This window comes from Bufo bufo, chromosome 2, assembly GCF_905171765.1.
Source record: "Bufo bufo chromosome 2, aBufBuf1.1, whole genome shotgun sequence".
Classification (NCBI taxonomy): Eukaryota; Metazoa; Chordata; class Amphibia; order Anura; family Bufonidae; genus Bufo; species Bufo bufo.
The window spans coordinates 516,125,144-516,197,232 of record NC_053390.1 but is presented as its reverse complement, the minus strand read 5'-3'; positions in this window follow the sequence as shown (position 1 = coordinate 516,197,232).

Here is a 72,089-nt window from a genome sequence, read left to right as displayed (position 1 = left end):
AGTCTGTGGATGACACTATTATGGGGGGAACTGAGGGTGGCACTGTTATGAGGGCATCTGTGGATGGCACTGTTATGGGGCATCTGTGGATGGCACTGTTATGGGGGCATCTGTGGATGGCACTGTTATGGGGGCATCTGTGGATGGCACTGTTATGGGGGCATCTGTGGATGACATATATAGCATCTTATCTAATGTGTCATCCACAGATCCCCCATAACAGTGTCCCTGTGTAGTGAATGGGGGCCGGCATCTGGGTCTGTAATGGCAGCGGGGCCGTCTGCTTCATTCATAAAGTGGGCGGAGCAGGCGCGTGACGTGAGTCACGCTGCGAGGCCCCGCCCGGCCTTCTGACTGCTGACTGCCAAGAAGTTAGTAGTAAGTAGTACAGCACTGGATTTAAGATGATTTGAATAGTTTAACAATACCTACAAGTTAGATATGATTATACTACAGTGAGCGGGGCTCGGTGTAGTAGAATACAGTGACTGCACCGGGCCCCACTGCCATTACAGAACCAGATGCCGGCCCCCAGCTCCTCCTCCCTCTCAGCCGATACACCCGACGGTCGCAGCATTCGCCCCATAAGACGCACTGCTATTTTTCTCCCACTTTTGGGGGGAAAAAGTGCATCCTATAGGGCGAAAAATACGGTATTCCCATTTCTGGTGTGAGGTACACCTACACTGCATACGTGACAGGGAAATTGATATAGTCTGAGCCCCAAGTCATGAAGCAGTCTCTTATACTTTTTGATGACTCTGCTGGCGGGGTTTCCATGGGCCATCCACCTATCCCTGTCCCAGAAGTGGAAGAGATTGAGTACACTGATACCCAATCATTTCATTTATTCTCAGGATGTGGACATGGGAGGACCACCGCAGCATGTCTCTGATGATGATGACGAAACACAGGTGCCAACTGCTGCGGCTTTCTGCCGTGTGCAGACCGGCAAGGAGTAGGGTTGCCACCTCTCCCAACAAAAAATACCGGGCAAGTTAAGCCACACCCCAAAGGAGGTGTGGTTTTGGGGTCTTGGCTTAACACTGGGTGTGAATATTAAAGCCCCCATTAGCGCCCCCAGTAATAGTAATGCACCCAGTAATAGTAATGCCCCATTAGTGCCCCATCAGTAATAGTAATGCCCCATTAGTGTGCCCCACTAAGATTAATGGCCCTATTTGTGCGCCCCAGAATGAATAATGCCCCCTATTAGTGCCCCCAGTAAGAATAATGCCCCAGTAAGAGCAATGCCCCCATTAGTGCCACCCATTAAGAATAATGCCCCCCCTCTTTGAAAATCTAACGTGGTGTGCTGTCAGAAACTCTGTTTGATTATTTGAAGAAATGCCTGAGTTGGAGTCAGGGATAATAAAGTGACGAGCACCCATTTCTCTGCCAGTTATCTGCTGAGTGCTGTGATCCCCTGTGAATCAAAGAATAATGCCCCCATTAATGACCCCCAGTTAGAGTAATGTGGCCCTCATCCCCTGGAAACCATCACTCGGGGCCGGGACACTGACTGTAGAGTGTTGTGTGAGTCCGGCATTTTTCTTGGGCCCGGTAATGGAGACCGGGGGAGAGGGGAGGTAATAGGAAAGGAGCGCAGCAGAAGAGCCAGGGATGGGAGGAGTGCAGGCCCGCAGCTCGTCTCATTGTTATCCGGCCTGATCTGGGAGTGAGAGCGGCTCAGTCCTGTGGCGGCCGCCATGCTGTGGGGCGAAGGTTTGCTGCTCTCCTTCAGCAGCATCTTCGTGCTCCTGCTCCTGACCACCCGCAGCCCCCAGCTCTCCGGCTTTCAATCCATCCTGACTGGCGGCCTCAAAAGTAAGAGACAGACTTTAAAGTAAGAGACAGACTACAGACAGCTAAACTAAGTTCCAGCAGAAGAGAAAGAGTTTCCTATTTAAGCCAGCCAAGCATAGCAGAGCTGAGAGAGCTACTGCCTAGCAGAACTGAGATTGCTGCAAAGAAGTATTTGCCTGCCAGATTATGCCAACACCGTGACACATATATACAACATCTACAGAGATTGTAGGCCACTCTACACTGCGTGCAGAATTATTAGGCAAATGAGTATTTTGACCACATCATCCTCTTTATGCATGTTGTCTTACTCCAAGCTGTATAGGCTCGAAAGCCTACTACCAATTAAGCATATTAGGTGATGTGCATCTCTGTAATGAGAAGGGGTGTGGTCTAATGACATCAACACCCTATATTAGGTGTGCATAATTATTAGGCAACTTCCTTTCCTTTGGCAAAATGGGTCAAAAGAAGGACTTGACAGGCTCAGAAAAGTCAAAAATAGTGAGATATCTTGCAGAGGGATGCAGCACTCTTAAAATTGCAAAGCTTCTGAAGCGTGATCATCGAACAATCAAGCGTTTCATTCAAAATAGTCAACAGGGTCGCAAGAAGCTTGTGGAAAAACCAAGGCGCAAAATAACTGCCCATGAACTGAGAAAAGTCAAGCGTGCAGCTGCCAAGATGCCACTTGCCACCAGTTTGGCCATATTTCAGAGCTGCAACATCACTGGAGTGCCCAAAAGCACAAGGTGTGCAATACTCAGAGACATGGCCAAGGTAAGAAAGGCTGAAAGACGACCACCACTGAACAAGACACACAAGCTGAAACGTCAAGACTGGGCCAAGAAATATCTCAAGACTGATTTTTCGAAGGTTTTATGGACTGATGAAATGAGAGTGACTCTTGATGGGCCAGATGGATGGGCCCGTGGCTGGATTGGTAAAGGGCAGAGAGCTCCAGTCCGACTCAGACGCCAGCAAGGTGGAGGTGGAGTACTGGTTTGGGCTGGTATCATCAAAGATGAGCTTGTGGGGCCTTTTCGGGTTGAGGATGGAGTCAAGCTCAACTCCCAGTCCTACTGCCAGATTCTGGAAGACACCTTCTTCAAGCAGTGGTACAGGAAGAAGTCTGCATCCTTCAAGAAAAACATGATTTTCATGCAGGACAATGCTCCATCACACGCGTCCAAGTACTCCACAGCGTGGCTGGCAAGAAAGGGTATAAAAGAAGAAAATCTAATGACATGGCCTCCTTGTTCACCTGATCTGAACCCCATTGAGAACCTGTGGTCCATCATCAAATGTGAGATTTACAAGGAGGGAAAACAGTACACCTCTCTGAACAGTGTCTGGGAGGCTGTGGTTGCTGCTGCACGCAATGTTGATGGTGAACAGATCAAAACACTGACAGAATGCATGGATGGCAGGCTTTTGAGTGTCCATGCAAAGAAAGGTGGCTATATTGGTCACTGATTTGTTTTTGTTTTGTTTTTGAATGTCAGAAATGTATATTTGTGAATGTTGAGATGTTATATTGGTTTCACTGGTAAAAATAAATAATTGAAATGGGTATATATTTGTTTTTTGCTAAGTTGCCTAATAATTATGCACAGTAATAGTCACCTGCACACACAGATATCCCCCTAAAATAGCTAAAACTAAAAACAAACTAAAAACTACTTCCAAAAATATTCAGCTTTGATATTAATGAGTTTTTTGGGTTCATTGAGAACATGGTTGTTGTTCAATAATAAAATTAATCCTCAAAAATACAACTTGCCTAATAATTCTGCACTCCCTGTACACCACTCTGGCAATCCTACCCTGGGTACAAACTTTACCATCTACAAAGGGGACTCCATGTACTCGTTGCTTAACTGCAACTGGCGTCATGTTTACTTGCTCTATAAGAGGAACATATTTCGTAGAAACCTCCTAAGGTGCAAAGGGATCCCCTAGACGCTGGCCGTGGGCTGCTGCAAGTGGTTTACACGCTGTGCAATCAGAGCCTGAAGCGAGGAATAAATGTTCTAAACCTGAGCGCCACCTGCATGATCAGGCATCTAAATGCTAAGCACGAGCTGCAGTGAAGTACACACCTGAAAAATCACAAAATATCTTAGGCTCCACTTGCTCCCTCTTCTGCTGTGGTCTCGGCCTCTTCCTCCCCTTCTGGAGTAACAGTGGCACCTGCCACCCCGCAAACGGAGGATGTGGCAGCAACATCACCACCGTCTCCCAGCATGTCCACACTGTCCCATGGAAGCGTTCAGCTGTCCATCCCCCAAACACTGGAGAGAAAGAGGAAGTACCCCCCTAACCACCCGCGATCCCTGGCCCTAAATGCCAGCATTTCAAAATTCCTGGCCTTTGAAATGCTGTCATTCCGTCTGGTGGACACAGAGACTTTTAAAAACCTTATGGCAGTGGCTATCCCACAGTACTTGGTTCTCGTTGCCTCCTGTTGCCTCCTACTTTGCTTCCTCCTCTACCGCGTCCTCATCCGGTCAGCGTAACACCTTCACCACCAACTTCAGCACAGCCAGGGGGAAACAACAGCAGGCTGTTTTGAAACTCATCTGTTTGGGGGAAAAACCCCACACCATGCAGGAGCTGTGGACTGGCATGGAACAACAGACTGATGAGTGGTTGGTGCTGCTGAGCCTCAAGCCTGGCCTGGTGGTGTGCAATAACGGGCGAAATCTCGTAGCAGCTCTGGGGCTAGCCAGTTTGACGCACATCCCTTGCCTGGCATATGTGCTGAATTTGGTGGTGCAGAGGTTCCTGAAAATTATCCCTATATGTCAGAGCTGCTGCAGAAAGTGTACGCCGTCTGTGCGCTCTTTTGGCGTTCTCACCCTGCTGCTGCTCTCCTGTCTGTGCTGCAGCGTAACTTCGGCCTTCCCGCTCACTGCCACATATTGCACATGCTGGAGAGACTGTGCGAGCAGCAGCAGGCGATAGTGGTGTTTCAGCTGCAGCACACACGGGTGAGTCGCTCTGAGGAACAGCTCCACTTCACCACCAAAGAGTGGGCCTCCATGCGGGATGAGTGTGCAGTGTTGCGCTGTTTCGAGTACTCCACCAACATGGCCAGTGTCGATGACGCAGTCCTCAGCGTTACTATCCCACTTCTATGTCTCCTTTAAAAAACACTTCGGGCGATGATGGAAGAGGAGGAGGAAGAGGGATCATTTCCACGGTTTTCAGGCCAGTCATTCACAAGTGGCTCGGAGGTTGGGTTCCTGCACCAACAGAGGCCAGGTACACAACTGTCCAGCCAGCGCACAGTTCTGCAGGATGAGGAGAATGATGATGAGGAGGAACTGCGTTCACAGCAAGGTGGCACCCAAAGCAGCTTATGGGCATCAATGGAGCGTGGCTGGGGGGGATACAGAGGAAACAGCTTGTCGTTGCTTCTGGGCAGCCTGGCACAAATGAGCGACTTCATGCTGCAGTGCCTTCACAATGACCGCCGAGTTGCCCACATTCTAACCAGTGTTGATTACTGGATGGCTACCCTGCTGGATCCCCACTACAAGGACAACATGTTGTCCTTAATTCCATCACTGGAGTGTGAGCAGAAGATGCGTGAGTACAAGCGCACGCTGGTAGACGCGCTGCTGATGGCATTCACACCTGACAGCGGGGGCTCAGTGGAAGCACAAGGCGAAGGCAGAGGAGGATAAAGTCACCAACGCAGTTGGGGCACTGCAAGCACCTCAGAAGGGAGGGTTAGCATGGCTGAAAAATCTTTGTCAGCATGCCACAATAAGTACCACCAGCTGATATGGAACGTTGTTATGGATGTTATGTTTGTGTAGGTGCAACTCTATGATATATCCCTGTTGTGTTTGTTTCCCGTTTCCGGTTGTCTGTTCCCGGTCTTTATGCTTGTTACCAACATGGCTTCTGTGCAGTAATCCACGTGCTGTTTTTATTTACATCACATTAAACATGGTGTCAGAAGTATCTGGATCTGTGCTGCTTCTGCACATTTGCCGCTGAGAGCCTGCCAGCCTGCCAGTGATCGTGTCTCCTGTCTGTGAAATTGAGCATTTGACGCAAGCAATAGCAGCATCATGGCGGCTAACAGCATTCCACTGCCTGAGCCGATGTGGGTAAGCGGCAACGTTTGTGATAACTGGGACACCTTCAGGGCTGAGTTTGATGACTACTGCCTCGCCACAGGGTTAAAGGAGAAACCTGCAGCAGTGTAGGCAGAAACATTCTTCAGGCCTTCTAAAAATGTCATATATGAAAGATATATATTTGGCTGCTGCAAGCAAGAAGACGGTGAATCGATAGACAAATTTGTCACACGGCTAAGAGAAAAATCTGCAAGCTGTGAGTATGGCTCTTTGAGAGATGAACTTATTCGTGATAACATGGTTCTGGGTATCATCAATGAAAACACAAGCCGCCACTTGTTGAGGAAACGCGATTTAGATTTGCAAACAGCGCTTGAGATATGTCACACCGCAGAACTTACTGACAAGCATATGAAAGCTATGGAGCAGGATAAAATGACTGACAATATCAATATAGCCTCTTCACAGCAGCACAAGTTTCAACACAAGAGTCGCTCACACAACTCACCTGAGCAGAAGCCTGGATCATGCAAGTATTGGGGCAGTTTTCATTTACGCGTGAAAGAAAAGTGCCCTGCATATGGGAAATTCTGTACTGCATGCGGTAAGCCAAATCACTTTGCAAGGGTGTGTCTCTCCCGTGACATGAATGGGTTAATGTGCATTCCCCCGGGGCCTACTTACTCCACATAAAACTCCACCCTTTTTACCCCCCAACCTCTCACACCCCTTAAATGAATAGACACAGTCCGAGTTGGATTAAATCGGCCACAGCAGCCGTTTATTAATAAATAAATAAATACATAACATATATAAATATATATATAAATATATAACAATAACTTTTCCATAACCCCTGACGAGGGAGGTCATAGAAGCCCCAAATTTCTCACATATATGTATAAACACGCCAACCCAGCACTTCCATCTTGCCTCCAGCCGCAAAACTCCAGCTCGGAGACACCAACTGATGGACGCCTCTCTGAACGAACCAAAAATGCCCCAACTATGAGAGTCCAGCCCCCCCCTCCTGGGGGCCCTCCCATTTTTCACACCATTCAAGACCACCAGCTTCTATGACCTTCCCCCGCCACGACTGCCGCGACATCACTCACCACCATCATCCCCCCCCCCCCACAGAACACCCACAACAGGGTGGGTGGGAGGGAGATGTCCACTCTCCTGCTCCACTTCTCCCGACATGGCGCCGGTCCGTTGGCTCCTGCCCCTCTTGAAGCTCCTCCCCACCCCGTGCAACTCCGCCCCCTCACTATCCTAACCCTTTCCAGCCCTCCTCGGCCCCGGAGCCCAAAACCCCTCATGCAGGCCTACCTCCAGCGTCCGGCCTTTCTTGAATGGGTTATTGTGCATTCCCCCGGGGCCTACTTACTCCACATAAAACTCCACCCTTTTTACCCCCCAACCTCTCACACCCCTTAAATGAATACACACAGTCCGAGTTGGATTAAATCGGCCACAGCAGCCGTTTATTAATAAATAAATAAATACATAACATATATAAATATATATATAAATATATAACAATAACTTTTCCATACCCCCTGACGAGGGAGGTCATAGAAGCCCCAAATTTCTCACATATATGTATAAACACGCCAACCCGGCACTTCCATCTTGCCTCCAGCCGCAAAACTCCAGCTCGGAGACACCAACTGATGGACGCCTCTCTAAACGAACCAAAAATGCCCCAACTATGAGAGTCCAGCCCCCCCTCCTGGGGGCCCTCCCATTTTTCACACCATTCAAGACCACCAGCTTCTATGACCTTCCCCCGCCAACAACGCGCGGCTTGACTCCTCCCTCAAGCCCGTGCGTTCCTCCACATGCAAAGCGCCCTCTCGATGCCTCCCTGCAGGCCCAAAGACCACAAGTCAATCCCCACCGCGTTCAAATGAACACCATCAGCCCTCCAAAATCCTCCTGTACCCGCCTCCAACTCCACATGCCGAACCACCACCGCCCCATTCCTGGCCGCAAACTTACCCACCGCCCTGTTCACCTTCACCCTTGTCTTATCCACCCTCTCAAACGACCTGGCCTCTCGCCATGACTGCCTATACACCATATCCGACCAAACCGTGATCATCCCAGGAAACAAGGACCACAATCGCAACAAGTCAAACTTGATATCCTTGATCAAATCCGGACAAGACCTCACCACCAAGTCATTACCACCCACATGCAGCACCAGAATATCTGGGGCCCTATCCAACCTCACATGTCTATGAACCTCACCCATCACACTCCCCCACAACATCCCCCTGCGTCCAATCCATCTCACCACCGCCTCATCCCTTCCTATCCCCAACTGCCGCCCGTTAGGCCTCACATCCACCCGCAAAGCACCCCAAAAAACTGGAACCTTGACAAAAAAGAACCATCCTGATGCCTCAACAACGGACCCCCCCCCACCCAACCCTCCCCTCCCTATATACCCTCAAACAATTTACTGGACAAACCAAGCACCCCGCCACTGCATACAGACACCCGACCCCTTCCTTCCCTGTCCGTCTTAGATACCCTAATCCGTACAACCACCCTATCCTCGAACAAATCCACATCGTCACTCGCCAAACCGCCCCCACACACCGTACTCCTACTCACCAGCTCCCCCAGCCGGAAAGCCCCGAAAAAAGCCAACGCGAATGCAAGCCTAAATAACCGGACCTCACTCTCCGAGCTACAAACCGACTCCACACAAACCCCCACTCTCAACAGCAACTCAAAGGACACCGGCCTCCGACCGTCCGCCACCCGGCCCCCACGACAAAAACCCTTCAGTACCTGCTTAACCAAAAATGATTTGGTAACATCCGGAAGGCCCCTCAACCTAAAACCAAAAACTAAACCCGCAAAACACCGGTTAACCCTCGCCACTGACCAACCCTCCTCAACCATATGTCCCAAAAACAAGACCAATGGGATCCCCCCCCCCATCAACACCAACCCCCATACTCACACACCACTGCTCCCAAGAACGCCACGCCTTACCATAGTCAGACCAAGTACCTTCACTCAAAGACCTCCTAAACAAATCCGCTATAGTACCTCCAATAGGTCCCAGAGCCATGCCGGGCACTCCAACCCCTCCTCCTCCGCCTCTGGAGCCAGCTGACGAAAACGCTCCCACTGCAAACGAGAAAGAGAGTCAGCCACCCCGTTATGAACCCCCGGCACATGCACCGCCACAACCCATGTGTTCAGCGGCAAACACATCAGCACCAAGTGCTGCAATAACCTAACTACAGGAGGCGAAGATGCAGTCAGACTATTAACGGCCTGCACAACACCCAAGTTATCGCAATGCCACCTCACTTTCTTATCCTTAAACTTGCCCCCCCACAGCACCACCGCCAGCACTATCGGGAACAATTCAAGCAACACCACGTTCCTAACCCAACCCCTCTCAAACCAACTCACCGGCCATTCACCCGCACACCACTGTCCTTCACAATACACCCCAAAAACCCACCCCCTCAGCAGCATCTGAAAACAAGTTAAAACTTTCCACCACCTCCCCCATAACCAACATCCTGCCATTAAATTGTCCCAAAAAACCGTCCCAAACCTCCAAGCCGAATAAAATGGTGACCCGACACCACACCTGCCGTCACCGCCGCCAAACTCCTACAAAATATTCTGCCCATCGGAAAAATCCTACAAGCGAAATTCAACTTCCCTAATCAGGATTGTAACTCCCTCAAACAAATCTTCGGCCCCACCCTCGCCGACCGCACCGCAGACCGCACATCAATCAATTTGTCCTCAGGTAACCTGCATTCCATCCGAACCGTATCCAGCACTATACCCAAAAAACATAACTCTGTAGTGGGGCCAACAGTCTTCTCAGCCGACAACGGCACCCCGAACTCTCTAAACACCGACTGCAACGAGGCCAACAGCAACCCACACACCCCGGAATCAGCCGGCCCCAAACAAAGGAAGTCATCCAAATAATGAATGAGCGACTGACACCCCGCCACCTCCTTCACCACCCATTCTAAGAAGGAGCTAAACTTCTCAAAATAAGCGCAAGAGATCGAACACCCCATCAGCAAACACCCGTCCACATAATACCCCCCCCCCCCCAAAAAAAAACATCCCAACAAGCGCAAACTATCCGGATGAACCGGTAACAAACGAAACGCGGCCTCAATGTCCGGCTTTGCTAACATCGCACCCGGCCCCAACTTCCTAACCCAACTAACCACCGTATCAAAAGAGGTGTAAACAACCGAACACAATTCCGGATTGATCCCATCATTCACCGATGACCCCTTTGGGAAAGACAAATGGTGAATCAGCCGGAAAGCATTCGGCTCCTTCTTTGGAACCACCCCCAACGGCGAAACCACCAAGTTCCCCAAAGGTAACTCCACAAACGGCCCGTACATTCTCCCTAAACTCACCTCCTTAGCTAGCTTCTGAGACACCACTTCTGGGTGCATCAAAGCCGACCTCAAATTCTTACATCTCCCACCCCCAAGATCCCCATGACCAGACGGAATCACAAACCCCTCCTCAAATCCCCTCCGCAACAGCTCCGCCCCCACCCTATCCGGGTACCTACTTAAATACGGCCCCATCGCGTCCACCCTGACCGGAGTCCGCCCCTTTTCCAACCGTCTCTCCCCCCCTTTGCCTATTCCCCCGGAAACACCTGCTGGCCCCGTGGCTACCCCAACACCCCGAACACTCGTGCTTAAATTTACATTTTTGACCGAACTTGCAACTCCCCTCATTGAACAAAAAGCACAAGCCCTCTGCCGAGGCAGCGGCAGAACCCGACTGCCCGCCCCCCTCCCCCCCATCCCCCCCCTGCTCCGCACGAAAAGGCTGCCCCTGTCTACCAGCCCCCATCACCCTCATTCACAGCCCTATGTCTTTATGGTCCCACCGCATACTGGAACGGACCGCCTTCCTCTGACGAAACTGTTCGTCATAACGCAACCACCTGTAACCTCCATAAACACGATAAGCTTCCCCTATCGCATCCATGTAGCAAAACAGAGGCGAACAACTGTCTTGGGCCTTCTCCCCGATCACACTCGCCAAAATAGCAAACGCCTGAAGCCAATTGCTAAACGTACGAGGTATCAGCCTATACCGCTTCTTCTCCTCCTCCTCCTTCTTTCCCAAATCCTTCCTCACAACATCCAAATTAAAGCGCTCCAACGGGAGAAGGGAAAAGATATCCATGTACTCCCCCTTCCAAATTCGCTCCCTCACTTCCTGCTTCAAATGCGCCCCCAACGGGCCCTCAAAGCACACATACACCTCGCCCTTTGCCGCATCATCAACCCTCGGCCTATCTTCCTCACCACCTACCTGCGTCTGCACTGAAACCCCCCTCCCCCCACTCGCCACCAACCCGGGGCCCACCCCCCTGGAAACCTGCTCAGATCCCCCAGCCACCGCTTCAACCTCGCTTCCCCTCCCTAAACCCCAAGCTTGCAAAGGCCCTGCCCCCCCCCGTGACCTACAACAGCCAAACCGCACAGCAACCGCCCTAAACCACCAAATAAATCAGCCTGACCACCCCCGCTGGCCCCCAACCCCACACCTTGCAAAAAATGTAAACAGTGTCCCCAAGGTTGCCTCACCTGGCTGCCCGGGCGCTGTGAACCCCGCAGCCGTTGATCCGGATTCCCGCCGCTCCACTTCCGATCGCACCATCCTGGACCCTGCTTCCGGTAATCCTCCACTGTAGCCCGGCGACCCAGCACTTCCAGCGCTGGCCGCGTCTTGTTCAGCCCTTGCCATCTGCTCACCCGACTCCTCAATAAGACCAGCCGCCGGCTGTCCGTCATCAGTAAGGGGCCTGTGCACCCGCACCGCCTCCCGGTGCACAGCCCCGCAGCCCCTCGCTCCACTTGCTCTCCCACGCCGAGCAGGCCTCCCCTCAGGCCTAAGAGGGGAGCCTGCAACACCTGGTCCTGCACTCCCGCCGTCTGCAGCCGCACGCGATGTAAGGGGGCCGCCCCCCTCCCTTCACCAAATCCCGCCGTGCATATGGATTCCTCCCGAGTTGTGAGGACTTAGGGAGGGGTTGAGCGTGTCCCCCACGGCCCGGAGGGTCCCTAGAGGGGCTCCTAACTCGGCGCTGGACTCTGGGGGTGTCCTCCTCAATCAGGCGCGCCGGCGGCCTAGCCCGCCGCGGCCGTCTTTCCTCTGACGGAGGGAAAACTGCACCCGCCGCCTCCCCCTGCAACAAGCCGGCTACCTGGTCTTCAAGCCAGCCTTGACCCCGGACCACCGCCGCTGCCCGCAGCCTCTCCAGGACTTCCTCGACGCCCGACATGGTAAGGTTGGAGCTGGAGAGGATGCCGAGATGTCCACTCTCCTGCTCCTCTTCTCCCGAAATGGCGCCGGTCCGTTGGATACATACCCCTCTTGAAGCTCCGCCCCCACCACACGCAACTCCGCCCCCTCACTATCCTAACCCTTTCCAGCCCTCCTCGGCCCCGGAGCCCAAAACCCCTCATGCAGGCCTACCTCCAGCGTCCGGCCTTTCTTGAAAGTAAGGAAGCTACACACAATTCAGCAAGGGCCTGATTCTGAGGATGCACAACTGTTCAGCACTGATATGCTTTACTCCTCAGAATGAATTGGTGCTGTAAACACAAAAGGCAAGAAATGGTTTGTAAACCTTAGTTCAAATAATATAATCCAACCTTGTCAGCTGGATTCAGGTGCAACATGTGATGTAATGACTGAGTCCTTAAGGGGTTAAAGGGTTTCTGTCATCACAAAATTAGTTATGTAGCTGGCTGATATTAGCGATGTGCTAATGTCAGCAGTACATAACTGTGGAACTTTTATCTGCCTACATGCCGCCGTTCGCCCAGAAAACTAACTTTAAAATATGCAAATGAGCCTCTAGGTGCTATTAGGGCGTTGCTGCAGCAACTAGAGGCTCCGTCTCCTCACCGTTTGACACGCCCATTTTGCTTCGATGGACATCTCTGCTCTGCGCTTTGAAAGTAAAATCCTGTGCCTGCACCATCCCGTTTAGTATTCGGCGCAGGCGCAGTGAGTGAAGGACGCTCGCCTGCTGCTGGCTCCCTCACTACACCTGCTTCGAATACGTCACAGAGCTCCCCCGGAAGTGAAGACAGCCGGCAGCAGGCGATCGTCCTTCACTCACTGTGCCTGCGCCGAACACTAAATGGGACGGCACAGGCGTGGGATTTTACTTTCAAAGAGCAGAGCAGAGATGTCCATCAAAGCAAAATGGGCGTGCCGAACGGTGAGGAGATGGAGCCTCTAGATGCTGCAGCAGCGCCCCAATAGCACCTAGAGGCTCATTTGCATATTTTAAAAGTTTGCTTTCTGGGTGAACAGCGGCATGTAGGCAGATAAAAGTCACACGATTATGTACTGTTGACATTAGCTACATAACTAATTTTGTGATGACAGAAACCCTTTAACCCCTTAAGGACTCAGCCCTATTTCACCTTAAGGACTTGTCCATTTTTTGCAAATCTGTCCAGTGTCACTTTAAATGCTGATAACTTTAAAACGCTTTGACTTATCCAGGCCATTCTGAGATTGTTTTTTGTCACATAGTGTACTTCATGACACTGGTTAAATAAAGTAAAAAAAAATCATTTTTATTTATTAAAAAAAAATATATATTTACCCAAATCTTTAGAAAAATTGCAAATTTCCAAGTTTTAATTTCTCTACTTCTATAATACATAGTAATACCTCCAAAAATAGTTATTACTTTACATTCCCCATATGTCTACTTCATGTTTGGATCATTTTGGGAATGATATTTTATTTTTTGGGGATGTTACAAGGCTTAGAAGTTTAGAAGCAAATCTTGAAATGTTTCAGAAATTTTCAAAAACCCAATTTTTAGGAACCAGTTCAGGTCTGAAGTCACTTTGCGAGGCTTACATAATAGAAACCACCCAAAAATGACCCAATTCTATAAACTACACCCCTCAAGGTATTCAAAACTGATTTTACAAACTTTGTTAACCCTTTAGGAGTTAATGGTGTTAAAAAATTTTGTCAAATTTTCCATTTTAATCCATTTTTTCCAGTAACAAAGCAAGGGTTAACAGCCAAACAAAATGCTATATTTATTGCCCCGATTCTGTAGTTTGCAAAAACACCCCATATGTGGCCGTAAACTACTGTACGGGCACACAGTAGGGCGTAGAGGGAAAGGTGCGCCGTATGGTTTTTATGTTCAAACAATTTTTATTGTACATATTTGTCTCATAAGTACAAAAAGTTTTTAAAGACCATTATGTAAATATCAGTGAAAATGAGAATGACATCTTATACACTGCGTGTAGAATTATTAGGCAAATGAGTATTTTGACCACATCATCCTCTTTATGCATGTTGTCTTACTCCAAGCTGTATAGGCTCGAAAGCCTACTACCAATTAAGCATATTAGGTGATGTGCATCTCTGTAATGAGAAGGGGTGTGGTCTAATGACATCAACACCCTATATTTTCTTTGGCAAAATGGGTCAAAAGAAGGACTTGACAGGCTCAGAAAAGTCAAAAATAGTGAGATATCTTGCAGAGGGATGCAGCACTCTTAAAATTGCAAAGCTTCTGAAGCGTGATCATCGAACAATCAAGCGTTTCATTTAAAATAGTCAACAGGGTCGCAAGAAGCGTGTGGAAAAACCAAGGCGCAAAATAACTGCCCATGAACTGAGAAAAGTCAAGCGTGCAGCTGCCAAGATGCCACTTGCCACCAGTTTGGCCATATTTCAGAGCTGCAACATCACTGGAGTGCCCAAAAGCACAAGGTATGCAATACTCAGAGACATGGCCAAGGTAAGAAAGGCTGAAAGACGACCACCACTGAACAAGACACACAAGCTGAAACGTCAAGACTGGGCCAAGAAATATCTCAAGACTGATTTTTCTAAGGTTTTATGGACTGATGAAATGAGAGTGAGTCTTGATAGGCCAGATGGATGGGCCCGTGGCTGGATTGGTAAAGGGCAGAGAGCTCCAGTCCGACTCAGACGCCAGCAAGGTGGAGGTGGAGTACTGGTTTGGGCTGGTATCATCAAAGATGAGCTTGTGGGGCCTTTTCGGGTTGAGGATGGAGTCAAGCTCAACTCCCAGTCCTACTTGGTCACTGATTTGTTTTTGTTTTGTTTTTGAATGTCAGAAATGTATATTTGTGAATGTTGAGATGTTATATTGGTTTCACTGGTAAAAATAAATAATTGAAATGGGTATATATTTGTTTTTTGTTAAGTTGCCTAATAATTATGCACAGTAATAGTCACCTGCACACACAGATATCCCCCTAAAATAGCTAAAACTAAAAACAAACTAAAAACTACTTCCAAAAATATTCAGCTTTGATATTAATGAGTTTTTTGGGTTCATTGAGAACATGGTTGTTGTTCAATAATAAAATTAATCCTCAAAAATACAACTTGCCTAATAATTCTGCACTCCCTGTATATTCAGACTATGGCGCAGCATTTCAGAATTTCATCTGTGATGTAGTTCACTTTCTTTTACTGCATAATGTGTTTATGTTTAATAACCGCTTCTACTTACAACGGTCAGGTGTTTCTACGGGGGCGAAATTTTCGCCTTCATTAGCTAACATACTGTAGACATGGCATGGTGGGAACATATATACCTGTTCTCAGTGAACAACCCATGGGCTATCTCCATACAGTGGTACGGGCGTTTCATTGATGATTTGCTGCTGGTGTGGTCAGGTGACCATGACGCCGTACCACTGTTTGGACAATTTCTCAGTGATAATCCTCTTAAACTTAAATTTACCATCCACTCTGATAGGGCTTCAATTTCCTTTTTGGACTTGAAGTTGGTAGGGGACAATTTTGCTCATAACAGGTTGTTACTCACAGTTTCCGTAAAGACACTGCGGGAAATACTACCTTGCTAGCCTCCTCTTGTCACCAGGTCAAGTTACACGTAATATTCCTAGGGGCGAGTTCACACCTGCTCCAAGGATGAAGCGTTTTCCAGAGAGTTGGATTCAGCCTCTGATCGCCTCAGGGCACGTGGATATTCTCATTATTCCTTGAGACTGCTAGGTCTTATATCTCATCTAAAAAACGCACAGATTTGGTCTTCCCGGATAATAGAGGCAGAATATTAAAAGGTAAACATACAGTACAGACCAAAAGTTTGGACACACCTTCTCATTCAAAGAGTTTTCTTTATTTTCATGACTATGAAGGCATCAAAACTATGAATTAACACATGTGGAATTATATACATAACAAACAAGTGTGAAACAACTGAAAATATGTTATATTCTAGGTTCTTCAAAGTAGCCACCTTTTGCTTTGATTACTGCTTTGCACACTCTTGGCATTCTCTTGATGAGCTTCAAGAGGTAGTCCCCTGAAATGGTCTTCCAACAGTCTTGAAGGAGTTCCCAGAGATGCTTAGCACTTGTTCGCCCTTTTGCCTTCACTCTGCGGTCCAGCTCACCCCAAACCATCTCGATTGGGTTCAGGTCCGGTGACTGTGGAGGACAGGTCATCTGGCGCAGCACCCCATCACTCTCCTTCATGGTCAAATAGCCCTTACTTTCAAAGTTTTCCCAATTTTTCGGCTGACTGACTGACCTTCATTTCTTAAAGTAATGATGGCCACTCGTTTTTCTTTACTTAGCTGCTTTTTTCTTGCCATAATACAAATTCTAACAGTCTATTCAGTAGGACTATCAGCTGTGCATCCACCTGACTTCTCAACGCCACTGATGGTCCCAACCCCATTTATAAGGCAAGAAATCCCACTTATTAAACCTGACAGGGCACACCTGTGAAGTGAAAACCATTTCAGGGGACTACCTCTTGAAGCTCATCAAGAGAATGCCAAGAGTGTGCAAAGCAGTAATCAAAGCAAAAGGTGGCTACTTTGAAGAACCTATAATATTACATATTTTCAGTTGTTTCACACTTGTTTGTTATGTATATAATTCCACATGTGTTAATTCATAGTTTTGATGCCTACAGTGTGAATCTACAATTTTCATAGTCATGAAAATAAAGAAAACTCTTTGAATGAGAAGGTGTGTCCAAACTTTTGGTCTGTACTGTACATATTGTAAGAATCCTATTTTTGCCACTAGTTATAGTTTGGAATATTCCAAAATCTGCCTCATCATCCGAAAACACCTATCTATGCTACATCATGATTCACAATGGTCAGAAATAGTGCGTCCAGGTATTACCTGCATTGCTCACAGGGCTCCCACTATAGCACAAAAAATCAGTCCTAGTCTTTTTTTGAACTCAGATACCACAGTGTTGGCTGCAGTTTAAGGGCACTTTCAAATGCGGCCATCGCATTTGCATGTGTTGCGATCTCATACAACCAGGCCCAACCATACAATCCAAAGCCAATAATAAAATACACACTTTGAAGCAGTATGTTAATTGCAATACCACATTTGCGGTTTACTGCATTGCTTGCACATTGTGTCAATTACAATACATTGGCTGCACTACTAATAACCTGAAGGTGAGGATACGCAGACACATTTCCGATATACCCTTTGTTTTATCTAGAAATGTGTCTGCGGTCAGTGCACACTACGTGGCATGTCATGCGGGTGATGTCACTGGCTTAAAAGTACAGGCAGTGGAAAGAGTTAATTGTCCTAAGCGAGGTGGCGACCACAGGCGTGCTCTCCTAAATAGAGAATCCTACTGGATTTTCTCTATGGACACACGCATACCAAAGGGACTCAATCGCAGACAGGATTTGATATTGCCCTACTGATCCCAGCACATGTTGTCTTTTTTGTCTTTTACTGGTTTTCCAGAAAATTTAAAATTTGCATGTAAGAAGGAGTGTTGCTAATTATCTCCACCTGAGTTGTCCGGCCTCTTTCTATTTAAGACTGGCACTCAGCATATACTATATACTATTGTCATGAGTAACGATCACAACCTGACGATCCGAAACGCGTAGATGTACATGTTGGATTTTATTCTGCACCTAAGAAATAAAGATTATCACGTTTACTACTGCCATCCTAGAAGCTGGATTACTTTCTCCTGCTGCTTTCGTCCACGCCTGGTTCCTGGCGTTTTTTCCGGGGTTCCATTGGTGGTGATTCAGGTGAGCTCCGCCATACTCCATCGCATCCTTCTAGGCAATATATGGTACAGCAAAAATTGTGATGTAAGGGCTAGTAGAAGGCCAAAAAGGACCGGTCCTGCATGTAGATTTATTTTTGCTAACCATATAGTACATTTATTGACTTTAAGTGTACAAATGGTGTATAAACTAAATTTTTTTTCCCCTGTAGCTCACCTCTAAAAATGTGACAGTACAGATGGTATATTATGAAGCCTGTTATCTTATTGTATGGCAAAATATTCTTCATTAAGAAATGTATATATACTATATACTTTTGCTTTAATGTTTTAATTTTTTTTTTATATTGGAGCATCAATGTTGTGTAAAGATTAATTCAGATCACCATGACAACATTTTATAGAACACAACATTCTATTAAATATATTAATATGACTAGACATATGTAAATTATTTAATATGCACTACTCTCTTCATATCCCCCAAGTAAAACTTTAGTTCAACTGAACATAAATCTATGACTTTAGAAAAATATAGGTTTTATAACTCAGAAAGTAACCTTTATTTTATACAGACTGGGGGACTTTATATCTACATAATAGAAGATATTGAATGATGTAATAAAATCTGTTAGCTATTTAGAAGCATTTGGCATGCCCCAAATTAATGTAACTGAACTCAATATATAATTATAAATTCTCAGACATTCACTGATCTTCCTCATTGTCACAGGAGATTGTATGCTGCAGGTTTAGGAGCTGTGCATGATCCATACACAGAGTTTTTTTTTAATCAAAAGTTTAATAACTTAATAAATATTAAAATCTAAAAAACACCCCTTTTTCATTTATTGTCATATTTTTAAAGGTCCAAACTATCACATTAGTTATCCCACAAGCTGAGTGGCAGAAAAAAAAAATACTCAAAAACGACATGTTTTCCCCCCCAAAATTGGAATAAAAAACAATTTCAATGATACCAATAAAAGCTATAACTTACCCCACAAAAAATTCCTTACACAGATCTATAGATAGGAAATGAGTCTCAGAATATGATCACACAGCACATATTTTAGTTTTTCTTATGAAGAGAGATTAAATAATAAAACATAAAATTGTGCTATCATTTGCTATCACCAATATCGCACTGACCTGCAGAATAAAGTGATCATGTAGCTTTTACCACACAGTGAATGCCATAAAAAAGAGCTCCCAATAATTGGAAGCAGACCACATCAGTGGATACAGACCTTTGAATAAACACTTGGCAGAATAATTACAGACTGAGACCTGGGCACCTAAATAAACAGAGACCCAGATAACCCTAAATAAATACAGACCTAGACCAACTAAATCAACACACAGACCCAGACCAGACCACTTAAATACGGATCTTGTAAACATTACAAACTCCCTAAATACATATCCCTAGACCAGACCCCTATAAATAAAGATAACATATACAGACCCCGAAAAAGAACCTATATAATTACATAGTGGCTTACCTTCTCTTTCTATGTGGAGCTTTGCAGCTCAATTCTCTAGTTTAAATACCTGCACAGATCTGGTCATGTGTCCTTATTTTGCAGGTCCTTCAACAGTAATAAACCTGTAGAGGAGAGGGAGGAACATTGCTGGGTTCTCACTCTCTCAGCTATGCTATTAACTCCTTTCCCCATTTTACTAATAAGTGCAGAAGGAGGCTGGTGAGGGGGTAGTTGGGGAGGTTTTCAATTGTGTTTGCATCCAAGCACAGCTAAAAGTGTATGCCGGTAGTTGACTAGATGACTAGAACAATCATATCCATTACTACAGAATAGCCAACTAGGATTGTTAAAATTACAAAAGCCGGAGCATCTCCTACTATCACTTTTGATCAACTGTGATAATTGTGTACACTAAATGAAGAGAACCAACATCTACGTGTCCATGTCAAGTTGTTTGAAAGGGAAACTGTCAGGGGTTTTGACCTCCCTTTTCCTACCCCAAATGGCATTATAGGGGGTAGAGAAACCTTTGTGAACTTATCCATGTGTGCCAACAGTGATACAGCAAAACGTGGAAAAAGTACCCTGAAAAAACTTACTAAGGTGCATAAACATTTATCTCCAGCAGGTGAGTTTCCTAAAGTCTTTGCAACAACCTCTCTCATCTAGGCTTGATTGACATTTGACTCCTCTTGCATCATTCACTGAGCAATAGGAGCTTGAAAAATAACCCACACTCAGTTGTTGCACCAGCTGGAGTAATGTTTATATAGGTCAACTAGAAGAGACCTGGGATAAGGATTATATAAATACTGTTTTAATCCTCCTTTATTAAAAATTCTACTGCTGTTGACAATTTCATGAGTTTGGAATGAAAAATCAAATAGTTACAAAACGGTATTTATTTTTTACAGTGATACTGGAAAGAGAATAATGATACATTTTGCAGTTTCATTTATGAAAACTTTGTTAAAGCCATCCGTGCATCGATATAAAGTACAAAAACTTAGCACAAGTAATGCCTGAAAGTTGTATCCTTATATAAAGAAGATAGTGGATCTAGAACAGGATACAGAGGAGTTATAATTAAATACTTATTTTGTCACTATATTTGTTGCCTAATTAGAATTGTTGGTAGGTACTATAAATGGACAAAAGTAAAATATGTAGGCATAACAGCTGCATATTAGCCTAAGATCCCCATGTTCAAAAGCTAATATCATGCAATGGAACAATGAAGGAGGCCTCACCATCTGGAATTTGATGGATAAATCTGGGTTTGGCAGGTATCAGGAACATGCATCATGTCTGAACTAAACATTGTAGGAGAGGGGAAACATGTTATATTGCTGTTTTTAATCACGAGATTTTTATTGGTTTCCAATATAGTGATTACAGTTTTTAACACTGTTGTAGAAGTACATCATCTAGCTATATCAAGGTATAACAATATTTCACTACATAGTGAAGTTGCCCATACATCAACGGTACAGAGTCAGGTGATGATATCTACAATCAATAGTATAACTTATACCCATACAGTGGGTGCGCTTAGATTGTACTGAAAACAAAACAAAAGTAGTAATAAACATGAACACAAAATAAACAGGTGTCCGAGTGAGTAACATATGCTTTCTTGAGGTGGGCACATATGGGTGCTAGCATTAAGCCTACATCGTGAGGGCCGATAAGTTGAAGTCAAATCTATGGGTGAGCTATATCCTATACCATCTGCTAGAGGTCCACTCGGACCATAGTGCGTGGAATTGCTGTTTTAATAGTTTTGTAATGCTGTTTATATCAGGGATACCCAGAGAAAGTAGTCACTTGGAAAGAAGAATTCACCTACAACCCCTTTTCCTGGGACATTGGCGTTGTTATTGGTACTCTATTGGAGTGAGCTGTTTGTCTTGGGAATTAATACTCTGAAAAATTAAGAAGGGAGTGAAGGAATGTCTACTTTGTTCATCCACAAAGGTCAATGACTGAGTAAGAAACAATAATAGTATAGTATATCCAATTAATAACCTTATGGTACACTGCAAATGTGTTGTGCATGGAGTAGGGTACCCACACCATTCTTCAAGTATATAAAAAACACTTCTGCACAATATGAATTAAAGATGCAATTTAGAAAGCAGGTTTCTGTGACATTTTTCAAACTATTGCCACAGGGGAAGACAGTAAGTAGCAAAAAAGGAGCACATTTGTCATAGTGTGAATACTTTCCTCAGCAGTTCTTTTTTGCAACTTTTTTTGCAACTCCTGAATTGCATCTTTGTCTGGCTTGGCCTCAGGGGTGCTGACAGGCTTGGCCTCAGGGGTGCTGGCTCGCTTGGCCTCAGGGGTGCTGGCTGGCTTGGCCTCAGGGGTGCTGGCTGGCTTGGCCTCAGGGGTGCTGGCTTGCTTGGCCTCTGGGGTGCTGGCTGGCTTGGCTGGGCAGAAGGAGTGTGGGAGACTGTGAGGCCTTTTTTCTCCAAGCTGCTCCGGAAAAAAATTTTTTTTCATTATACCTCAGGTCAGACCCCCAATGTTAATCAGACCTCAGCTAACACCCCCAATAAGATCCCCAATGTTAATAAGACCCCAATAAGACCTCAGATAACACCTCAGCTCAGACCCCAATATGAATGACCCCCAATCAGACCTCAGATAAGAGCCCCATGCCTCATAGCAGCCCCCAGTAGCCTTATAGCGACCCCCAGTAGCCTTATAGCGACCCCCAGTAGCCTCATAGCAGCTCCCAGTAGCCTCTCCATCAGCCCCCAGTGCCTCTCCATCAGCTCCCAGTGCCTCTCACCAGTGGCCCCCCAGTTCCTCTCCATCAGCCCCCAGTGCACTCTCCCTGGTATTAAAACCATTGGTGGGCAATGCGCCACCCTCCCCTGTATTAAAATCATTGGTAGGCAGAGCACCCCCCCCCTCCCCGGTATTAAAATCATTGGTGGGCAGTGCACTGCCCCCCCGGTATTAAAATCATTGGTGGGCAGTACACCCTCCCCCCGTCCGAGGTATTAAAATCATTGGTGGGCAGTGCACCCTCCCCCCCTCTCCGGTATTAAAATCATTGGTGGGCAGTGCCCCCCCCCTCCTCGGTATTAAAATCATTGGTGGGCAGTGCGCCCCCCCCAGTATTAAAGGGAGTCTGTCACCTACATAACATGTTTTAAACTGATTATATAGCTCTGTGGGAGGCAGATCCATAACATTGATGGTACCCGGGTTTAGTTTCTCAGAGCCTGCACTGCATATCAGTATGCCTCTGCCCACAGTGGGCAATGTACTGTGCATGCCCGGACCCGTTGGTGAAGTGCACAGGCACTGGATTATGAATAGAGATGATAATGACGCCGCAAGGATACAGGGCTGGCCGGACGATACAGAGGGGAGGAGTCAGGAGCAAGTAAGGCGGGGAGCACAGGGCACTTGCAGTCCACTCTCCGCCCCTGGGCACTGCCGCTGCCACATTAATTTTTTTTTTTTTAATCCTAGGCCGGCGGCCCGGGCCCCCAGTGGCGTAGGGCCCCATAGCCATTGCTATGGCTGTTATGGCGATCCCTACGCCACTGAACATGGTATATAAGGCCAAAAAAAGACATTTGTCCATCCAGTTCGGCCTGTTATCCCCTTTAAATAGTTCTAAAGGCTCTTTTTGAGTTTTGACTTTCCTCTATTATTCCTTATTGTAAAGTATGGATAATAAACAACTCTGTCCAAGTGTAAGGGAGCAGCTTTGCAGTAACCAGCTCTATTCACTCCACAATAGACATAGCTGTGTAGTTCTGGTGCTGGATAACCTGTTTAAAGCCTATGGTACAATGCAGATATGCAGACAGGTATGCTTGTGTGGAAAAACTTGTTTTTGTATTCAAAAGGTGACTCTGGTTTCTGTTATGCAGGACTTTGTCCTGCATAATGGAAACCAGACGTATCAATTAGGTTTGGCCATAGACTTCTATCAAAACGAAATGCCTCATAAATGCTTCCGTTTTGTATTCTGTCTGCAAATTCAATTATATTCTGTTATAATGGAACCTATAACGGAATTCCTAACCCACTCGCTCATCTCTAGCTCCTAGCTTGCCTAGTTCTGCAAAGTGTGCCTCTATTGTGCATCTGACCTCCCTCTAACCTCTGCCTGATTACCGTATTGACCCTGTGCTACCTGTCCTGACCTCTGGCTCATTACCATGTTGACCCTGTGCTTCCTTTCCTGACCTATTAGGCTACTTTCACACTAGCGTTCGGGGTTCCGCTTGTGAGTTCCGTTTGAAGGCTCTCCCAAGTGGCCCCGAACGCATCCATAGAGCCCCAATGCATTCTGAGTGGATGCGGATCCGCTCAGAATGCATCAGGATGGCTCCGCTTGGTCTCCGTTCCGCTCAGCAGGCAGACATCCGAACGCAGCTTGCAGCGTTCGGGTGTCCGCCTGGCTGTGCGGAGCCAAACGGATCCGTCCAGACTTACAATGTAAGTTAATGGGGACAGATCCGTTTGAAGTTGACACAATATGGTGCAATTTCAAACTGATCCGTCCCCCATTGACTTTCAATGTAAAGTCTGGACGGATCCGTCTGACTAACTTTCACACTTAGATTTTTTTCTGAACTATAATGCAGACGGATCCGTTCTGAACGGATCCCAACGTTTGCATTATAGGAGCGGATCCGTCTGTGCAGACACCAGACGGATCCTCTCTGAACGCAAGTGTGAAAGTAGCCTTACCAGTCTACAGTATTGACCCTGTGCCATCTGTCCTGACCACTGCATGGTTACTGTTTTGACTCTGTGCTGCCTGTCCTGATCTCTGCCTCATTACCATGTTGACCCTATGCAACCTGACCTATTGCCTGTTTACCATATTGTATGAACTTTGCCTGCCTTGACCTTGGCTTGCCCCAAGACACACTTCTTCCTGTCCCTCTGATGCTACACACTAATGTCTCTTGGCCCACCTGGGTCAGCAGTTTCTGACTGGAGATTGCTACTAAAGGTAGTGGCCTGGTGGCCCCTGTACTGAAGTCCAGATCCCCATATGGTGGTGAAAGGGAGAAAACCAGGGGTCCACCTTGACAATATCTTCAGTAGTAGCCCCAAGTCAAATCCATTCAGTGGCACAATGGGTCCACATCTGCTGTATTACAACGGTGCACTTCAAATAGAAAAAAGCTGAGCTCAGAAGATAAGATCAACTTTAGATAGCTTTGGTTGCATGAACTTGTTTTACAAAGAGGCTACTTTGGTGAAAATAAAGTAATGTGTCCAGCACTCAGCTCTAGGATAAAACCAAAGATTTTTTATTTCGATTATCTTTTTTTTAAAAAGTCCAAAAATGGCACACAGTTGACTGGTGTGGTGAGATGTCCTGCTGTGTGCCATTTTGGACTTTTTTTTTTAAAGATAATCAAAATAAAAAATCTATGGTTTTATCCAAGACCCGAGTGCTGGACCAACAATTTTGTTTCTACAATGTTGATTTGCTTCTCCTAAAGATCCATGCAACGAGGACTGGCAAAGGTGGTGAGCTGATTGCATTTATTTTTTTGTGAAAATCGCATCAAATGAAAGGTTTATCATACTGTAGGTTAAACTCCTGCATTCCAGTTCCTCTGGTGACTGCTGTTAATAGCCTTTTAGAATTTGCACAGGTATGAGGCAGATGTCCTCGTTGTCCCCATGCATGCAATTATATAATCTTTGACCTGTCTCATAAGACTCAATGACAGGATAATAGAGTCGGGAATATTTGGAGTAAAAAAACATCTGTAAATTTAAACATCTACTTATAAATTTAAACAAATCAGCCTTGTTCCGTACAGGGATGAAAAGGAGAATACCCTCAGGAGTTGCCCAAAGTCAAATCTGTTCAGTGGCACAGTGGGTCTACACCCACTGCATTACAAGTCGTGTACCTGTGGTTTTGGAGACATATCCAAATAAGCGTTCAGTAAGTAGTTTTGTAAGAGATAGGCGACCAACAGGAAATTGACATTTAACTATTAGAGTGCTGTCGCTAAAATATAACTGATATTTAAATTGCTAAAACATGGGTATTTTCAACTCAATTGTGTAAATAAAAAACGTAAACCGTCCTAGATAGAATTATCACTAATGTGTGAGTATATTGTAAACTACTCAGACCAAAACCTAGGACTGTGTATACACAAAAAGGGCAGATAGGTAACTGGAGATCAGGGGGGTGAAAATATGGCAATGAGCGCTCAATACACCCCCACCTATAATCCCCCAACACACAAGTTACCATGGTGCAACCTATGTATGCTGATTTGCTACCCCTTGTCTACAGGCTAATAGAATTTGCTACAAACCGGATTCCAAAAAAGTTCGGACACTATACAAATCGTGAATAAAAACTGAATGCAATGATGTGGAGGTGCCAACTTCTAATATTTTATTCAGAATAGAAAATAAATCACGGAACAAAAGTTTAAACTGAGAAAATGTACCATTTTAAAGGGAAAAATATGTTGAATCAGAATTTCATGGTGTCAACAAATCCCCAAAAAGTTGGGACAAGGCCATTTTCACCACTGTGTGGCATCTCCCCTTCTTCTTACAACACTCAACAGACGTCTGGGGACCGAGGAGACCAGTTTCTCAAGTTTAGAAATAGGAATGCTCTCCCATTCTTGTCTAATACAGGCCTCTAACTGTTCAATTGTCTTGGGCCTTCTTTGTTGCACCTTCCTCTTTATGATGCGCCAAATGTTCTCTATAGGTGAAAGATCTGGACTGCAGACTGGCCATTTCCGTACCCGGATCCTTCTCCTACGCAGCCATGATGTTGTGATTGATGCAGAATGTGGTCTGGCATTATCTTGTTGAAAAATGCAGGGTCTTCCCTGAAAGAGATGACGTCTGGATGGGAGCATATGTTGTTCTAGAACCTGAATATATTTTTCTGCATTGATGGTGCCTTTCCAGACATGCAAGCTGCCCATGCCACACACACTCATGCAACCCCATACCATCAGAGATGCAGGCTTCTGAACTGAGCGTTGATAACAACTTGGGTTGTCCTTGTCCTCTTTGGTCCGGATGACATGGCGTCCCAGATTTCCAAAAAGAACTTCGAATCGTGACTCGTCTGACCACAGAACAGTCTTCCATTTTGCCACAGTCCATTTTAAATCATCCCTGGCCCAGTGAAAACGCCTGAGCTTGTGGATCTTGCTTAGAAATGGCTTCTTCTTTGCACTGTAGAGTTTCAGCTGGCAATGGCGGATCGCACGGTGGATTGTGTTCACTGACAATGGTTTCTGGAAGTATTCCTGAGCCCATTCTGTGATTTCCTTTACAGTAGCATTCCTGTTTGTGGTGCAGTGTCGTTTAAGGGCCCGGAGATCACGGGCATCCAGTATGGTTTTATGGCCTTGACCCTTACGCACAGAGATTGTTCCAGATTCTCTGAATCTTCGGATGATGTTATGCACAGTTGATGATGATAGATGCAAAGTCTTTGCAATTTTTCGCTGGGTAACACCTTTCTGATATTGCTCCACTATCTTTCTGCGCAACATTGTGGGAATTGGTGATCCTCTACCCATCTTGGCTTCTGAGAGACACTGCCACTCTGAGAAGCTCTTTTTATACCCAATCATGTTGCCAATTGACCTAATTAGTGTTAATTGGTCTTCCAGCTCTTCGTTATGCTCAAATTTACTTTTTCCAGCCTCTTATTGCTACTTGTCCCAACTTTTTGGGGATTTGTTGAAACCGTGAAATTTAGAATCAACGTATTTTTCCTTTAAAATGATACATTTACTCGGATTAAACGTTTGATCTGTCATCTACGTTCTATTACAAATAAAATATTGACATTTGCCATCTCCACATCATTGCATTCAGTTTTTTATTCACAATTTGTTTAGTGTCCCAACTTTTTTGGAATCCGGTTTGTACAAATAAGTCTTGCTTTCTTCATTGAGGCTCTCCCCTATCTCTCAGGGTAGGCAAAAAAGCCTAATTTGCTCGAAGTGTTTCTTTAGTTGCTTTTATTATGCAACTTAGTCATTAGGAGCGACTTGGAAGCTGATCAAGAAAGACAAACAAACAGAAAGTGCTGCACGCTCTGGTAAATGGCGTGCAGACACATAGCCTGCGGCAACGGGACGGCCGTAGCGCGGCCGCTCAGCGCTGCTTCTAAAGAAGAAAAGACCACGCCCCCTGGGCCAGCATTAGCAGCACGGGAGCCAATGGATCATGGGCACTGCCTAAAATCGGCGTGTCCCTGCCCCACCTATTAACATCGCTGGAGGAGGAGTAGGAGGTAAGTATAGTTTACAGGAGTGAATCTAAGGCGGCACCATTGAATCCAGGACATACCATCGCCCATTAGATCCACAGGATGGGTACCCCGCCAGGTGGCAACCAATCAGGAGTGAAGTTAAAGTAATAAATTTACAGAGGCGTCGCAAAGGTATATCGCTGATCACTAGGTGTGTACGCCATATTGTCGCAAAAGTCACTTTACAAAAATGCATGTGTTTGACCATCTAGCATAAATGTACAGTACCCCAGTCCAGGGAGTATCTGCAATTGTTCTGTGAGGTGATGTAATGTAATGTACACCCAGTATAGCCTGGTACGGTTGCAAAGACAGAGTAAAATCACAGGAGGGGCGGGAGTGGGCTAGTCCTACTTCTTGACTAGAGTACGCTGGTGTTCTAGGACAGTCTGAGAAGAGGAAGGAGTTGATAGAGGAAGGAAGGTATGCTTTATGCTCCTTCTACTTAGAAAAAAAATGGACTCAACCAAATTGTATATAGTCAATATCCAATAGGAAAACATACACGAGGCAATCAAAACTGTATTATTAATGAATTGGGTAGCCTTAATAATACTTAACTTTTAATAAATATAATAAAAAATGGGCCCTTATTCAAACACAAAATCACAACATTACAACATTTACTCGTGACCAAATTAATAGTGCACGAACCAAAGAAAAACAAGTATGAAAGTAAGATATAAAAGGAAAGTCCAAGAGAGGGGGTGGTCAGATACAAGCAATAGAGGAGTATCAGGTGGAAGGGATACAGGTAACGGGTCTCTTACCCTGAATGATCACAATTGAACTAGACCCTATGAAATAAAGGGTGTGACGTTCACCCTCAAATGGGCGACTCCTCTCCACCACCCCTCACTGCCTAAGTGTCCCTCCTTATCCCTGTACGGCGATATGGACTGCCCGGCTTCGTCAGGGAATCATAAAAAAGGGGGGTGCACTCATGCATACAAAGCGCCCCGACGCATTTCAATGACACCTAGCCAGATCATCAGGGGACTGATTTCAGTACAAAAAATAATTAAACGCATGCACAAAACCTTAGTCTGTGTTAAATGAAAGCAGAGAACCTTAGTGAAGGAGCTCAATGATCCATAAATGAAGAATGAAGGCTCAGCGGTGATCAATCGCTGTAGTCTTTAGTACTTAGCTCGCCAGTACTATGTGCTGATGTCCATGGTGTGGGGCTCCCTTCCATACGTTTAGTGTTCAAACTGGCCCTTTTTAAAGAGGCCTGCGCCGCCGACATACCCACCCATCCTTGTCTTGTGATTGGATCATGTGGGGCGCCACATGACCGAGCATGTGACCATATCGGTGACGTAATCGGCACAGCTTTCTCACAGAGGCGCACCTTTCTCAGCATAGTTCTGCCTTGTTATTTAACACAGTAAGAAGGCGGAGCTAGATTTGGAGGCTCGTCGGGCTTAGAACAGCCCCCCTATCTGCAAACATAGTAGACAAGCGCACTACGTAGCAGTACAATCACTGCATATAGCACTTAGAAATTGAGTTTTAGTACAGACTTAAATATACAATACTGGTGGGAAACATCTAATGATACTTTCAAAGGTAAATTATAAATATAATGTCTCCACTTTCTGCGAACCATATAATCATGGGAGTAAAATTAAAGGAGAGATGGTTGAATATAACTACTTATGATTTTAAGGTGCCAAAGGAACCTAATAGGAGACTACCCAATTCGGCCACAAGTCCGGTTTCAAATATAGCAGCCAAAATGTAGCTGTTCATTCAGACCTTGCGGTTGGACCGTTTTTAATTCAAATATTCACTATGTCTCTCTTTGCAAAACTCTCCTATCCCAGCCCCCCCCTATCTTAGCTGGGGGAACCACCTCAATACCCATGAAGCTCAATCCTGTGTAATCATTCCCATGACTCGCCTCCACATGTCTAGCCAGTGGGGTGTCTCTTCTATGGCGCATGTCATCCAGGTGCTCGCCAATTCTCCTACAAAGCTTCCAAGTGGTTTTGCCCACATATTCAAGGCCACATTTACAGGAAGCCTTATAGATGACTCCTTTAGAACGGCAGCTAATAAACTGTCTGATTGTATATCTTTTAGTCGTAACATTACTCGTGAACTCACGGCCCTGGGTGACATATGCGCATGCTATTCAACCACTGCAGCGATAACACCCCAACACAGGTTGCAGCCACATCCCTGTTTGGTCAGGTGTTTCACTGTAGTGGCTATGGACCAACCGATCCCGCAGGCTACGCCCCCTGCGGTAGGTGATCTGTGGGGTATCAATGACAGCTTTCTTGATATAGGGGTCTAGTTGTAAAATCCTCCAATATTTTGAGATTATCTTTCTGACCTCCTTTGCTGCTCCATCATATGTGGCTATCAGGCATATTGGATTATTAGTTGCCTGATCTTTTTTAGGGTGGAGAAGTTCTGTTCTATTGCTTTTAAATGCTCTCTGATACGCTCTTTTCAGGATAGATTCCAGGTATCCTTTCTTTAGGAATCTTTTCCGCAGGTCCCCTGCCTGCTGTTTAAAGTCCCATACAGTGGAACAATTCCTCCTCATCCCTAAATACTGCCCCACTGGAATACCCATTATTAAAGGGTGAGGGTGATAACTATCCCAGTTAAGCAATGAGTTGGTGGCTGTGGATTTCCTGAAGGTTTTTTTCCTAATCTCCCAATTGGGGCCCCTCGCAATCTCAATATCCAAAAAGGGAGTGAATCATGCTTAATCTCAAAAGTGAATTTGAGACCAATGTTGTTTTTATTCAAAGCTAGCACGAGTTATTTAAAGTTATCTTCCTCACCTTTCCACATGAAAAAGGAGCCAAGATAACATCAATATAGATCCCGACATTCTGATCGAGGCTATTGACTCCCAACACAATAGGGCGTCCCTTTAGAGGGGCGACCCCCTTGTGGATTTTTGGCAGACTATAAAAGTCAAATTCCTCAAATTCAGGTCATCAGACAAAGCTGCCTTTAAAATGTCAGCTAATTTCTTTTGGTACATCATTGTTGGGTCCGATATAAGTTTTTCATATGTCTCCCTATCACCTAGAAGGTCAAGGTACATCTGTTTATATTGCGTTATGTCTAATGTCACAACATTGCCCCCCTTGTCTGAGAGCTTTATCGTGATATCCTTATCTCTTTCTAGGGTTGACAGGGCTTTAAACTCAGCCTTAGTGCAGTTAAACTTCACCGTTAACTGTCAAGTTCTTAGCTCACGAGATACATGACTGATTAAAAACTTCAATGGATCTCCAATAGGTGGTATCTTGACACTCTTATTTTTAAGTGTAGTAAAGGGACCACTACCTTCCTGAGGCATATTGTCACTTAAACTAAAAAGAAGTCAAACATCCTGTAACACATTAAAATGCTTGTGGCATTTTAATAACAGGTAAATAGCAGGTTAATATCTTTTATCCAACTAAACAAATTAAACATTGTAGTTGGTACAAAGGAGAGGCCTTTACTGAGTATAGTCATCTCAGCTTGTTATAGACGTTTACTCGATAAATTCAATATCTGGCTGGACTGCATACCAATAAAACTACGTTTTTTAGGGTAACCGCTGCAGAGAAAGGTATTACAATAGCATGGTTAGGTACAGCAGACACTAGTAGATCGCTAATGTCTGACAGCTAATTAGGTCAAAATGTGGTGGTAGAAACCCTTTAAAGGAGGTGTATATCTCCATTGGGTCGGTACTTTCCCCGAAAATACATCATTAGCCACTGATTTGTATCCAGACCAGTTGTAAGGAAGCCTGCCATACTCCACCTAATCTGACAAAAAATATTCACACAATCAAATTGTATATGGTCAATATCCAATAGGAAAACATACCCGAGGCAGTCAAAAACTATATTATCAATGAATTGGGTAGCCTTAATAATACTTAACGTTTAATAAATACCAATAAGCCGGGCAGTCGATATCGCCGTACAGGGATAAGGAGGGACACTTAGGCAGTGAGGGGTGGTCTTGAGGAGACGCCCATTTGAGGGTGAATGTCACACCCTTTATTTCATAGAGTCTAGTTCAATTGTGGTAGGGTCTTTCAGGGTAAGAGACCTGTTACCTGTATCCCTTCCACCTGATACTCCTCTATTGCTTGTATCTAACCACCCCTCTCTTGGACTTTCCTTTTATATCTTACTTTCATACTTGTTTTTTTTGTTTGTGCACTATTAATTTGGTCAAGAGCAAATGTTGTAATGTCATGATTTTGTGTTTGAATAAGGGCCCATTTTTAACATTATATTTATTAAAAGTTAAGTATTATTAAGGCTACCCAATTCATTGATAATATAATTCCTTCCTCTTAGGCATCCAGACACTAACAGGTCTCTTTATGAATTGCTTCAATAGCTACAGCAAGAAACAGAAAGAGAGAAAGGAGAACTTGAAATCTGAATGGCCGAGCGAACAGTCAGTCAGTAAGGTAACCACCATTGAAGGCAATACAGAATTTACTGCCATGGGGGGGATTTCTGTTAAGATATCATACATACTTAAGGAACGACCAGGCCAGTTGTGTCATTTAGTCTGTATGCCTCCGTACGCATTACAGGCATAATTACCAAGGTACTTTTGCTTGCCATAGATTTTATTGAGATAGACTTTAGCAAGATAGGTCAAAAGGAAAGAGGGCCATAACTCTCATCCTTGACTAAATCCATGCAGAGCTATCTGGGATAGAATCACACTGTGTAGAGTTGTAACTGTGTCTGCTGTAATGGATGTACAACAACTCCCATTTCTGCACTACAGTAGAGACCTTTATTCTATTTAATATTGCCTGGTTACTGGCTCTTGCATTATACACTGGCCATTGCTCTTTACACGTTCTGCCTTGCCCCCATCCAAACAACATCACGGGCACCCCAGCTACCATCCGACAAAGTCCCAGAACCAGGGTATGCCTTGAAGGAAGGTAGGGTGTCCCCTCCTTGCCCCGCATGGCCCTAGGGAGCAACAGAGAGAGAACAACCACCATGATAAACTGTTATAACAGGAGCCACTACCACTCCTATCCTCCACTCTTGTTCCTCAAAGGCTTCATGCAGATGCCTGCGGCAATGAGAGTGGTCATAATCCTCACAATTGCAAATCCTGCTCCAGCACTCTCCCAGGTCACTCGTGCTGTGCTTGGAAGGGTGAAACTATTTTTCCTCTCGGGGCACACACTGGACTTTGAGGTCTCTTGCCTGGTGGTGGCTGTGGTGCTCTTGATGTTAGATGAACAGCTGAGTGCAAGGCAGGAGAACTGGAGCCCAGATCAAATATGGAAACCAATGACCAGGTCAACTGAGGTATAGCAAAATATAGTCTTTTTTTTTACTGTAAAATGATGGCTAGTGCAGTACAAATGCAAGTAATAGGCACAGTTGTCAGATATATTTCAAGGTAGGCTTTTCCTAAAGGGTGGTTGTAGGAATAAGCTATTATTGTGGTCCTGTGGGGTACAGTCATAGATTGGATGGCTAGTTAGTCTCAGGAGAGTAACAGGCTCCAGAAGCAATATAATCCAAACCACGTGCAGTGAATTCTAATGCTATATGTGTTACCTTTCACTGACTTTTTCCAAGCACTCTCCTTTTTGAATGGTCCTCAACCATGTGTAAAAATTCAATGCCTCTTTCCCTCAACTCTAGGTTCTTAGCAAAATATTTTCAGACAGCTTAAAAATCACACAGAAATGGTGTATGGCTTGTGAACCATATTGTCACAATAGAGATCATTAAAGCCCGGCACTTCACCCACATAACTGCCCCTACTTGCTTGCATGATCCACCCTAGATGATGGCCCATACCTGGATGACGGTCTCTTCCCTGCAGGGGTCTGCAGAGAAAAAGGTAAGGACAAAATAATAAATGAATGACAGACACACAGAGCAGATAACCAACTAGATAGGTTGAATAACCAAAACTAGAACAGAACAAATTGAATATAGTAGAGTTATATAAGCCTAAGTCAATGCAAGGAAAATCACATCTAAAGCCTAATGAGAAACTGGAAGACAGAAATGTACCAAATCAGGAGATCAAAACCTGGAAGTCTCGTCAGGTTCAAATCATCAGGCAAAGGGGTAGTAGTCAGAAACACGCCGAAGTCCAAAAATCCAGAGCTCAAAAAAGTAATATATCAGGGCATTGTCACGGTGCAGTGTGGGTAGTAAAGTCCACACCCACCACAAGAGGGAAGGGAAAAGGTACCAGGCCTGGAAACTAGGGAATGGGGAAAGGTCACCACCTAGTGAATCCCTAAACCGAGCACTGACCACTATCAGTATGAACAGACCTCGATGGTAGGAATGTTCATGCGCTGGAACCTAGAGCCCTATCTGACCCTAAAGGGCCCTAGAAATAGTGCCAGGACAAGAGATGATTTGTTCCTTCACAGCTGAAGGATCTGAAGACTCCCTCAGGCCTAATACCAAAAGGTAGTGGAATACAACAAACAAGAAATAGGGAAAATACACTTAACTCCAAAGTACGCGGATGAGCAGGAACTCAGAGGAGAACCAGACACCAGCACTTCACAACCAGAAAGGAGCTATCAACCTCATAGAATGATGGGTGAGACCAGACTAAATAAAGGAGTTGGAATGACCACTTAAGCTACACCTAAGACAAGAGGTGTGGTGATACCCAGAAACAACACAGAAACAAGTGAAACCAAATAGGCTATCATATCACATCATGTGCAGCCAGTCTCTTAGATCTTCTGACCCCTGTCACAGGAGAGACCATGACAGTAACCCCCCTTCTACGGGTGGCTTCCAGATACCCAGGACCGACTTTATCCAGATGAGCTCTGTGAAAGGCTTTCACCAGATGACTAGCATTAACGTCGGTAGCTGGAACCCACATCCTCTCCTCTGGTCCGTAACCCCTCCAGTGAACGAGATACTGGAGGGATCTACAGAGGATTCGGGAGTCAGCTATCCTGGAGATCTGAAATTCCAGATTGCCGTCCACCATGACAGGAGCAGGAGGCAAGGAGGATGGGTCAACAGGTTCGACACATCTCTTAAACAACGACTTATGAAGAAACACATTATGAATCTTCAAAGCCTGATGAAGTTCAAGACGAAAGGCCCGGTAGGGTTAATAATGGCAGTAATCTTATATGGGCCAATAAACCTTGGACCCAACTTCCAAGAAGGTACTTTCAACTTTTTTTGTGGACAGCCACACAGAATCACCCACTCTCCTGCCCGGACCATTCATAAGTCTCTTGTCAGCCATAAGTTTATACTTGTTGCCCATTTTTTTCTGATTATTTTGAATTTTCCACCAAATAGAAGACAAAGAAGAGGAAAATCATTCCTCTTCAGGTATACTAAAAGTCTCCATACCAGAAAATGTGCATAATTGTGGGTGGAACCCATATGCCCCAAAAAACTGCGACTTATCAGTGGACTCCTGTCTACGGTTATTCATGGCAAACTCAGCCAAAGACAAAAATGAAGACCACTCCTCCTGGTTCTCAGAGACAAAACATTTGAAATAAGTTTCCAGATTCTGATTAGTGCGTTCAGTCTATCCGTTTGACTGAGGATGAAAGACCGAAGAGAAGGACAATTGTACCCCCAGACGAGTACAGAACGCCTTACAGAATCTGGAAACAAACTGATTCCCCCTATCAGACAACACATCAGAAGGAATATCATGTAATTTCACAATGTTATCGACAAACACTTGTGCCAGAGTTTTAGCATTAGACAAACCTGGCAATGTTATAAAGTGTGCCATCTTACTTAAGCGATCAACAACCACCAAAATCACAGTTTTTCCAGAAGAATTAGGTAAATCTGTGATAAAATCCATGGATAAATGAGTCCAAGGTCGGGGCGGGATGGGCAACGGAAGTAAAGATCCAGAAGGCGGAGTATGTGTCAACTTAGCACGTGCACAAGTACTGCAAGCAGACACATAGTCCTCAACACACTTACGCAACCCCGGCCACCAGAATTTCTGAGAAATGAGATCGACAGTGAATCTGCTCCCAGGGTGTCCTGTGAGAACCGTGCAGTCATGATCCTCGAACATCTTGTGACGTAATTCAGAAAGAACAAACAATTTCCCCGACGGACAAGAATCCGGCGCATCTCCCTGGGTCTCCAACACCTCTGCCTCAAGTTCAGGATATAGGCCGGATATAACTAACCCTTCAGACAATATGGGACCAGGTTCTTCGGAATCACCCCCCCCAGGAAAGCTACATGACAAATCAGCCTTGATGTTCTTAACCCCAGGGCGATAGGTGACGATGAAATTAAACCTGGTAAAAAACAACGACCATCTGACCTGCCTTGGGTTAAGTCATTTAGCCGACTCCAGGTAATCCAGATTTTTGTGATCAGAAAGCACAGTAATAGGATGAATTGATCCTTCCAACCAATGACGCCACTCCTCAAAAGCCAACTTAATGGTCAGCAACTCTCTATTAACTAACTCATAATTTCTTTCTGCAGCCGAGAGATTCTTAGAGAAGAATGCACATGGGCGCCATTTACTAGGTGAAGGACCCTGCAACAAGGCTGCTCCTACCCCTACCTCAGGTGCGTTAACTTCCAATATGAATGGCTGTGACACATCTTGTTGCACCAGTATAGGAGCAGAAGCAAAACATTCCTTCACCGCAGAAAAAGCTTGTAATGCCTCATCAGACCAGACTGAGACATCCGAATCTTTCCTAGTCATGTCCGTTAAAGGTTTAACCACAGTCCAGTAGTTCAAAATGAATTTACGGTAGTAGTTGGTGAACACCAAAAACCGCACAAGCACTTTCAGATTTTTGGGTCGATCCCAGTCCAACACAGCATGGACATTCTCTGGATTGCAGGTACAAGAAATGACAGGCGGCACTCACCACTGCAGTTAAAATGCTTCTTTATTCATCCAACACACATGGACACAAAGTAAGGGCTGGGGAGGACACCAGATCACAGAGCGGCGAAGTAGTGACGGCCGTTTCGTGATGCTGCGCTTCTTCTGGCTACTGAAGTGTGTCTGCGCCTCTTTTATACGTCACCTGCAGAGACTGCGTATGACGCTCATCAATTAAAAACAAAGGTAATTGACTTCACGAGTTAACTGTTTGCTCCATTTATGTGGAGCATGGACTGTCATTATATGAAAACACTAAGATCATTCATTTCATTGAGTCCCAGTGCTCCAGTGGCCTTGGTGAGAATTATCCACCTGGCTTCTTTTTGGAGTAGGAGGCGATGTCTATACACTGGGGGGGGGTACTGTCTCTAAACCTGCAAACTTCAAACAGTTAACATTGCCTTCATGTGCACTCAGCAGTGGCGTAGCGTGGGTTGCCAGCACCCAGCGCGAGCCATGTATTGCGCCTCCCCTCATCCCAACCTGTGGACACGCCCCTTTTACAGATAATGTAGTAGTCCTATATAACACCACAGATAACATGGTGACAACTCTCTAAGTACAGATAATGTAGTAGATGGGTATAAGGCCCCAGAATTCAGATAACGCACAGTGTGACCTGAAGTCTGGGGCCAGGATGCAGCAGGGTAGGCCAAATTCTCAATCCACCCCCCAACCCTACCGTGAAACAAATATGTGTTTGGATATTACATACATCACTACAAAATATACAGTATAATACAGCACCACATACCTCATCTATCCAGTGACATCTCTTGTGATGTAGACTTTCCTCAGCGTCTTCATTTGGAGATAAGACCGCCATGACACCTTCTTTCAGCCGCGTCTCATCTCTGCAGAGTTTTATTAATATTAGTTATTATTATTATAATATATAATGACCCACTCTGTTTAATGGCCCCTCTGTAATATTAGGATATATAATGGGCCATTATATATCCTAATAATACAGAGGGTGCCATTATATATTATAATAATACAGGGGGGGTCATTATATATAGTAATTATACAGAGGGTCCATTATACAGGGAGTGCAGAATTATTAGGCAAGTTGTATTTTTGAGGATTAATTTTATTATTGAACAACAACCATGTTCTCAATGAACCCAAAAAACTCATTAATATCAAAGCTGAATATTTTTTGAAGTAGTTTTTAGTTTGTTTTTAGTTTTAGCTTTTTTAGGGGGATATCTGTGTGTGCAGGTGACTATTACTGTGCATAATTATTAGGCAACGTAACAAAAAACAAATATATGCCCATTTCAATTATTTATTTTTACCAGTGCAACCAATATAACATCTCAACATTCACAAATATACATTTCTGACATTCAAAAACAAAACAAAAACAAATCAGTGACCAATATAGCCACCTTTCTTTGCAAGGACACTCAAAAGCCTGCCATCCATGGATTCTGTCAGTGTTTTGATCTGTTCACCATCAACATTGCGTGCAGCAGCAACCACAGCCTCCCAGACACTGTTCAGAGAGGTGTACTGTTTTCCCTCCTTGTAAATCTCACATTTGATGATGGACCACAGGTTCTCAATGGGGTTCAGATCAGGTGAACAAGGAGGCCATGTCATTAGATTTTCTTCTTTTATACCCTTTCTTGCCAGCCACGCTGTGGAGTACTTGGACGCGTGTGATGGAGCATTGTCCTGCATGAAAATCATGTTTTTCTTGAAGGATGCAGACTTCTTCCTGTACCACTGCTTGAAGAAGGTGTCTTCCAGAAACTGTCAGTAGGACTGGGAGTTGAGCTTGACTCCATCCTCAACCCGAAAAGGCCCCACAAGCTCATCTTTGATGATACCAGCCCAAACCAGTACTCCACCTCCACCTTGCTGGCGTCTGAGTCGGACTGGAGCTCTCTGCCCTTTACCAATCCAGCCATGGGCCCATCCATCTGGCCCATCAAGACTCACTCTCATTTCATCAGTCCATAAAACCTTAGAAAAATCAGTCTTGAGATATTTCTTGGCCCAGTCTTGACGTTTCAGCTTGTGTGTCTTGTTCAGTGGTGGTCGTCTTTCAGCCTTTCTTACCTTGGCCATGTCTCTGAGTATTGCACACCTTGTGCTTTTGGGCACTCCAGTGATGTTGCAGCTCTGAAATATGGCCAAACTGGTGGCAAGTGGCATCTTGGCAGCTGCACGCTTGACTTTTCTCAGTTCATGGGCAGTTATTTTGCGCCTTGGTTTTTCCACACGCTTCTTGTGACCCTGTTGACTATTTTGAATGAAACGCTTGATTGTTCGATGATCACGCTTCAGAAGCTTTGCAATTTTAAGAGTGCTGCATCCCTCTGCAAGATATCTCACTATTTTTGACTTTTCTGAGCCTGTCAAGTCCTTCTTTTGACCCATTTTGCCAAAGGAAAGGAAGTTGCCTAATAATTATGCACACCTGATATAGGGTGTTGATGTCATTAGACCACACCCCTTCTCATTACAGAGATGCACATCACCAAATATGCTTAATTGGTAGTAGGCTTTCGAGCCTATACAGCTTGGAGTAAGACAACATGCATAAAGAGGATGATGTGGTCAAAATACTCATTTGCTTAATAATTCTGCACGCAGTGTATATCCTAATATTACAGAGGGGTCATTATATATAATAATTATACAGAGGGGCATTATATATATAATAATAATAATAATAATACAGAGGGGGCCATTATATATCCTAATATTACAGAGGGGTCACTATATATAATATACAGGGGGGCCATTATATATTATAGTTATACAGAGGGGCCATAATAAATAATAATTATACAAAGGAGCCATTATATATTATACAGAGGGGCCATTAAATATAATAATTATACAAGGGGCCATTATATAATATACATAGGGGCCATTATATATTATAATTATACAGAGAGGCTATTAATAATGGGCCCTCTGTATAATTCTAATATATAATGGCCCCCCTGTATAATTATTATATATTATGGCACCACTGTATAACTATGTATTATAGTTATACAGTGGGGCCATAATATATAATAATTATACAGGGGGGCCATTATATATTAGAATTATATATAATGGCCCCCCTGTATAATTATTATATATTATGGCCCCACTGTATAACTATATATTATAGTTATACAGTGGGGCCATAATATATAATAATTATACAGGGGGGCCATTATATATTAGAATTATACAGAGGGCCCATTATTAATAGCCTCTGTGTATAATTATAATATATAATGGCCCCTATGTATAATATATGATGGCCCCCTTGTATAACTATTATATTGAATGGCCCCTCTGTATAACTATAATATATAATGGCCCCCTTGTATAATTATTATATATTATGGCCCCACTGTATAACTATAATATATAATAGCCCCCTGTATAATGTATCATGGCCCCTCTGTATAATATAAAACGGTGCCCATTCTTTCTAAATATACTGGCCTCCTTTGTATCTCTTCTGCCCACCTCCATAGTGCCCCCAGTACTTACATAAAAAAAAAAAAAAAAAATACTCACCTCTCTTCATCACCTCTTGTAGTCTTTGCTTGGGCGTCCCGGCGCAGGCGGTCAGGAACACATCACCCTGCCCTCCTGCGCCGTGTCATCACGTCATCGTGCCATCTCGCGAGACCCGGCGCAGGAGGTCACGGTGATATAATCGCGATCTCCTGGACTCCTGCGCCGCTCTACTGCGTCTTAAAGCTTCAGGCCAGGCGGAATGGAGGGGATGCGAGCCATAGGCTTCCATCACCCTCATTTTACTGCCTTTTGCCTGGCGCCCCCTACAATTTGGCGCCCGGGGCAACGGCCTCCCTGGCCCCCCCACGCTACGCCCCTGGCACTCAGTACATGATCGATAAGGCGGGGTCATCCTTTACCTGTTTTTACTGAATTCAGATTTTCCCTAAATCTCTCAAACAGAGGCCTTATAGTTTTTCCAATATAAAACGCACCGCATCGACATGTAACCACGTATACAACATAACTCGATTTACAGGTGATAAACTGGGTTACCTTATAATCAATTATTTGTAAGTACAAACCCTAGGGCTTCTTCCACAAACTTGCAATATGTGACACATTTATCAGTGTTTTCTAGAACCGCTTGGATGCCCATCCCGTGAGGTATAGGTGTATAGAGACTCTCCACATCTAGTGAGACCAGGCTCCAACTCTCCTGCCACTGAAAATCCTTCAGCGCAACGATGAAGTCGTTGGTGTCACTCAGATAGGTGGGAGATTTCTGCAATAAAGGACGTAATAACCAGTCTAGGTATTTGGACAAAGATTCCGTCACCGACCCAATCCCCGCCATAATAGGGCGTCCAGGGGGTCAGGTCAGTGACTTATGAATCTTTGGCACAAAATACCATGTAGGTTTACAGGGACAAATAGGCACCAATTTATCAATCATATAATCCGCAAGGAAGTTAACCGCATCAGACCAGACTGAGACATCTCAACCTTTCCTAGTCATGTCCGTTAAAGGTTTAACCACAGTCAAGTAGTTCAAAATGTTCAAGCATTAGTTAACACAAACGGCATGACCCTCAAAATGACCCTCTGGAGTATTAAACGCTGTCTTCCATTCATCTCCTTCCTTGATCCTGGCCAGATTATATGCCCCCCTTAGGTCCAACTTGGAGAACACCTTGGCACCAAGAATCTGATTAAACAAGTCAGGAATCAAAGGAAGGGGGTACGGACCGTAATTCGATTGAGCTCACGGAAGTCCAGACATGGCCTAAAAGTTCTGTCTTTCTTCTTTACAAAGAAAAACCCTGCTGCCACTGCGGACTTGGAAGGTCTAATATGTCCCATAGCCAAACTTTCGGCAATGTACAGTACTCTCGATGCTCTTTCGGGTTCAGAAAGGTTATATAACCTAGATTTGGGAAACTTTGCTCCGGGAATAAGATTGATAGGACAATCATATTCCCGGTAAGAGGGTAAACTCTGGCAACCACTCTCAGAAAATACATCAGAAAAATCTGAAATGAAAGAGGGAACAGCTTTAGTGGTCAAGACAGAAAGAGATGTATTAAGACGGTTGTCCATGCAATAATTACTCCAATCGAGAATCTGTCTCGCTTGCCGGTCACTGGTAGGATTTAGTATTGATCGTTCATGTTCGGCTGAACACCAGTTCGGCTCGAGCATCTCGATGCTCTGCACATGGCGGTATTCGGCCGAATACCGCATGTGCTCCAGCGCAATGATCAAGTCTCCTCCCCGCACATTTCATGGCTGCTACGCAGCCAATAAACGCGCAGGTGTATACTGCCCTGAATGTAATGCCGCAGCCATGTTGGTTACTGGCATTACAGTGATTGGCTGGCTGGAATGCTTCATCGGGTGCTATATAGCACCCGATGATGCGTGTTCGGCTCAGTCTTAGTCAGGGAGAGCTGTGCTGAGAAAGGGACAGACAGTGTAGGGAGTGATATAGGAATATTTTTATTAGAAAAACTTTTCAGAGACCCAAAAGACCTTTTAAGGACTATTGTGTGTGGCAGTGCAGCAGCAATATATATTTTTAGCACAACCTGCGCTAAATAGCTAAAACTTTACAGACCCAAAAGTCCTTTTAAGGACTATTGTGTGTGGCAGCAATATCTATTTTTAGCGCATCCTGCACTAAAGAGTGTGCAATAGTTAGGCCGCTGCAGACATTAGCTGCGCCACATCTGTGTAAAGTGTGCGCATCCAAAAAATATCTGTGACATCCAGTGTACTTTTTCCGTAGACGGTGTCCGCTGCGGACAGTGACATTAGCTGCGCGACATCTCCAGTGTAAAGTGTGTACATCCAAATAATATCTGTGACATTCAGAGTACTTTTTCCGTAGACAGTGTCTGCTGTGGGCAGTGACATTACCAGTGCCACATCTGCAGTGTAACGTGTGCGCTGAAATTTTTTTTTTACCGGGTCAGCTCACCTGTAGGCCCTCGCATATAATGTTTTACAGAGTCAGCTCACCTGCAGGCCCTCACCTATAATCTTTTACAGGGTCAGCTCACCTGCAGGCCCTTGAAAATAATGTTTTACAGGGTCAGCTCACCTGTAAGCCCTCACCTACAATCGTTTACAGGGTCATCTCAACTGCAGGCCCTCGCATATAATGTTTTACAGGGTCAGCTCATCATCATGCTCTCACCTACAATCTATTACAGGGTCAGCTCAACTGCAGTCCCTCGCATATAATGTTTTACAGGGTCAGCTCACCTGCAGGCCCTCACCTACAATCTTTTACAGGGTCAGCTCACCTGTAAGCCCTCAAATATAATGTTTCACAGGGTCAGCTCACCTGCAGGCCCTCACCTACAATCTTTTACAGGGTTAGCTCACCTACAGGCCCTTGCATATAATGTTTTACAGGGTCATCTCACTGCAAGCCCTCACCTACAATCTTTTACAGGGTTAGCTCACCTGCAGGCCCTTGCATATTATGTTTTACAGGGTTAGCTCACCTATAGGCCCTCGCATATAATGATTTACAGGGTCAGCTCACCTGAATGCCCTTGCATATGTTGTTTTACAGGGTCAGCTCACCTATAGGCCCTCACCTACAGTTTTTTACAGGGTCAGCTCACTAGCAGGCCCTCACCTACAATCTTTTACAGGGTCAGCTAACCTGTAAGCCCTCGCATATAATGTTTTACAGGGTCAGCTCACCTACAGGCCCCCACCTACAATCTATTACAGGGTCAGCTCACCTGCAGGCCCTCGCATATAATGTTTTATATGCTCAGCTCACCTACAGGCCCTTGCTTATAATGTTTTACAGGGTTAGCTCACCTGTAGGCCCTTGCATGTAATGTTTTACTGGGTTAGCTCAACTGTAGGCTCTCACCTACAATCTTTTACAGGGTCAGCTCACCTGTAGGCCCTCGCATATAATGTTTTACAGGGTCAGCTCACCTTCAGGCCCTCACCTACATTCTTTTACAGGGTCAGTTCACCTTTAAGCCCTCTCATATATTGTTTTACAGGGTCAGCTCACCTACAGGTCCTCGCATATAATGTTTTATATGGTCAGCTCACCTGCAGGTCCTTGCATATAATGTTGTACAGGGTTAGCTCACCTATAGGCCCTCGCATGTAATGTTTTACCGGGTTAGTTCATCTGTAGGCCCTCACCTACAATCTTTTACAGGGTCAGCTCACCTGCAGGCCCTCACCTACAATCTTTTATAGGGTCAGCTCACCTGTAAGCCCTCGCATATAAAGTTTTACAGGGTCAGCTCACCTGAATGCCCTCACATATGTTGTTTTACAGGGTCAGTTCACCTTTAGGCCCTCACCTACAGTCTTTTACAGGGTCAGCTCATCTGTAGGCCCTCGCATATGTTTTACAGGTTCAGCTCACCTATAGTCCCTCACATACAATATTTTAGAGGGACAGCTCACCAGCAGGCCCTCAACTACAATCTTTTACAGGGTCAGCTCACCTGTAGGCCCTCGCATATAATGTTTTATATGCTCAGCTCACCTGCAGGCCCTTGCATATAATGTTTTACAGGGTAAGCTCACCTACAGGCCCTTGTTTATAATGTTTTACTGGGTTAGCTCACCTGCAGGCTCTCACCTACATTGTTTTACAGGGTCAGCTCACCTGCAGGCCCTTGCATATAATGTTTTACAGGGTTAGCTCACCTTAGGCCCTCGCATATATTGTTTTACAGGGTCAGCTCACCTGAATGCCCTCACATATGTTGTTTTACAGGGTCAGTTCACCTTTAGGCCCTCACCTACAGTCTTTTACAGGGTCAGCTCATCTGTAGGCCCTCGCATATGTTTTACAGGGTCAGCTCACCTGTATTCCCTCACCTACCACGTTTTAGAGGGACAGCTCACCAGCAGGCCCTCACCTACAATCTTTTACAGGGTCAGATCACCTGCAAGCCCTCGCATATTATGTTTTTCAGGGTCAGCTCACCTTTTAGCTTTCGCATATATTGTTTTACAGGGTCAGCTCACCTACAGGCCCTCACCGACAATCTTTTACAGGGTCAGCTCACCTGTAGGCCCTCGCATATAATGTTTTATATGGTCAGCTCACCTGCAGGCCCTTGCATATAATGTTTTACAGGGTTAGCTCACCTGTAGGCCCTCACATGTAATGTTTTACAGGGTTAGCTCACCTGCAGGCCCTCACCTACAATCTTTTACAGGGTCAGCTCATCTGCAGGCCCTTGTATATAATTTTTTACAGGGTCATCTCACTGCAGGCCCTCACCTACAATCTTTTACAGGGTTAGCTCACCTGCAGGCCCTTGCATATAATGTTTTAAAGGGTTAGCTCACCTATAGGCCCTCACATATATTGTTTTACAGGGTCAGCTCACCTGCATGCCCTCGCATATGTTGTTTTACAGGGTCAGCTCACCTGTAGGCCCTCGCATATGTTTTACAGGGTCAGCTCACCTGTATTCCCTCACCTACCACGTTTTAGAGGGACAGCTCACCAGCAGGCCCTCACCTACAATCTTTTACAGGGTCAGCTCACCTGTAGGCCCTCGCACATAATGTTTTAAAGGGTCAGCTCACCTGCAGGCCCTCACCTACAATCTTTTACAGGGTCAGCTCACATGCAGGCCCTCGCATATAATGTTTCACAGGGTCAGTTCACCCACAGGCCCTCAACCATAATTTTTTTGGATGGTCAGCTCAGCAGCAGGCCCTCGCCCCTAATGTTTTAGATGGTCAGATCAGCAGGCCTTTGCTCCAAATGTTTTTGAGAGTCACCAGCAGGCCATCAATCATAATTTTTCAAGGGTATGTATGATGCTCTCTTGTATATGTAACAAAGGGTGTGTTGGAGTGACAGTTCCTTGTAATTTTTGGCAGCCCTTTCACTTAGTGCATAGGCTTTATGAGTGTAGGAGTCCCACTACCTGAACTATTGTACAACAATGTGAATGAGGCCCTCCATTATGTGATATACAGGTTGTTTCGGAGTGTCTAGTCCTTGTAATTTTTGGCAGTACTTGCACTTTATTTACAAGTAATTATACAGGAAAAAATGTTTCCTAACAATTTTTTCGCTAAAATCAATTTTATCTTAGGTTTTGAGCGCATTATTGTCAGTCTGTAAAAGTGGCGTACTACTCGGACAACATCGTTCCCAGCAGTGAGTCCTGGGAGTCCAAGATGCATCCAGGCATCCTCCGCATGCTTTTCCCGAACCATTTCAGTGGTGTTTCCATCAATTTCTGACCTTTTCCTATGAACCAGACACCCTCCCCTCTTCAGAGCAGGGGGTGCCTGGTTTAATGCTCGGGTTCTCCCTTTGACTTCCATTAAGCTTGGGTGCTCGGTAGAGCACCAGAGCATCCCGAGGTGTTTGGCCTGAGCACCCGAGCACTTTGGTGCTCGATCAACACTAGTAGGGTTATGTTTGCTCAACCATAGTAAACCCAAAATCAACGGAGCAGGCAGACCCTCCAGTACAAAACATGAAATGGATTCCTGATGAAAATCACCCACTCTTAAACAGATGTGACAAACATCTCTGAGTAACTGGTGCAGAGTCTATTGCAAACACCAAAATATTTTTCTTTAATGCACTTGTTGTCAACCCATGCAAATAGACGAACTGACCATCAACTAGGTTAACCCCTGCGCCACTGTCAATAAACATCTCAATTCCCACAGTTTTGCACCCCAGCGCCACTTCGGCAGACAGGAGAAATCGGGTACTACCAGTAATTGACAAAGGTAGGTTTTCTGACTCCCCACCCAAACCACCATGAGTAAGATGGGAATTAAACGTCTTTTTTTTTGTTTTCACCTTGACGCTGAACGTAAGGACAAACGTTAACAAAATGTCCCCTTTTTCGAAAGAAAAAACATACTCCCTTCTTATGACTAACACTCTTGCAAGCAGGCCCAGGGGTAGCTCCCCCTAACTGCATTAGTTCGTTACCAGGCATAAACTCAAGAGTCTCTCCACCCAAGGTGTCAGAGGAAGCCGCCACGTTATATGATAGTTCATCCTGAGAGTGAGGTACCTTAGATCTCTCTCTCAGGTGTCTATCCATATGTACAGCAAGGGACATAGCTGCTTCCAAGGATTTTCATGAAAGGCCAACATGTCCTTTAGCCTTTTATATAATCCCTGACAGAATTGGCTACGGAGAGCTGGATCATTCCACTCCGTATCCGTAGCCCATCTCCTAAATTAAGAGCAATTGATCTCAGCAGAACACTCTCCCTGCCGTAAACCACTTAACTTGGTCTTGGCCTCAGAGATCCGATCTGGGTCATCGTAGATAAGACCTAGCGCTCTGAAAAATTCATCTACCGACCGGAGGGACTGTGATCCGGTCGGTAGAGAAAAAGCTTAAGACTGAGCATCCCCTTTAAACAACGACATGATAATACCCACTCTTTGACTCTCATCCCCAGATGAGAGCGGAGGAAACTTAAAGTACAATTTACACGATTCTCTGAGCCAAATGAAATTATCGCTTCCCCCCACAAATCTGTCCGGAAGTGCAACCTTAGGTTCAGGACAGGCCTGGTAACTACTACCGGCACCAGCAGCCTGTGATCACTGGATCTACGTGCGGAGGTCAGCTACCTCTATAGACAGACCCTGCAATTGTCCAGCCAGTGCAGCGATTGGATTCATAGCCTCGCTGATACAAACAAAAAATTACGGTTTGCGGTGGTTAATAATGTCACGGCGCGGGGTGGGTAGTAAACGCTACACCGACCACAAGAGGTAAGGGAAAAGGTACTAGGCCTGGAAACTATGGAAATGGGAATCCCTAGTGAATCCCTGACTACTATCAGTATGAACAAACCTCGATGGTAGGAATGTTCATACGCTGGAACCTAGAGCCCTATCCGACCCTAAAGGGCCCTGGAAATAGTGTCAGGACAAGAGATGACCTGTTCCTTCCAAGCTGAAGGAACAGGAGACAACATCAGTCCTAATACCAAAAGGTAGTGGAATACAACGAACAAGAAATAGGGAAAAGACACTTAACTTCAAAGTACGCGGATGAGCAGGAACTCAGAGGAGAACCAGACACCAGCACTTCACAACCAGAAAGGAGCTATCAACCGCATAGCATGATGGGTGAGACCAAACTAAATAGAGGAGTTGGAATGACCACTTAAGCTACAGCTGAGACAAGAGGTGTGGTCATACCCAGCAACAACACAGAAACAAGTGTAACCAAAGAGGCTATCAGACCACATCACGTGTAGCCAGTCTCTTAGATCTTCTGACCTCTGTCACAGGAGGAGCCGTGACAGGTATGAATCATAGACAACTGTGGCCAGCAGTTTCCTGTTTAAATAGGGCACACACAGTTTACATAGAATGTCTCAGTCACATAACCCCTGACGTCATAACACCAGACATTCCAGTGTCACTCCTAACTGCCTGGTATTCAAGTACACAGAGGCCGAACAGGTTACCATGGCGACAAGACGCCGGCAGCACTGCTTGTTGGAGACCGTGCCTGCCGGCTACGACAGGGATTCCAGCGGCGCTCCAAATTTCTGAAGTGTACCAACCAGCAAGGTGGGGAAGTGTCACATATTATTAACCCTTTTAGCAGTGAACCATCAGATAACTTTAGCAGTAACCCACTGGGTCTCTACACACTGGAATACTAGCATCACCCACAGCACATTGCTTGCTTTCACATACCATATAACAGAAACAATTGTGTTTCTTGTCACTTTAGAAATGTACGGGAATTCTCAGGAACATATGTTTCCAAGGCAACTCATTACATTCAAAAAAACTGTGAGAACTAGATCTCACTAAATTCACAACATTAAATTGAAATGACTCTCGGTGTCATAAAAATAACTTGCCTGCTTGAAACCCTTTGATTTTTAACACTTACTAATTAACCCTGAACTATTACGTCACGGCAATGGTGTGGGCTTAGGGGCTTGCAGATGCCAACTGTATTATACACTGTCACTGCCAGTCAGGGGCAGACATATCACCCCTGTGCAACTGGTTCAGCTGCAGAGGGGTTCCTTTCCAGTGCCAGCAGAGGTGTTATTTATTTATTTTATGCACTTATATAGCGCTACTATATTCTGCAGCGCTTTACAGACATTAGCATCCAACTGGGGCTCACAATCTAAGGTCCCTATCAGTATGTCTTTGGAGTGTGGGAGGAAACCGGAGTACCCAGAGGAAACCCACGCAAAAACTCCCTGCACGCTGTGTATCTGCTGCCCGTTGTGCCTAAACTCCAAAGCTGAAGGATCTGTAATGACTTCATAGTCATGTGATCAGTGCAGAAAAAGGCAGACCTCAGCAGTTGGAGACCTGTGATGCCATGGAATGAATGTGAGTGCCAGAGAAATGCTGGGAGATGTGGTTCTCCCTTATTAAACCTCCTCCCTCCTTAGTGGGAGGGAAATATGTTATTTAACTGGGAATGTATGTTAGAAGGGCTGGGGGAGGGATGTTATTTACATGGAACTGTATGTTATAGAAAACTGTAAGAAAGAGATATGTTGTTTACATGGGACTGTATGTTATAGAAGAGTAGTGTTGAGCACAAATATTCAAATAGCAAATTTTTATCGCGAATATCGCCACTTCGAGAATTCACGTATAATTAGAATATAGTGCTATATATTCTTTATATCGAATATTCAGCATTTCTTTCCATCTGAACACATAATTCCTCTCTGCCTCTTGCTTGTGTGCCAATGAGAAGGAAGCAATGTCAAGTTCACAACAATACTTAGTGCACCAATCAGTAATCTGTAGTCAGACCTGCTAAAATGTGCAGTTGCACATAGTGTGAAAAAATATTCTAATCACTGCCGATTATCGCAATTGCGAATATATTGGAGCACTTGACTCTATCTGCATATAAAGCTATTCTAATGTTCTGCTGTGCCAACCATTTACTCCAGTCTCAGGAAACTTATACCAGCTTAAAAAATGTAGCCAAAGTGACCCACGCTTGTATATCGCGTTACGAATTTGCATTACGTTATTTCTACATTGCCAATTTATCGCATTCAATAAAGTAATCTCGAATTCTCGAAGTTCGCTAATATATGACGAATATTCTACTAAATATTCGTAAAATATTGCGAATTCGAATATAGCCCCTGCCGCTCATCACTATATAAGAGTACTGCTACATTCACACGACTGTAGTGTTTTGCGGATCTGCAAATCACGGACAACGGCCTGTGTGCGTTCCGCAATTTGCTACCATAGAAAATGCCTATTCTTGTCTGCAATTGCATCCATTTTTTGGGGGTAGTAGCTGGATAAACATGTCAGGACAACAGGAAAGGGGAGGGGCGTGATGGAAAGTGAGGATTTAAGATGTCTGTGTTGCAAACTCTGCAGAGACAAGATGTAGCTCAAAGATGTTGTCATAGTGGTCTTGGCTGAATGGAGAAGAAGAGGAAAAGAAGAGGAAAGTGAATGTCTGCATTAGAGGAGACACCAATGGATGTAAGAGATATGTGGTGCTAATGGTTGAGTAGCAGTGAGAAGAGGGTGCGGGGAGCTGGTGTGTGAGATGACACATTGTCACTGACAGAGGTCGTCCATTTTCTTCCGATCCCCTGAAGATGCCAGGTCTCCGGCGAAACATGTCGTGGGGCAGAGTTTGAGCATGGCATTTTTTAGCACAGTTAGTGGTACAGAGAGAATTTACATATTTGAGACTATGTATAGGGGAGCAATAGACTAAAGACAGCATCAGCCTCGTTGCAGTATCAGCACCGGTGGCGGCGTGCAGCCACCGATGCTGCAGCAAGTGGTATTGTTACCAAACTATATTGCAGAGGATAGACAAAAACAGCGGCATATTTTGATAATTATTAACCATCTGTACCCCCACTGAGAATTTTAACATTTACGTTCATCACCTCTATATTATTTTTTTGAAGTTTTAATTTTGCAGAGACGCAGGTGCTAATAATGCGTATGTAGTCTTATGACTAATAGTGAAATTCTCCGAAGTTCATGTCAGAGGGGCAGAGTGGGGGAAGAAGGGGTTATGTCCGAGTTCAGCTCTGAATCCGGTCAACTCCTTTATAGGGCACCTGTCAGCAGTTTTGTACCTATGACACTTGCTGACCTGTTACATGTACACTTGGCAGCTGAAGGCATCTGTGTTGGTCCCATGTTCATATGTGACTGCATTGCTGAGAAAAATTATGTTTTAATATATGCAAATATATGCAAATGAGCCTCCAAGAGGCTCTGCTCTCTCTGCAACTGCTGCTCCCTGTCTACTTTGACAGGGCCTGGCAGTGAAAATGTTATCACACCTGGCCATGTCAAAGTGCAGAGGGCACGGCAGTTACAAATAGAGCGGAGCCTCTAGGTGTAATGGTAATGACATTGTTTTTGCATGTATATGTTTATATCTGTCTGTGTCCACCCCTGCTGCCAGTATTATATATAACTCCACTCCCAGAAGTTTTTCCCCTCAGATGCTGCAGTAAATAGTGGCTACAGCATCTAAGCAGTTCGACAGAGGGAACGTTCCAGCTGTTAATTAATCCTGCTTCTGACAAGATGTATTAGCCTGTATGTCAGAATGACTATGCAGTGTTAGGCCTCTTTCACACTACCGTATGGCTATTTCAGTGTTTTGCCGTCTGTTTTTCATGGATCCGTTATTCCGTTTTTCCATTCCGTTTTTCCGTATGGCATATACAGTAATTACATAGAAAAAATTGGGCTGGGCATAACATTTTCAATAGATGGTTCCGCAAAAACGGAACGGATACGGAAGACATACGGATGCATTTCCGGATGTGTTCAGTTTTTTGCGGACCTATTGACTTGAATGGAGCCACGGAACGTGATTTGCGAGCAATAATAGGACATGTTCTATCTTTCAACGGAACGGAAAAACGGAAATATGGAAATGGAATGCATACGGAGTACATTCCGTTTTTTTTTGCGGACCCATTGAAATGAATGGTTCCGTATACGGACCGCAAAAAAGGCCCGCAAAACGAAAAAAAAAAAACGGTAGTGTGAAAGAGGCCTTAGGCTACATTCACACTATGGCTGTTAACGCATGACCTGCAAGTTTTTCATGACTATTTTGTATCAGTGTGTGCATTAATTTTCGGTCCATCTATCTGTTTTTAACGTCCCTTAACCCCTTCCTGACAAGCAATTGTTTGTTTTAGCGTTATCATTTTTTGCTCCCTGACTTCCCGGGATTGTTTTTTTTGCGGGATAAGTTTTACTTTCTAATCTCACCATTTAGTATGTCATATAATGTAGAGGGAAGCTGGAGACAAATTTCAAATGGGTTGGAAAAATTCCAAATGGGGTGGAAAAATGCAATTCTGCGACAGTTTTATGGGGTTTGTTTTTACGGCGTTAGGTATGCGGTAAAACTGATTGAGATCTTCATTCTCCAGGACAGTACGATTACAGCGATACCACACTTCTATCATTTTTATGCGTTTAAGTGCTGAAAAAAAAAAAAAACTTTGGAAAAAATGCTTTTTTTCTTGTCATTGCCATATTCTGACCCCCATAACTTTTTTTTCTGGAGTTTTTGTCTGGAGTCTGTAGTTTCTGCTTATACCATTTTTTGGTATGTATGACTTTTTGATCACTTTTTATTCAAACTTTTTTGGGAAGCAAGTTGCAGTATGGGCCCCAGGTCAGCTGCCTCTCCGGATTCCCTTCCAACCTCCTACTATGCCACTGTAGGAGAGACTATGAAGGATGATTTTTAAAATAGCAAAAATGTGTTCAGAGGGACTGCTAAACTGAATTAGAAGTTGCCCTGATTTAAAAAAAAAAACATGTCTACACTGAGAATGAGATAAAATAAAAAAAATAACCAATACTTACCTGTTCCATATTACCAGTTACATCTTCCACTTGGGGCGGACACAGACAGAAGAGGACTCCTGTGCAAGGAATGTACCTGTGTGTCCCCCCAAACCACACATACAAATATAAACATATACTGTACATGCAAATAAAAAACATCTTGTTAATATGGGTCAATATGTTTACAATATGTATTGTGACACAGTGAGAGGTTTGGTTTGGGAAAACAGGTATTTTCCTCCCAGCATGTGCTGCTGGGCTGATTTACAGTCAGGTGAGGTCGAATACTGGACCAAATTTTCAGTGCTGGTCTGGGTTTTGGCAGCACCTGGCTGTCCTTAACCGCCTCCGGACCGCCTAACGCAGGATTGCATTCTGGAGGCGGCTGGCTCAGGCACACTCACGCGAGAGGCGAGATTTCCGGTGAACGCGCGCACACAGGCGCGCGCGTTCACAGGAACTGCAGGTAATCGAGTGAATCTGCAGCCTGCCAGCGGCGATCATTCGCTGGCAGGCTGTAGATCCTATTTTTTTAACCCCTTAAAGGTATATTAGACGCTGTTTTGATAACAGCGTCTAATATACCTGCTACCTGGTCCTCTGGTGGTCCCTTTTGCTTGGATCGACCACCAGAGGACACAGGCAGCTCTGTAAAGTAGCACCAACCACCACTACACTACACCCCCCCTGTCACTTATTAACCCCTTATTAACCCCTGATCACCCCATATAGACTCCCTGATCACCCCCCTGTCACTGATCACCCCCCTGTCATTGATCACCCCCATGTAAGGCTCCATTCAGACGTCCGTATGTGTCTTGCGGATCCACGGATACGCAAAACACATACGGACGTCTGAATGTAGCCTGACAGGGGGGTGATCATCCCATATAGACTCCCTGATCACCCCTGTCATTGATCACCCCCCTGTAAGGCTCCATTCAGACGTCCGTATGTTTTTTGCGGATCCACGGATCCGCAAAACACATACAGACGTCTGAATGGAGCCTGACAGGGGGGTGATCAATGACAGGGGGGTGATCATCCCATATAGACTCCCTGATCACCCCCTGTCATTGATCACCCCCCTGTAAGGCTCCATTCAGACGTCAGTATGTGTTTTGCGGATCCGAGGATCCGCAAAACACATACAGACGTCTGAATGGAGCCTTACAGGGGGGTGATCACCCCGTATAGACTCCCTGATCACCCCCTGTCATTGATCACCCCCCTGTAAGGCTCCATTCAGACGTCCGTATGTGTTTTGCGGATCCGCAAAACACGGACACTGCGGATCCGCAAAACACGGACACCGGCAATGTGCTTTCCGCGTTTTGCGGATCCGCACATTGCCAGAACTATATAGAAAATGCCTTTTCTTGTCCGCAATTGCGGACAAGAATAGGACATGTTCTATAGGCTCTACAAAAACGCAGTGTTTCGCCCGATCAGGCCTGATCTAGTGTGCACACTTGCGTTCAGGTCCGCCCACCACCGCAGTGACAGAAATTATTTTTTTCTGATCACTGCAAAAACACCGTAAAATCGCTGCGCGCTATAAAAAGATCACTTTTGAGGGGCATGGCGAGTTCATAGAAGATTTATTTATTTTTGTCACAAGTTAGCGGAGTTGATTTTTTTTTGTTTTTTTTTGTTTTTCTTACAAAGTCTCATATTCCACTAACTTGTGACAAAAAATAAAATCTCACATGAACTCACCATACCCCTCATGGAATCCAAATGCGTAAAAATTTTTAGACATTTATATTCCAGGCTTCTCACGCTTTAGGGCCTTTAAAATGCCAGGGCAGTATAAATACCCCACAAGTGACCCCATTTCGGAAAGAAGACACCCCAAGGTATTCGCTGAGGGGCATATTGAGTCCATGAAAGATTGAACTTTTTGTCACAAGTTAGCGGAAAGGGAGACTTTGTGAGAAAAAACCAAAACAAAAGAATTTCCGCTAACTTGTGCCAAAAAAAAAACTTCTATAAACTCGCCATGCCCCTCACGGAATACCTTGGGGTGTCTTCTTTCCAAAATGGGGTCACATGTGGGGTATTTATACTGCCCTGGCATTTTAGGGGCCCTAAAGCATGAGAAGAAGTCTGGAATCCAAATGTCCAAAAAAGGCCTCCTAAAAGGAATTTGGGCCCCTTTGCGCACCTAGGCTGCAAAAAAGTGTCACACATGTGGTATCGCCGTACTCAGGAGAAGTAGGGCAATGCGTTTTGTGGTGTCTTTTTACATATACCCATGCTGGGTGAGAGAAATATCTCTCTAAAATGACAACTTTGTATAAAAAAATGTAAAAGTTGACTTTTACAGAGATATTTCTCTCACCCAGCATGGGTATATGTAAAAATACACCCCAAAACACATTGCCCTACTTCTTTTGAGTATGGCGATACCACATGTGTGACACTTTTTTGTAGCCTAGGTGGGCAAAGGGGCCCAAATTCTAAAGAGCACCTTTACGATTTCACAGGACATTTTTTACACATTTGAATTTCAAACTACTTCTCTCACGCATTAGGGCCCCTAAAATTCCAGGGCAGTATAACTACCCACAAGTGGACCCCATTTTTGAAAGAAGACACCCCCAAGGTATTTCGTGATGGGCATAGTGAGTTCATGGAAGTTTTTATTTTTTTGTCACAAGTTAGTGGAATATGAGACTTTGTAAGAAAAAAAATAAAATAAAAAATATCATCATCATTTTCCACAAACTTTCGACAAAAATAAAAAGTTCTATGAACTCACTATGCCCATCAGAGAATACCTTAGCGTGTATACTTTCCGAAATGTGGTCATTTGTGGGGGTTTTCTACTGTCTGGGCATTGTAGAACCTCAGGAAACATGACAGGTGCTCAGAAAGTCAGAGCTGCTTCAAAATGCGGAAATTCACATTTTTGTACCATAGTTTGTAAACACTAAAACTTTTAACCCCAAACCAAATAAAATACACTTATTGCATTTTTTTTAACAAAGACATGTAGAACAATAAATTTTTGAGAAAATTTATATAGAAATTTAGTTAAAAAAAAAAAAATTACAACTGAAAGTGAAAAATGTCATTTTTTGCACAAATTTCGGTAAATTTCGATTAATAACAAAAAAAGTAAAAATATCAGCAGCAATGAAATACCACCAAATGAAAGCTCTATTAGTGAGAAGAAAAGGAGGTAAAATTTATTTGGGTGGTAAGTTGTATGACTGAGCAATAAACCGTGAAAGTAGTGTAGTGCAGAATTGTAAAAAGTGGTCTGGTCATTAAGGGGGTTTAAGCTAGGGGGGCTAAGGTGGTTAAATAGGCAGCTGGGCTCAGAAGCCAGGTCTCTATGTTGGGATCTGGGAGCCTTGTGTCTAGATGAATGCTTGCTACCTGTTTGGCGTGAAAACAGCTTGGTGCTGGTATGGTCAAGGACTCTTTGAGGCAGAATTGCCGCATGGTGTGAATTATCACCAACACCACAAGGTGACTTTTTGCTTGATTATGACTGCTTGTTTTGTCACTTGCCTAAAGTGTGAATAAAACACTGAACAGTTTGATTCAAAGAACTTGATGTTGCCTCTAATGCTTTCTACCAGAGCGAAACCCCACAGTATATATATATTTTCATACTAGGTCACCCCTCTAACTCTGCCCAAAGCATAACTGTACACACCCAGTTCCCTTAATGCCCCCACATAGTAATTATTCCCCCTTTGGACCTGCACATAGTAGGAATGCCCAGACTGTGCGCGCTTCACAGTAGCTATGCCCAGATGTGTGCCCCTTCGCAGCAGTTATCTCCAGATATGTGCCCCTTCACAGTAGCTATGCCCAGATATGTGCCCCCTTCACAGTAGTTATTCCCAGATATGTGCTCCCTTCACAGTAGCTATGCCCAGATATGTGCCCCCTTCACAGTAGTTATTCCCAGATATGTGCTCCCTTCACAGTAGCTATGCCCAGATATGTGCCCCCTTCACAGTAACTATGCCCAGATATGTGCCCCTTTCACAGTAGTTATGCCAGATATGTGCTCCCTTCACAGTAGTTGTGACGAACTGCGGCCACAATACGTCACAAAATCGTCACAGCGCCCCTAGTGGTCAATCCGCAAACAGGCCTCCCAGCCACTTTCAGCACACCGACAGTCTAACTTGAGTCCGCAGATTGACCACAAGTAAGCGTGCGCGCGACCGGACGGGAACCACACACAGGGTAGTTTAACTGCCACCACCTTGAAATTTATGGGAGCAAGGAACCCACTATCTGGATAACAGAACCGAGTAGCTTTCTCTTCGGAGAGGCTAGGGTACGTTTTTGCAGTGTTTGAAAGCAGGCATATGGCTAGAGAAATTACTTGGAGGTCATTTCTTATATATATGCAATACAACTTCTCAATATGTGCAGTGATTAAGCAAAGTATAGTCCAATAAACAAAAAGGGAGAAAAGAAAGAAAATACTTATTTTCCGCAGAAAAGATGTCAGTTGGTGAAATAGTCCGTTGCAGGGATAAAGTCCAAGAAACCTTTGTCCAGAATGTAATAATCCGAATATGCCTACAGCCCACGGGTTCTCTCGCTGAGGCTCTCTTCAGGTGTTGTTAAAAGTGGAGAACTCCTTTAGCAGATTCTAGGCCCTTTGTAATAAGGAACCCAGAATCAAGGGCGGGGAATTGAGTCTGCCTGCTGGGCAGACTGTATTTCTGAGATGAATGCCAGTTCTAAAATAGGGTATGTGCCATATCTCGGGATGTCTCCGCTGTACATAATTAGCAAGCACAGATTCACATTCCCACAAAATATGGAGTTCAGGGATACCAAATATGACTATTATAACTGGTTCTATGATGGGGTAACACCATAACTTTACCTGGGCATCTCCTAGAGTTATGTTTGTCATATGTAAATGTCCAGTGAATTCTGAGTGACACGATGATGTAATTTTTACGTCCGTAAGATGCACGGTCTCTCTTAAAAAGGGTAAAAATCATATCTCAGATTCATGTTTCAATCTGGGAACCTTGGTGCTGGCTTGTCTGACTCAAGCTAGCTTACAAACCCTTAAGCAGCGACATCAAATGGCTCCCCCAGGTGTAGTCTTCACACCTAGCTGTGATATCTCGCAGAAAGGGGAAGTTCTTTTTTGTGTTAGGGTACAACCTAAGGAAACCAGCTGTAATTTGTCGTTATCTGCTGGGGCATCTATTGACTGACTTGAACAAAAGGTTCTGGGGCCCTTATGCTCTCAGGGCCCTATGGAAATAAATACTGTTTAATTATTAACCATTGATCAATAAGGGATAGTAATATTGATAATATTGGGCGGATGGTTCAATATTCTCACGGATCAACCGTGACACCTCCCCCCGCGTCTGCGGCTAGACATCCGTCCACAAGACGGGTGGCGTCGCCGCTAACCTGCGCTGATCGGTCTGGATCGCCATTGCATTTTGATGTCTGCTGCCTGCCCTGTGCTGGATGGTAAAATCGTACTGCTGCAGCGACAAGCTCCAACGTAGGAGCTTCCCGTTGAACCCCGCAGTACGGTTCAGCCAACTGAGAGGATTATGGTCCGGAATGATTGTGAAGGAGCGGCCGTACAGATAGGATTGAAGCTTCTGTAGGGCCCACACAATCGCCAGACACTCCTTTTCTGTAGTTGAGTAGGAGACTTCTCGGGGAAGAAGTTTCCGGCTCAGGTACAGAAGAGGATGATCGTCCCCTTTTCCATCCACCTGGCTTAGGACAGCGCGGTGAGCGACCAGATTGGTCCGTCCCGGGATACCTGAGAAGGTCCGGTGGTACCGACCTAACACCTCCTGTAACTGCTCTCTCTGGGACGGCCAGAGCTGCGGGTTGACATTTATGTCCCCGTCCATCTCCCGGGTGTCAGCCAGCAGATCTACCAGAGGGTCTGTCTCGCCCTGTTCTAACCGGCTGCACACTAGGAGTACATACTGGGTTCTATCGTGGTGGGCCTTCAGCATGTTAATGTGAAAGGCCTTCTGTTTTCTACCCCCCATGTTCACCAAGTATGTCAGGGGGTTCAAACGCTTCTCTATGGTGTATGGCCCCTCCCATGCCGCCTGTAACTTATTGTGCCATATGGGAAAAAGGGCATAGACCTTGTCTCCTGTTTCAAACACCCGGTCTCCTGCGGTGCGGTCGTACCATAGTTTCTGTTTGGCCTGGGCCAGATTCTCCGTTACCATGGCAGAGAGTGACTCCATTTTGTCTCTGAACTTCAGGACGTAATCCACTACAGAGACATCCGTGGGATCACCTTTGCCTTCCCACGTCTCTCGCATCAGCTGTAGTGGTCCTCGGATACTACATACTGCCATACAAGAGTTCAAACGGGGAGAACCGGTGACTCCTGCGGTACTTTTCTCTGTAGGCAAACAGCAGATGAGGCAAGTATCGTTCCCTAGTCCCACACTCTGCCTGCGACTCAACGTACGTGGCCAGCATCTGCTTTAATGACGCGTTAAAGCGCTCGCAGAGGCCGTTGGTTTGCGGGTGATATGGACTGGAGACGAGGTACGTCATCTGGATCTTTGCCGCCAGGGCGTCCATCAGTTCAGACATAAACTGGGGTCCCTGATCTGTGAGCATCTCCGCAGGGAACCCTACACGCGAAAATATAGTAATTAGCGCGTCTGCTACCTTGTCTGCCCTCAGGGAGGAGAGGGCGACCGCATCCGGGTAGCGAGTCGCGTAATCCACCAGCGTCAAGATGTATCTCTTGCCGCTGCGGCTGGGAATGGGCAGAGGTCCAATTATGCCGACTGCCACTCGGCGAAATGGCTCACTTATGATTGGCAGTGGACACAAGGGAGCCTTGCGTGGATTCCCAGCTCGTTTTACCTTCTGACAAACCGTACAGGAGCAAGAATAATTGAGGACATCTATCCTCATTCTAGGCCAGTAGAAATGCCCCTGAATTCGGTCAAGTGTCCTGCGAATTCCTAAGTGTCCTACCAAGGGGATGTCATGTGCGGATTTCAGCACATGCCACCAGAAGGCACTAGGTACCACAAGCGACTTGGTAATCACGGTCATTTCGCCTTCGGTGGGTTGTATCGCCTCACTATACAATTTCCCACCTTCCCAGTACACTTTGAACCCAGCCCCGTCCGCGAGGGGCTCAGCAGCTTGTCTTCTGAGACCCTCGAGGCTAGGATCGGTTTGGAGTGCGTACTCGAAGGCAGCACGATCTGTTTCAGCCAGCTGGCCTGTGGCGTACGAGGCCTGCTGCTGACAGTCACCCTCCCTGGGGTCAGAGGAGTGGGAGGAGACCGGAGCCTCTTCCCCTGTTCTGAGTCAAGTTTTGGGTGGCCCGACTCCGAGTCACAGCTAGGACAGGTATGACTTCGGAGCAAGGCAGATTAGCATTTTCAACATCACATGTAGAAATCACATTAGCAGGTACGTCATGCATATCATCAACATTAACACTGGATACATTTAACCCCCCTCCCCCAGACTTTTGCCCCTGGGTGCCAAGCACCTGGGTGGGGGCAGAGGGCGGACCCCCTTCCTGGGATCCCGAGGGGTTCGTGGCGGGTTCATAATAAGATACCAGCTTGCCCAAATCGGACCCCAACAAAACAGGAACTAGTAGCTGGTCTAGGATACCAACTACCTTTTCTTGAACATCCAGCCCCCAGTCGATGGAAACCCGGGCTTGGGGAATGTGAGAAAGAGTGCCCCCCACCCCAGTGAGGGTGAGATACTTGTCTGGGATAATGTCCTTTGTTGACACAAGTGCGGACGCACCAGGGGTGACATCGGCTCCTGTGTCCCGGAAACCGGTGACAAGCTGGTCATTCACCGTAACATCTGGTGGTTGCTGGTGATGGGGTGAATCTCCTCTCCACCGGCAAACAAAACGGTTGAGGACGATGGTTCACGCTGGGGTGCGCTGGCTGGTTGTGTCTGTCATGGGCGAGGTACAGGTGGTCCAGATGCTGGCGGTGGCTGTCTCCGCTCAGGACAGTTGAATTTCATATGTCCAGGCTTGTGGCAGTAGTGACAGGTGATTCCATCAAGTGCCCCAGGTCTGGAAGCAGTAGCTGCACTTGGTAGTCTCTGTGGTGGACAGCCCACAGAGGCAGGGGGGTCTTCCCTGACATTGGGCGGACCTCCTCTCCAGTTAGATGGTGCAGATTTACGCAGATCGGGCACCCAGGTTGTTACAAAAGTCTCAGCTAACTCTGCAGCAGCGGTTGCTGATGCAGGCTTCCGTTCTAGCATTGTCTCACATCCGCAGGGCAAATACAAAGAAGTTGGTCTAGCACCATCAAGTCCTCTAGGACATCATAAGACCCTTTTGTTAGGCCTAAAGTCCATTGGCGGAATGTAGTGCGTAAGCTGCTGACCACATCCGGATAAGAGTCCGTACGATCCTTTTGTAAGGACCTAAACCTTTTCCGATAGACTTCAGGGGTCAGCTGGTATTTAGCAATGATAGCGTCTTTTATGGCGGAATAATCTTCATCCTGCTCCATGGATAACTCAGCAAACGCGTCAAGCGCTTTGTAGCGCAACAGGGGTGTCAGGTGTCTGGCCCACTGCTCTTGGGGCAGACGATACTAACGGCAGGCTTTCTCAAAGGATCGCAAAAACAAGTCTATGTCAGTGTCCTTTTCAAGGGGAGCTAATTTAAATTTTGCACTCATGTGTGATGCTGTTCCTTCAGCGGGGAGGCTGGGCAGCAAACTCCGGCTGGACTGTTAGACCCTGGCCATGTTCAATTCATGCTGACGCTGGCGATCCCGCTCTGCGCCATCCCTCTCAGCTCGGTGTTTTGTGGCCTCCCTCTCCGCTCGGCATTCTTCACGCTCCACCATGTACTGTAGGTACTTTACCGGGTCAGTGTCCATTAGTTTTTGGAGGGCCTGCTGCATCATAGGGTCCGTACAAATAGATAGTCCGGTACTGGCCGGTTCCAGGCGAATACTTAAAGAAAAATTAGGATCTGTACTGAAATACTGCGCTGGGGGGCCAACAGGGGCCGCAGGATGTCCCCCCTCCGAGTAGTCAGGATTCTCAGACTCCGGTTCCTCAGGACTCGAGTCAGATGGGCCGGTGTCTCCCGCAGTAGACACATCCAACAGCCGCAGTTGTTGGCTATCCCATCGGAACAAGTCTTCTATCAGGTCGGTCTTCGTCTTGCCACCGACTTCAATGCCCCATTCTTGGCACAGATTTTCCAGATCTGCCAAAGCCATTTTCTTGTATTCCCCGGACATTTTCACGCCAAATAAAAGATAGATAAAGAAAACAAGATTTCGGGGAGGGTACTTTACTACACAATCTCTCTGTACACACAGATAAATGTATTGCCCTCAGTCACACCACCACCAAATTGGTTTGGTTCTGACAGGTAAATTAGCTCAACTTTGTTCAGATGTTCTAAACACATGCAAAAAAGAATCCCAGTGCTGCCACCAATATGTGACGAACTGCGACTGCCGCGGCCACAATACGTCACAAAACCGTCACAGCGCCCCTAGTGGTCAATCCGCAAACAGGCCTCCCAGCCACTTTCAGCACACCGACAGTCTAACTTGAGTCCGTACAGTCGATAGGCTGAGAGCGCAGGGATTGGACCGCAGATTGACCACAAGTAAGCGTGCGCGCGACCGGACCGGAACCACACACAGGGTAGTTTAACTGCCACCACCTTGCAATTTATGGGAGCAAGGAACCCACTATCTGGATAACAGAACTGAGTAGCTTTCTCTTCGGAGAGGCTAGGGTAAGTTTTTGCAGTGTTTGAAAGCAGGCATATGGCTAGAGAAATGACTTGGAGGTCATTTCTTATATATATATATATACAATACAACTTCTCAATATGTGCAGTGATTAAGGAAAGTATAGTCCAATAAAAAAAAAGGGAGAAAAGAAAGAAAATTATTATTTTGCGCAGAATAGATGTCCGTTGGTGAAATAGTCAGTTGCAGGGATAAAGTCCAAGAAACCTTTGTCCAGAATGTAATAATCCGAATATGCCTACAGCCCACGGGTTCCCTGGCTGAGGCCCTCTTCAGGTGTTGTTAAAAGTGGAGAACTCCTTTAGCAGATTCTAGGCCCTTGTTATAAGGATCCCAGAATCAAGGCGGGGAATTGAGAGTCCGCCTGCTGGGGCAGACTGTATTTCTGAGATGAATGCCAGTTCTAAAATATGGTATGTGCCATATCTCGGGATGTCTCCGCTGTACATAATTAGCAAGCACAGATTCACATTCCCCACAAAATATGGAGTTCAGGGATACCAAATATGACTATTATAACTGGTTCTATGATGGGGTAACACCATAACTTTACCTGGGCATCTCCTAGAGTTATGTTTGTCATATGTAAATGTCCAGTGAATTCTGAGTGACACGATGATGTAATTTTTACGTCCGTAAGATGCCTGGTCTCTCTTAAAAAGGGTAAAAATCATATCTCAGATTCATGTTTCAATCTGGGAACCTTGGTGCTGGCTTGTCTGACTCAAGCTAGCTTACAAGCCCCTTATGGCAGCGACACCAAATGGCTCCCCCCAGGTGTAGTCTTCACACCTAGCTGTGATATCTCTGCAGAAAGGGAAGTTCTTTTGTGTTGGGTCCACCTAAGGAAACCAGCTGTAATTGCGTTATCTGCTGGGCATCTATTGACTGACTTGAACAAAAGGTTCTGGGGCCTGTAGGTTCAGGGCCCTATGGAAATAAATACTGTTTAATAGTGATGAGCGGCAGGGGTCATATTCCAATTCGCGATATTTCGCGAATATTTAGAAATTTCGAAAATTCGCGATTTTTTTTACTCGGGAAAAACCGGCAAGGTAATGATTGTGTAATATGCGAATTTTCGGATTCGAATTTTTTTGAGAATTTTTTCAACTTGCAACTATTAGACAAAGAAGATTATAACACTATATTAGCTAAATTGCTCTGTATTTGATTTTTTTTGAATATTTGCTATATTGCTATAACTTCTTTTTTTTCGAATATTCGTAATATTCTAAAACAAGAATATATAGCAATATAGTGAATATTCGAAAAAAACGAATATAGAGGAAAATTCGCAAACACTACAACTCCTAAAGTCAAGTATATTGCATCCTTCTTATTGGCCCACAAGCTAGAAGCAGGGAGGGATCATGTGTACTGATTAAAAAAAATAAAAAAAATTCGAATATTCGAAATTACGAATATATATAACTATATTCGAAATATTCGCGAATTTTCGAAGTACCTATATTCGCGATAAAAATTCGAAATTCGAATATTCGTGATCAACACTACTGTTTAATAGACCCATTGATCAATAAGGGATAGTAATATTGTTAATATTGGGAGGACGGTTCAATATTCTCGCGGATCATCCGTGACAGTAGTTTTGCCCAAATATGTTCCCCTTCACAGTAGTTATGTCCAGATATGTGCCTCTAACAGTAGTTATGTCCAGATTTGTGCCCCTTCACAGCAGTTATGCCCAGATATGTGCCCCTTCTCAGTAGCTATGCCCAGATATGTGCCCCCTTCACAGTAGCTATGCCCAAATATGTGCCCCCTTCACAGTAGTTATGTCCAGATATGCACCTCCTTCACAGTAGCTATGCCAAGATATGTGCCCCCTTCACAGTAGTTATGCCCAAATATGTGCCCCCTTTACAGTAGCTATGCCAGATATGTGCCCCCTTCACAAAAGTTATGTCCAGATATGTTCCCCCTTCATAGTAGTTATGCCCAGATCAGTGCCATCTTAAGAGCATTATAGGCCCCCGGGCAATACAGTGCACTGGGGCCCTGTCTACACAATCACGCACTAGAATAAAAATGCAAATTATCAATAAGGCGATATTTATTGGTACTTTCAACAAAATCAGTGTTTAAACATTAAACACAACGTTTTGAACAATATAACATGAGCTTGAAAAGCAAGAAATGAAAAACAAGACATTACTGATTAAATTGGACAGTACAAAAACACTAATCATTTATTAAATTTGCGACACTTTTTTGTACAGAATTCCTTTATAACTGGCTTGAAGTCAATGGTTTTTAGGATGTCATTTTCAATGCACATTAGTGAAAGCCAGTTCAAACGATGCTGCCCCATTGTGCTGCGAAGCTCATTTTTTATCAGTTTCAATCTTGAGAACGAACGCTCTCCTGCACAGTTGGTCACCATCATGCACATGAACACTCTGAGTACAATTTCCACATTCGGAAAAACAGATTTCAAGTTGTCTGAAATTATTTTTCTGTACAATGCAGGAAGAGTCTCACAATTTTGATCAAGAATCATGTAGTGCTTGAGATGCTCACATTCATTTAGTAGGTCACCATAATCAAGATCTTTGTGATAAACATTAGCCAGGTATTCACACGTATTTCAGATTTTGATTGAATCTATCCACCTATACACATTTTGAGTGATACACTTTGTACCCCTACCCTACATCAGTTTCTATGACCAGTGCAGACAGAAGCAGGACATTTGGCCCCTCTACCCCCCCCCCCCCCCCCGCCGCCATGCTGTGTATATATAAAAAAAAACAAGAACACATTTACTGCAGCGCTGCTTTCTTACTTGCAAAATTGAGATACAGTCTGACACTGGACTGTACTCCTGTCTCAATTGTTCCTGCTCGGCGGCTCTAGCCGCGGCTCCTCTTCGTTGCAGCAGACAGGCAGCTCTCGTTGAGTGACGTCACACCTCAGGGGGAGGGAAGTCGTGGGCGGTACGGTGGCAGCGACGGCGGGTGATGTCTATTGGCTCAGGCTGGCGGGTACAGGTCAGAGGCTGAGAGAGAGCCGCGAGTGTGATCCATGCCCATGCCTGTGTGTGTTAGGCGGCCGTTCCCGCGGGCTCGCGGGAGGCTGCCGCTGGCCTGCGGCAACGCTGCTAAATGACGGTTGGGAAGTTGGCTGGTGGGTTCACTGGGCAGGCGGGCCCCCAGGCAAGTGGGGCCCCCGGGCAACTGCCCAGCGTGCCCATTCGAAAAGACGGCCCTGGCCCAGATATATGCCCACTTCACAGTACTTATTTCCAGTGTGTGACCCCTTCACAGTAATTTATGTCCAGATATGTGCCCCCTTCACAGTAGCTATGCCCAGATATTGCCCCCTATTCACAGTAGCAGTGTGATGTGTGACAATACATTGTGCTGCTGCTGTGGAGCCAGGGCCATATTTAGATTTTATGCTGCCCTAGGCAGCTTCCTCCCCGCACTGAAGTCCATAATATTTAGATAGCTGACAGTAAAATGTTCCCTAGGCCTTCAGCTATCCCTCAGGACGCTTGCACAATTAAAGGGCTGTCCTGTTCCATCTGCGCTTGGCAGCTGAAGACGTCTGTGTTGGTCCCATGTTCATATGTGTCCGCATTGCTGAGAAAAATGATGTTTTATTATATGCAAACGGGGCATTACAATTACTCCTAGAGGCTTCGCTCTCTCTATAACTACCGTGCCCTCTGCACTTTGACATGGCCAGTTGTGATGACATTTTCACTGCCAGGTCCTGTCAAAGTAGACAGGGAGCGGCAATTGCAAAGAAATCAGAGCCTCTAGGTATAATGGCAACGCCCCTGTTGCTCCTACAGGCTCATTTGCATAAATTAAAACATCATTTTTCTCAGAAATGTACAGTAGGTACATATGAACATGGGACCAAAATAGGTAGATGTATTCAGCTGCAAAACGCACATGTAACAGGTCAGACAGTTTCATAGGTTCAAAACTGCTGACAGATGCTCTTTAAAGCAGTTGTCTGGGTTCAGAGATGAACCGGATATATCCCCTTCTCCCCCCACTCAGCCCTTCTGATGCTCTCCCTTGGCCTGCACTGTAAAGCGTAGAGCAAGGGCTGTTTTGTTTACAGCCCTAGCAGTGTTCCCCGTGACATCACCGGCACTGATGGGTGGCTTTACAGGCTAAGGTGGCGCTAAAGCCTGTCCATTAGTGACCTCACCTGCTAGGCGGAAGCCCCCCCCACCATAGTACCCCTACAGTGCCCTCAGTACTAATAAGGCACCCCTAATATAAATAAGGCCAATCTATAAGGCACTCCTATGGAGCCCTCAGTAGTAATGCCCGCTACCACTGCCCACAGTATTTCTAATGTTCCCTGCATATACCCCTGGAGTCATAATCTTCTCTGTAGTGCCACCCATAAATTATAATGCCTATCCTCTCCCTAAAGTCTTCTATACAATACAGTCCCATGTAAATAACATCACTCCCCTCCCTCAAGTCTTCTATACCACGCAGTCCTATATAAATTAGACCAGTCCTTTCCCACCAGTCTTCTATATGATACAGTCCCATGTAAATAACCTCTCTTCCTTACAGTCTTCTATAACATACAGTCCTATGTAAATAACACCAGTCCTCTCCCTCCAGTCCCATGTAAATAATCTCTCTTCCTTACAGTCTTCTATAACATACAGTCCCATGTAAATAACTTAAATCCTCTCCTTCAGCCCCTCCAACACATAGTCCCATGTAAATAACAGTACTCCGTACCCTACAGTCCTCTATAATATCCAGTCCCTTGTAAATAACACCAATCATCTCCCCCCAATCTTCTGTAACATACAGTCCCATGTAACTAACACCCATTCCCTCCCTTCAGCCCCAGTTAAATAACATATTTCCCTTCCACTAAGCAGGGGAGAACCACATCTCCCAGCATTTCTCTGGCACTTACATTTATTCCATGGCATCACAGGTCTCCACTGCTCAGCACTGCCTTTTTCTGCACTGATCACATGATCGTGACCTTATCACAGGTCCTACCACCACTTCCAGTGTTGAAAAGGTCACATGTAGTGTTGAGCGAATTTGTGTTTTAAGTTCGGCGTCTAAAGTTCGGGTTTGGGTTATCGAAGAATCGCGTTATGGATTCCGCTACCACGGACCATAATGGAATTTAGAATCCATAACCCGATTCTTCGATAACCCGAACCCGAACTTTAGACGCCGAACTTAAAACACAAGTTCGCTCAACACTAGTCACATGACTATGATGTCATCGCAGCTCCTTTAGCTATAGAGTATAGGCAGAACGGGCAGCAGATTCACAGTAAGTCCTAATCAGACCCCCCCAACACCCCCCTCTCCATCCCAAGGTGACCAGGTTACCCTGGCAGAGGAAGGGAGGGAAAAAATTATAAAATAAATTTAAAAAAAAACACCTCAGCTGGCACTGGGAAGGGACCCCTTCCCTCTCTGGGCCCCTGTGCAGCTGAACCAGCTGCCCAGGCAATATGTCCACTCCTGTCTTCCACACCTCTAGCACAGCGTGGCAGAGTGGTTCTCGCTGATCTTTGTTTACTTGTTCTTCAGTGCTGACCTGATTTACATTTATGCTTTAGCAAACCACTGGTTCCAGTGCATACCACTGCAGTGACTGGCTGCAGTGGTTATGTGCATATACTGTATGGCACATGGGGGCTGCCAGATGTGGAGCTGTGAGGGATTGTAAATGTGAGTATTGGTTATTTATCAAATGTCCTGAATGTAGTCATTAAAAAAAAAATCCAAGATTTTATGCACATGGGCAGATATATCAGTATACAATATATAATATAAAGATAGCATAAACGTAGAAAAGACAATTAGGCTACTTTCACACTAGCGTTTTTGCCTGATCCGGCATGGCTCATCAAAAACGCTTCCGTTACTGATAATATAACCATCTTGTTGTGCATTTTCATAAGTGTACAATGTATCTGATGATACTATATTCAAATTGGATGATCATTGCATTTAACAGCATGTGATCAGCATGAACATGGAAAAAACCAAGATGGGTTCATGGCAAGTTCAATGTGTTAAAGTGAATAATATAGAGAAGACCTATTACTTTTATTATTGTTTAGAGACATGGAATTATCTACACTGGTTTCTCTAAACTTATCTGTCTGAGGAACAATGGGTGTTTCATGGCTAAACCATGATCTGATAAGAGATGTCCATAAAACACATCTGGTGTGGAACAGATATCTATTCATATATTCACATATAGATATATATATATTCCTGTGTGCATTTATTTAGCGTTTGAACTTGTTAATGATTCATATATACTATGCAATATTGATGTATTATAACCAAATACTATTAATGTATCTTTATATGTCTGTATCTCACTGAGAGGATATATTCTAGTGGATATGGAAAGAGTGGTTAAGTTGAATTTTCTTAAATAGGGTTTATTTTAGAGGAGCTGATGTTATTTCAAACATCATCACTCAATCGCTGAGACAGTTAAGATACACAAACCAGAAGAACCCTTATCTGCCCCATAAATTCAGGGATTAGGGAAACTTCTGATACCGCCAGTCAGTCTGAGCAAAGTGTCAGAAAGAGTCCCTCCTAATTGATTTAAGGTGTGAAAGGGCAGAGTTTAAGTAGTAATAAAACAATCTATATATTGTGTTAATTCTTAAAATATTCAAAATTGTTATATGATACAACAGTGCCATCAAGTGGTAGATGGGCAGAAGTTTCTGAGGAATGTCAATTAGATGACATCATCCCCATGTTTAACATACGTCACACCCACCTTATCTAATTGGTAATCCCTAATCCAAGAGGGGATGGGCATAGATAAGGATTGGGATATCTGATCCAGTTTTGGGAGATCAGGACACTTCTTCAAACACTTCACAAACCTCACAAAAAGAAAAACTTCACAAGGACTTCACAACGGAACTCTTTACAAAGATTCATTCATCAGCATCACTTCACACGTCAGGAACATACCATAGGACGGGACATATCTGAACCTTGGAAAGCTGGGTCCATTCTAAAAGCTCTTTATCCCAAAGCCAGGGGTACTGTATAATTTATCTCATTTGCAGTAATTATAAATCGCTCCAATTGGCATATAGTTAAGACCTGTCACGAGGGTGTCGAGGACCACGCCTGACTCCGTTATACCCGGGGTCAGGAAAGCGCAGCGGTTGGCTGCACGCTCTATTTAAGATAGGGCTGTTTTCCTTATGGTAGCTTTCTGGGTTTGCTTAGCAAACCCTTTTGGCTCACTCAGGGATCCGTAGCTCCTTCTCCTCAGCTGTTCCTTGTCCAGCACTCCCAGACCTCCTTACATTATCTCTGGCCCTTATTTTGTGTAGGTAAAAAAATAAATAAATAAATTTTTTACCTACTTAGAATCCAGTATGGATCAAATTGCTGCTCTGTCCAAACAATTTCATGGCCTGTCTTTGGAGGTGGTAGGATTGAAGGCGTCGGTCCTCCAGCAACAGCAGCAATTACAACTGACTGCAAGCCCAGCGGTTGCTACTGGTAACCAGGTTGTTGCTGAACCTAAGGTCCCTCTCCCTGACAGATTTTCTGGGGGAAGGGACAAGTTTTTGACATTCCGTGAGGCCTGTAAGTTATATTTTAAACTGCGCCCTTACTCCTCTGGTAATGAAGATCAGCGGGTGGGGGTTGTTATTTCCCTGCTGCAGGGGGATCCGCAGTCCTGGGCGTTCTCTTTACCTACTGATTCCCAGGCTCTTCGGTCAGTGGATGAGTTTTTTGGGGCCTTGGGTCTCATATATGATGACCCTGACCGAGTCGCCCTGGCTGAATCAAGATTACGGAGACTCTTACAAGGAGAGCGGCCGGTAGAGGAGTATTGCTCTGAATTCCGTAGATGGGCTACGGATACCCAATGGAACGACCCGGCTCTCAGGAGTCAGTTCTGCTCTGGGTTATCCGAAAGGGTTAAGGATGCGCTTGCATTATATGAGACCCCCTTTTCCCTTGATGCGGTTATGTCCCTTTCTATCCGAATAGATAGACGCCTTAGGGGCAGGTTGAAAAAACCGGAGCAATTGGTAACCCCTCCCAAGCAGCAGTTAGTCTGTACGGACTTAGACGAGCCTATGCAGCTAGGAGGAACTACTCGTCAGGTCCGTCCTCCTGAGGCTCGCCGTAGGCGTGGGGTTTGTTTTTTTTGTGGGGAGAGGGGTCATTTCATTAATGTCTGTCCTTCTTTCCTCAGAAACAAAAGACCGTCGGAAAAACTACTAACCCCAGGCTGTGTGGAGGATGTCAGCCGGGGGGTATACGTTTCCTCCATACGTACATCGCAATTTGTGTTGCCAGCGGTTATTATTTTTGGTGATAAGACGGAGACTATTTCTTTCTTTCTAGACAGTGGAGCAGGGGTAAATTTGATAGATGCCCATTTTGCCCGCACTTTGGGTTTGTCTCTCTGTACTTTACAGAGACCCATTCCCATATTCGCTATTGATTCTGCTCCCCTGTCTCAGAGAAACCTCACGCACATGGTTCATAATTTACACCTTCGGGTAGGGGACCACCATAACGAGATGCTTTCAGGTTATGTTCTGGAGGGGCTTCCCACTCCGGTAGTGCTGGGTCTTCCCTGGTTGGTAGCGCACAATCCAGTGGTGGATTGGCAGGCCAGGGAGATATTGGAGTGGAGTGAGCAGTGCAGAGAAAATTGCTTAAATAGCAATTGCTTAGTCGCCTCCATAACTACCCTACCTACATTTATTTCGGACTTTGAGGATGTTTTTTTCTGAAAAGGGTTGTCAGAAGTTACCACCTCATCGTCCTTATGATTGCCCGGTTAACCTTATTCCCGGCGCAAAATTACCCCAAGACCAGGTTATATAATCTTTCGGGTCCAGAGAGACAAGCCATGAAAGATTATATCTCCGAGAGCTTGGCTAAGGGACACATCAGACCCTCTTCTTCACCCGTGGCTGCAGGGTTTTTCTTCGTTAAAAAGAAAGATGGGGGCCTGCGTCCTTGCTTAGATTTTCGCGAATTAAATCAGATAACCATCCGAGACCCATACCCTCTTCCTCTCATTCCTGACCTGTTTAATCAGATTGCGGGTGCTAGGTGGTTCTCCAAACTTGATCTTAGGGGTGCCTACAATCTGATTCGTATTAAGGAGGGGGATGAGTGGAAGACAGCGTTTAACACCCCTGAGGGGCATTATGAAAATCTAGTTATGCCTTTCGGTCTGACCAATGCTCCTGCCGTCTTTCAACATTTCGTTAATGACATTTTTAGTCATCTAATCGGCAGGTTTGTGGTAATATACCTAGATGATATTTTAATTTATTCGTCGATCTGAAAAACACATGAGGTGCATGTCAGACAAGTACTGCAGGTCCTACGGACGAATGAATTATATGCTAAAATTGAAAAATGTGTCTTCGCCGTTCAGGAGATACAATTCCTGGGTTATTTTTTATCTGCGTCAGGTTTCCGTATGGATCCTAGGAAGGTCCAGGCAATTTTAGATTGGGATCTTCCTGAGAACCTCAAAGCACTACAACGGTTCTTGGGCTTCGCGAATTTCTATAGGAAATTCATTAAAAATTATTCACTTATTGTAAACCGCTTACTGACATGACTAGGAAGGGGACTGATTTTTCTAAATGGTCTGACGCCGCTAAGTTGCTTTTTCCTCTCTAAAAGAGAGGTTTACCTCAGCACCTGTACTGGTCCAACCTGATGTCTCTCAGCCTTTTATTGTTGAAGTCGATGC